This window comes from Dendrobates tinctorius, unplaced genomic scaffold (assembly GCF_039654945.1).
Source record: "Dendrobates tinctorius isolate UK_male_01 unplaced genomic scaffold, ASM3965494v1 ptg000125l, whole genome shotgun sequence".
Lineage (NCBI taxonomy): Eukaryota > Metazoa > Chordata > Amphibia > Anura > Dendrobatidae > Dendrobates > Dendrobates tinctorius.
In genome coordinates, this window is record NW_027361793.1 from 13,779,052 (window position 1) to 13,851,140 (window position 72,089).

The following is a 72,089-nucleotide window of genomic DNA, read 5'->3' on the forward strand; positions in this document are numbered from 1 at the left end:
CTACGTGTGAAAGGTTTTTCTTCTTCGTTGATCCGAAAGGTAAATGCATCTCTCTTCAAATCCCAGAGCAAACCAAGGCTCCGTTGCATGGGAAGGGAGCCCATGTCTAAATCCAAGTCTTTTAGATCAGTTGAGTAATCTTAAGAGGGAAAAGCTGCCATCATTTTTTTTGGCTGTTGGAAGCAATTTTGTGCAGCCTCAAATTGGACAAAGCGAGCATTTCTTGTGTCCTCTTTAGGAGACTGACTGCCGATTCATCTGTGGGTGTGGATTTCAAGCAGTCGTCCACTTAGAAATCCTTCTCCACAAATGATCTAACATCCGACCCATACTTTGCTTTGCCCTCTCTGGCTGAATGTCTAAGACCATATATGGTGACAGCAGGGGAAGGGCCTTTCCCGAAGATGTGTACTTTCATCCGATACTCCACGATGTCTTTGTAGGGGTCATTATCGCGGTACCAGAAACACCTCAAATAGTTTCTATGTTCTTTTTTGACAAGGAAGCAATGAAACATCTGTTGTATGTCAGCCATGAATGCCACTGCATCTTTGCAGAAACAAAGAAGTACTCCTTGAAGTCTGTTATTGAGGTCTGGGCAAGACAAAAAGACATCGTTTAGCGAGACACCTTTATACCTGGCACTTGAGTCAAATACTAGTCTTATCTGACCAGGCTTCTTACGATGATACAAGCCAAAAATGGGTAGGTACCAACATTCTTCGGAATCTTGAAGTACAGGTGCAATCTCTGCATGGCCATTCTGAAGTATTCTCTCCATGAAGGCAAAGAAGTGCTCTCTCATTTCAGGTGCCTTCTGACATTTGTGTTTGAGGGAGGCAAATCGAAATCGTAAGCGTTGTTTCTGGGGTTTAAACGGTAGAGGGGCCATCCAACTCTTTGACTCATCTCTTACCATCTCTTGATCCATGATGTCCAAAAACAGTCTGTCTTCTATGGACATTGCTACCTTGTTGTCCTCTCTTGTTCTGTGGAAAACTGTGCACCCTATATGATTTTGGTCGCCGTCACATGTGTGGTCTTCACAGGAAGGATCAGCTATCGGACAAGGTAGAGGAGCATTGCGTGGCAACTCTTTTACCAGGAAGCTACTCTTACATGGCTGGAAGAGAGACGGACGTCCATTTTCAAGAGAGTATTGGTAAGCATGCTGTTGACTAATGCCGGCTTGTGTGCTCCTCTTAGGTAGACGTCTCCTTTGATGACCCATCCAGGGTCGTGCCTCTGTCGTACGGAGCTGTTTATACATTCTCTAGCCTTGTGGACTTGTAATATATCTCTTCGCAGAAGTAGAGCTATTGGGGTTCCTGGATCCATCTCAGGTATCAGGTGGGCTATATGCTTTAGATGGAGGTGATGTGTTGCCACCTCCTGTGAAGGTATTTCTGACCTCTTGTCAGGAATCTGGTTGCACTCCAGAATGGTCAGTAATGATAGGCAGGTCTGGCTATCTATGGACTCCACCTTGTATCTGGTAGCCTTTTTCCCCGCAGTCTCAATGGTACTTGAACACGTCCTCAGGGTGTAGTGAGAACCAGGGCCTACAATGCTGAAGTTGTCAAAGAAGATGGACCTGGCTAGGGACCTGTTACTTTGGTCATCCAGGATTGTGTATATCTTGAGGGCTTTGTCCTTGCGGCCTGCAGGATAGACTCGGACAAGGCAGATATTTGAACTGGACCTTCCTCCTGTGAGTCCCTTACAGATCTCCGTACATTTAGAGCTGACCTCAGGGGTATCTTCGTCGGTGTCTTTCTGCTTCTCATCGTGCTCCTCTGCTTGTGACAACTAGTCCATGAGCCAAGAGCCAATTTTGACGATATCGGTACCACCCGGAGTGACTAATTCTCTTTGGTGTTTTTAGGTAGATGCATGTCTGTAGTTTATGTTTTGATATGATAGCCCTTGCACATCAGTAGCTTAACCCCTTCAGGCCTATTTGTACCCAAATGCCTAGGCCATTTTTTGTAAATCTGACCTGTCACTTCATGCGGTAATAACTTTGGGACGCTATCACCTACCCACGCCATTCTGAGATTGTTTTCTCGTGACATATTGTACTTCATGGTAGTGCTAATTGTGAGTCAATAGATTTTACCTTTCTGCATAAAAAATTACAAAATACACGAAAATTTGGGAAAAGTTCGCTATTTTTGAACTTTGAAATTCTCTACTTTTTACAAAAATGCTGATACCCCCCATAACAGTTATTAGTTTACATTCTCCACATGTCTACTTCACATTGGCATCATTTTGGAAATGAAATTTTATATTTTTCGGATGTGATAAGGCTCATAGTTTTATACGCAATTTTTAAAGTTTACGACTAAATTTCCAAAACCCATTTTTCCAAGGACCAAGTCAGTTCGGACGTCACTTTATGGGTCTTGTATAACAGAACCCACCCATACATTACCCCATTTTGCAAACTACACCCCTCAAGGTGTCCAAAATGGATTTTCAAAACTTTGTTAACCCCTTAGGTGTTGCACAGGAATTCAAGCAAAATGACAGTGAAATATCAAAATTTCAATTTTTTGGCAGATATTCCATTGTAATCCAATTTTACCTGCCACCCAGCAAGGGTTAACAGCAAACCCAAACCCAAAATTGGTTACCCAAATTCCGCAGTTTATAGAAACACCCCACATGTACACGTAAACTAAATTATGGGCACGCAAGAGGGCTCAGCACAGAAGGAGAGCTAGGCGGTTTTTGGGATAATAGATAACACTGGAAGAAATCCAGTGGGCCATGTCGTATTGGAGAGACCCTGAGGTACCCCCAGAATGGAAACCCCCAAAAGGTTACTGCATTTTGGAAACTACACCCCCTAAGGAATGTTTTAGGGGGTATAGTAACCACTTTGACCCAACAAGCGCTCCATTGGAGTTTCATGCACTTGGTTGAGGAAATTGAAAAGTACATTTTTTACCGAAAAATGTCGCTTTAGGCCCACATTTTTCATTTTGAAAAGGGGGACCAGGAAAAAGTACACCCCACTTTTTATTTCCCATTGTCTCCCGAACACGGCAATACCACAAGTGTTGTCTAAAACCACAGTATTGGCGCACGGCAGGCTTCGTAAGCGAAGCTGCGGCAAAATTCACTGTAAGAAATCTATGGGGCCATGTCACATTTGGAGACACCCTGAGGTCCCACACAGTGGAAATCCCAAAAAAGTGACCCCATTTTTGAAACTACACCCCCTAAGGAATGTTTTAGAAGGTACAGTAACCACTTTGCACCGGGAACCGAAACCGACCCGCGGCGATCGCCCGGCATATGATCCGGGTACGATTTGCCGTACCGCTACGGCGGCCGGCGCGAAGGGGTTAATGGTATTTTTCACCTTTTGAATAGATCCTACCTATATTTCCAAAAAATAATGATTAAAGGTCGATTTAAGGGAAATGCCAAAATGTCAATACAATGCATGTAGTATCTGTAACAAAATTTAATCTTTAAATAATAATAATCTTTATTTTTATATAGCGCTAACATATTCCGCAGCGCTTTACATTTTGCACACATCATCATCACTGTCCCCGATGGGGCTCACAATCTAAATTCCCTATTAGTATGTCTTTAGAATGTGGGAGGAAACCGGAGTGCCTGGAGGAAACCCACGCAAACACGGGGAGAACATACAAACTCCTTGCAGATGTTGTCCTTGGTGGGATTCGAACCCAGAACCCCACACTAACCACTGAGCCACCAAGTTATGTAAATACACACTGAACATGTCATGGGCTTGTCCATACTAATGTGTGTGTGTGTGTAGGTGTGTGTGTGTGTGTATATATATATATATTGTGTGTGTATGTTTAATTATATAACGTTACTCCATAATATCTTCAACATCAGACTCTGAATCTGACTGTTGTTCTACTGGCTCGTCTTCAATACCCTTGTTCTGGCATGTCTGTAACCTGCACATGTCTGTGCACTTCAGGCCATTGCTGAGGCAAGTACACTGAGGAAGTTCGCATGACCGCACACACTTGCAGGACAGTAGCTGGATAATAGCTTCTGGTGCTGGTGCCCCTCGCATCCACTTGACAACAAGCTTTCCGTCATTATCTATCATCCAACCGCAGTCTGTTGGGTTTGCAACAAATAGCTGGCTCTGCAGACTTCTCCTCCAGATCGCAGCCTGGTAGTTTGCACGCAGTGCATGCATGAAAAGGCAGTCTTGGCAAGGAGGGAGTTGACTTGACTCTACCACTCCACGTCTGGCACAGAACAGCTGATACCGGAGCCTGTTTACCTCAGTTGTTTGGGTAGTTGGCAGGTACATGTGGCAGGTGATTTCCTGTAACTTCTCAAAGAGTTCGGGAGACACTTCCCATGAACGACCAACTTCCTGAAAGGCATCCTGGTATGTCTTGTTCATCTTCAACTGCTTGAGTGTCGTCATCTTCCCACGGCCAGCAAAAGGAACTGACTGTGTCACAGCCTGTAAATGCATGCATACCAATCAATGAATCACACACGCTGCCTCCCAATGTTCTGCTCAGAGTGGTGATATCCAGGAATCTTGTCCGGTTCTGTGTACCGCATTTCTGGAACAGGTGGGATGGGATTTTGTGGCACATGCCCAGACACAGGACCATGACATCAGTATCCTCTGAAGTGATGATGACAGACTTGTAACCAGATTCTGCTGCATGAAGAGCATGGAGAAGGAGGCGTGTGTCTGCTTCTTCTTGACTTAAGGTCAGCAGCCTCTTCCCACTGTTCTTTGGTGATCTTAAAGCAGAGCTGCTCACATGTGACATACATCTCCTTCTCCTCAAGCTTCTCCCTGTGGTGTTTCGCCTTCCATTCTTCTACCAGAAACTTTATGAGACTTGCCTTGTTGTAGGAATTACTTAGTAGCTTTCTCCACTGCTGGATGTTGTGCCCATGTTGAATGTTCTTGAAATGGATCCCTGTGCCTTCATATCTGTTGACTCTTTCTGTATCTTTGATGGATGTCTCCTTGTAGACGTCAAAGACAATATCAATGCGCTTTCTCTTAGCACCCTCATGGATAGCGCGACTCATTGCTGTGCCTGCTAGCTGGGCAAATGTTGCATCGTTTCCCTTCAGTTTCTGAACCAGGCTCATCCCATCAATAATGGTTGCAGAGGGCTCAGGGATCACCTCTGCAGGAGGAGCATTCCTCTCCAACTCCCTTGCTAGGGCAGCTTTGTTGGTCTTGCGGATAGACCCATCACCGTTGGCAAGTGCCCATGGCAATGGCCCCAGGGGATGAGTCAAGACATCACTCATTTGTAGCTTTCTGTTCTCAGCTACAAGTATCATCTGGCCAAATAGGTTCCTGTCAGCCTTCAAAATTACCTCCTTGCCAAGGCCTTGTCTGTGTGTCTTCATTCTGATGTTAGAGAACGTTTTAAGATTGTTCTTCGTCATCTTGTCATGAAACAGTGTAGTTGGCGTATCGGTACCCAAACGCTCATCCTTGAATGTGTGATATGCATCCTCTCCTATACTGTATGCCCCTAGAAGGTCTTTTGCTACATCTGGTGGTGCTGCAGTCGCTGTTGATAAACTGATAAGTTCACCATTATGCTCTTTGTTGAAGGGGTTCAACCAACCAGTCTCCAGCAGTTCAACAAAAGATCAGACATCGGCTTCATCTCTTCTAATCCTGGACACCTGTAGGTCTGAATGACTGAAGTCAGTATATTGTTGGCCTACTAGGGCCCTCAGCTGCCTCAAGTACATGCTGCGGTACTCCGATGTCAGGTAGAATCTGGCGACAGCTCCAACTTTGAGGCTGAAGCCTTTTGTGCCCCCTGGTGTCTGGGTGTCTTTGTTGATTGTTTCTTCGATGGTCTGGTCCACAGGAATCCGTCCAAAAGGATTCTTGCTACTGATCTGGACCAAAAAGCCACCTTTCATGAAGTATTCATGGACCTCTGGGTGGTCTATGGGCGGCCGAGACATCGTAGCACGTAGCATAGTAATAGGTTAGGTATCGGGCATAGTTGATCTTGTCATAGGCAAAACACCACGGTATCATCTGTCGGATTGCTCCTAGGTGAAGCATCCAGTTGCCTTCTCTTGAAGCTCGAACCAGGGCTAGCATGGTCTCGACCATGTCCAAGTATGACATCCAGAATGCTGAGAGTTGTTCATTTCTGAAGGACTCAAGATAAACTTGAAAGAGCTTCAGGGTAAGTGTGCAAGATTCATTATCCAAGAACTTTTCGAAGGATCCCTGCGACACACTGATGCGAAAGTTTGTGATGTTCTTCAGTGTTTCATCCAGATGGTGAAGGTCCCTTGCATGGTTTTCTTCTAGCCATGGAAGGAAGTTTTTCCATGCAAGCCTCATAAGTGCTTCATAGACCAGCTTGTGTAGTCTCACTGCTCTGCTGTACCTCCGGCCGTCCATCACTCCAGACACTGATCCTTCAGCGATGACACCGGATTCAACACACAGATCTCTAAGGCCTGCATCCTGAAATCTCTTACCTATGATGGAGAGGAGATTACAGATTGTGTGGAAGACACCCATTCTAATTATAATGTTCTTGAACTTCTGTTTCCAGATAACTTCGGCAGCTTTGGCATAGAGTGCTTGATCAAACACGCACACAATTCTGTTAAGCTTCAGGGTCTGCATGATGGCATGTGTTTGCTCCAAGACTTCATTCACAGTGGACATTGCTGTTGCAGGAGCATTGATAGTGGGCAGGTAGCTTACAGTGTCCTGGGCCACTACAATGTCGCTGCGGATTTGGATGTTGAACCCAGTCCAACTGCTAATGGTCTGATCCTCATGGTCTGACATTCTAGCCAGAAGCCAGATATGGTTCTTGGTTTTTGAATCCTGGACCTCCTCGGTAGTGTTAACATTCGCAGTCTCAATCCTGGGTGGCCCTCCCCGCCGCCCAACATTGTATATTGGTAGCATTAATTCTGTCGGAATTATGCTTCTTTTCTTCAACTTGGTTACATCTGGCAGGACTTTTGTCACAGAGCATGCAACATTGGACTGAACAGCGATGCCATTGACTCTATGAGATGTACCTGCTCCACTTAGCGTCTGCTCAAGTCTGTCAATGTTATCCCAGGCCAAGGTTGTGAACACGCCAGGGTAGATATTTGCTGGCATTGGGATGTCATCCGTTGAACATTCCAACTTCTGGATACAAAGGGCTGTATCGATCTCCTCAGCTGTTGAATATGACACACAGTGGCCAAGACGGACGATTCAGAGTTCGAACCAGTTCTGTATTGCTGGTCAAAGACTTAATTGCAAAGGACAGCAGTACGTGCTTGGGTGGCTTTGTCTTTCCATTGGTAACAGCAAAAACCAAGTCACTGCTGAAGGATGTGGCAAGACGTTGAGCTCTTTCAGAGGGAGTTTGGCACTCTCAATCTCCTGTAAGCAGGGTTTGCAGGAATTGAGTGACTAATGCAGGAACGACATTCTGATCTGTATCGGGAGGCCATGGCTGACTCACATCTTGCTTCTTGATCTCATTCCTCAGCTGCATTGCTGTTTTGGTTACGACATCTCCAGAGTTAGCGGCTCTGCTTCTTGCAGATCTTTTGTCATGCTGTGTGCTTGCCGGGCAAGGTCGTCCATTGATAGGCTATATGGATAGACTAGAAGCTTACCTTTCTCATCGGAGAGAAAGCGGAGTGATTCACCAAACTCTGTTTCAAGTTTTCGGCTAACATGTTTCTTTGTCGATGGTTTCAGTTTGATGATTCCATGGGACATCATGCATCTCTGAAGCCTAGATGTGAGGTTTATCATAGGCAGTACTTCTGGGTTTGGGAACAATTCAGTCCTTATATACAAGAAGAGTTCCTCAAGGGCTTCTCTCTCTGCCTCTCCGTAGCGTACTTCCTTGCTTTCTTCCTGATTTTCTGCTGCACCAGACCTGCAGGCCACTTGGGAATCATCTTTTGTGAATAGTTTGTAGCACGACTTGTGGTAGTGCCCCTCTGAAGCAACAAGGTCTCTGCTAAGTAAACCAAGGATTCTCTGTGTGCCTTTCCTTATCGCTGCTCTGCGGATCGTCTCATCTGCTCGTAGCTCAACACACTGGACGATTGGCTCCCTTGTTTTTTCTCCTTTGAGATACTTGCTTGACTTCTCGCAGAACATACATACTTTGGCATACACCCTGCTATCACTGGGGATACCCCTCGGTAGCCTCCTCCTGGGGATTTCGCTTGCTGTTTCGACATTGACACCCTTGGCAAGTATAGAATCCAGTGACTTCTTCATTGTAAAGAGACTACGACATTTGCGGTGATATTGTATGTGTGGTATTTCTCGTTCTTCAAGGCCCTTAGCTGCTTCCAGGATGGATTCATGCTGTCTGATCTCTGCAGCCCTAAGCAATGTTTTCCAGGAGTCCAAATCCTGTAGGGACGCCAGATCATCACTGTCATCATTAGAGCAGTGTATGATACAGTCGATCCGTGATTTCTTCCTCGCTGGTACTTCCATCATGCCATTAGATATGTCAGTAAACACCTGCAAACACAAAGAAAAACATTAAAACCCTTGGCACACACACACACACACCTATACACACACACACACACACACACACACACATTAGTATGGACAAGCCCATGACATTTTCAGTGTGTATTTACATAACTTGGATTAAATTTTGTTACAAATACTACATGCATTGTAGTGACATTTTGGCATTTCCCCTAAATCGACCTTTAATCATTATTTTTTTGAAATATAGGTAGGATCTATTCAAAAGGTGAAAAATACCATTAACCCCTTCGCGCCGGCCGCCGTAGCGGTACGGTGAATCGTACCCGGATCATATGCCGGGCGATCGCCGCGGGTCGGGAGCCGGTTCCCGGTGCAAAGTGGTTACTGTACCTCCTAAAACATTCCTTCGGGGGTGTAGTTTCAAAAATGGGGTCACTTTTTTGGGGTTTCCACTGTGCGGGACCTCAGGGTGTCTCCAAATGTGACATGGCCCCATAGATTTCTTACAGTGAATTTTGCCGCAGCTTCGCTTACGAAGCCTGCCGTGCGCCAATACTGTGGTTTTAGACAACACTTGTGGTATTGCCGTGTTCGGGAGACAATGGGGAATAAAAAGTGGGGTGTACTTTTTCCTGGTCCCCCTTTTCAAAATGAAAAATGTGGGCCTAAAGCGACATTTTTCGGTAAAAAACGTACTTTTCAATTTCCTCAACCAAGTGCATGAAACTCCAATGGAGCGCTTGTTGTGTCAAAGTGGTTACTATACCCCCTAAAACATTCCTTAGGGGGTGTAGTTTCCAAAATGCGGTAACCTTTTGGGGGTTTCCACTCTGGGGGTACCTCAGGGTCTCTCCAATACGACATGGCCCACTGGATTTCTTCCAGTGTTATCTATTATCCCAAAAACCGCCTAGCTCTCCTTCTGTGCTGAGCCCTCTTGCGCGCCCATAATTTAGTTTACGTGTACATGTGGGGTGTTTCTATAAACTGCGGAATTGGGGTAACCAATTTTGGGTTTGGGTTTGCTGTTAACCCTTGCTGGGTTGCAGGTAAAATTGGATTACAATGGAATATCTGCCAAAAAATTGAAATTTTGATATTTCACTGTCATTTTGCTTGAATTCCTGTGCAACACCTAAGGGGTTAACAAAGTTTTGAAAATCCGTTTTGGACACCTTGAGGGGTGTAGTTTGCAAAATGGGGTAATGTATGGGTGGGTTCTGTTATACAAGACCCATAAAGTGACGTCCGAACTGACTTGGTCATTGGAAAAATGGGTTTTGGAAATTTAGTCGTAAACTTTAAAAATTGCGTATAAAACTATGAGCCTTATCACATCCGAAAAATATAAAATTTCATTTCCAAAATGATGCTAATGTGAAGTAGACAAGTGGAGAATTTAAACTAATAACTGTTATGGGGGGTATCAGCATTTTTGTAAAAAGTAGAGAATTTCAAAGTTCAAAAATAGCGAATTTTTCCCAAATTTTCGTGTATTTTGTAATTTTTTATGCAGAAAGGTAAAATCTATTGACTCACAATTAGCACTACCATGAAGTACAATATGTCACGAGAAAACAAACTCAGAATGGCGTGGGTAGGTGATAGCGTCCCAAAGTTATTACCGCATGAAGTGACAGGTCAGATTTACAAAAAATGGCCTAGGCATTTGGGTACAAATAGGCCTGAAGGGGTTAAGCTACTGATGTGCAAGGGCTATCATATCAAAACATAAACTACAGACATTCATCTACCTAAAAACACCAAAGAGAATTAGTCACTCCGGGTAGTACCGATATCTGGCCCGGCTCATGGACTAAACACTCGTGGAGTTGATCCAGAGTGCATGGCTGTATTGTGATCCGTGCTGCTGCATTCTGCACATTTCACGCTAGCTTCACAGTTCCTGGTGAAGTAAAAGGTTGTGGCAAAACATTTGAAGTAAATGTTGTTCTCCTTGAGGAAACTCTTGCGATCCTCTAAAGACTTCTCCCTGAAGGCTCTGCATTTTAGTAGAGGATGTGGTTTCTTGTGAAGAGGATAATGTTTACTTACATCCTGAGGCTTTCTCTTGTCTGGAGGAGGTTTATTCACGTTGTGAGGAGGGCCTGTGGAAACAATGTTAGTTTTGTGGACTGCCACTGGTGTCCTACTGGGTTTGATGCCAGGGGCAGTGGAACACAACAGAGTAAAGTCAAAACTAGGGTCATTTCTAATCCTTGATTGCTGGGTGACAAAATCAGCAAATACAATGAAAGGAGGAAATGATACATTGTTTTTTTTAGACCGTGAACCACATGTAATCCACTTTTCTTGTAGGTTGTAAGGAAGTTTCTGTACTATCGGATTGACACCCTTAGCGCTGTCTAAGTATGCCAATCCGGGCAAATCTCCTTCCTCCTGGGCAACCTGTAACTCTATCAATATATCACTCAAATCTCTAAGCTTTTGATAACCTTTAGGTCCTATCTTAGGAAAATCATCAATTCTTTTATATAACGCATTCTCTATGACTTCTACTGTCCCATAGCATTCATTAAGTCTTTCCCACACTTTACGTAGACCTGTGCGGGTATGCTTTACATTAATGTCTCTTAGTCTTTTGGCATGTTTGACTGACTCACTTCCGAGCCACTTTACTAGGAGATCTAACTCCTCACTCCAAGAAAGGTCCAAACCATGAATGGCGTTCCGGAACGAGGCTCACCATGAACTATAGTTCTCGGGTTTGTCAGTGAACTCTACAAGTCCTTTTGTAACCAGTTCTTGGTGGGCAAAGAACTTTGCAAAGTCCATGGTGGCTCCGTTATTGCTGGTACGAGCCGGTGTGTTATAGTCATGTCTAGTGTGTGGTGTATCACCATACCTGTAAGACGCTTCTTACTCTGGATAGTCCGTGCAGTACCTTCTTGGTGAAGAAGGTGTCTCTTTAAGGCGGGATGGGAGCTGTACCTTCTTCTCAGTGGAACGGTAGCTGTGGTCGACATCTCTGTGCTGGACGTCTCCTCATCTATGGTAGTGAAGTTCGGGTTTGGATCGCTGGTAATCGGAATGGGCTGATTGATATGATGCGTCAGGGCTGTCATCCACATTGGAATGTTGATGGACGTACTCTGCGACGTGCTGTGCTGGATCTTGCTGCTCTAGATCTGGTCCAGGAATGCTGCTGCATCTCTCAGAATCAGAATTCTTCATAGCTTCCAAACACTCAGCCTTAGCTATTGCAGCTGCTGTCTCTTTGTCTGCCGCAAGTCTTTCTAGCTTTGCCTGCAAACATTTTTTGGCTTGCAAGCATGCAGTTTCTGCTTGCAGGCATGCAGTTTCCGTATCTTGATCTGCTTGTCTCAGCTTTAGATGCATCTCTCAATAGGCGAAGGAGAATCTTGCTTTGGCTGCTTCGGCCTCGGCACGAGTGACAGCAGCGAGCTCTGCTATTGACGACTTGCCAGAACTTGCTCGTGACCTCGTTTTGAGTGAGGATATGTTGTTTCGAGACATTGTGAGTTTAGCTGTGTACTGCTACGTATACTAGCGAGAAACAGAGTCTATGCGTGGCAGGCTTCCACGTGGTGGGAAAGATGAAGCACTTATTGGCGGGCTGCACTCTCGGTACTTGTGACTGTATGGCAACCACTGCAGTATCCGCAGGCAGTGCGGTGTGGGTACAAGCAGCTCCTTAAGTCGTATTTCACTATCACAGGTGTCTAGCATCTGTTTTACTGTTCTGTCTTCATACACGTTGACACGGTGTGCAATCTAGCATACAGCATAAACCACCTTCTATCTTCCAAAATAATCAGACAGCTCTCTGTAGTCTAACTTGTTTATTGGTGAAGAGTATAGAACATGCGGTAAAACTATAAAGAATACAAACGACATGGGAAAGTATTGGGCAGATGATCACACAGCTAACACAATTACAGGAAGTATACAGTGTGATGCAAACTTTACATGGAATATACAGGTGTCTAATTACATCTACTGAGCACTAGCTGCTATACGGTTAATAACATCTCTGTACAACACTGCATTGCAAGAAAAGATATTAATCGCACCAAATATGCTTTACCAGGATAGCGACTCAAGTAGGGGAGTTACAGAAGGACAAATAAACAACGTGTGTCCTATGAAATACACAGAAGAAAATAGCATCTTCCTCATCCCAGATGCATTGCTTCGAACCCACAATGCAACACTCTGTCTGCTGTTAAAGACACAGGCTATAAATGCTATTAAAGACACAGCTATAAATTCAGCCACCACTAGATGGTGCTATAACTGAACCAGCACATAATATAAACATATTTGCCCTATATTCAGGGGGCAGAACAACTCCATAGACTTTTAAAGTGAAAAAATATGGATTTTATTTAGACCCACATGGCATGGTGACGTTTTGGCTAACACTCAGCCTTTTTCAAGCAAAGTCTTTCACATACAGGTGAGTATATATACATATGATTTAACAAACATCAATTAACTGTAATCTCATCATAAAGTGCAATAAAATTCATATAAATGCATAGTTACTTAAACTTTTTCCATAGTGCAGCAATCATGTACTGTATTTTGCGGTTTATAAGACTCACTGGATTATAAGACGCACCCCAAATTTTGAGGAGAAAAATAGGAAAATAACTTTTTTTAATAAAATGGTGATGCTTCCTATAATCCATGCGTCTTATTGCTTACCTGGGGTGGTGACTGCGGTGAAGCGGGGGCACTGGGCTTTCACAAAATGTCGGCAGAGCCCCCGCTCAACCGAACACCCGCAGTGGCGCACATTGGAACACCCTCTCATCCCAGCCTGCGGACTGCAGCAACGCTCCACTCTTGCCTCCTCCAGCAGTGACCCTGGGACCCTGCTCCACCGTGGCCAGTAAGGTATATCCGCATTATAAGATGCACCCCATTTTCCCCCAAAATGTTGTGGAAAAAAGTGCGTCTTATAATCCGAAAAATACGGTATTTAATTATATCATGTGTAAGACAGCACTTACTGCATGTGTTGGGGACACTCGCTTGGCAACGGGATTAAGGCACACAGCGCACGGTTTCTCACTTAAACAGTCTTATTCGGTTTATTTAAACATCATAAACAGCATACCGTAACCTTTGCACTGGACTGAAGGGTGCGTGACTGGGATAAAAGGGGCTGTGCGCGGGAACTGGGAGGACTTGGTGTGATGACAGTTAACTCTTTCACCGTGAGACGACTCCTTAATACCGTCCCTCACTGCCGTACACCTTCTCTGACCGTGAGGGCATTGACTGTGTGCCTACACATACCTCTGAGACAGAATTGACTGCGCGTGCCATTACGCAGACCAACGTGAGTACGCGGCCTACCCTTGAACAGTGTTACCAGCCGGAGCCAGCTGGCTTGTATCCCACCTCTACCACTGGACGCTGCAAAACTCTGGCTGAATGGGAGACTGCTCTGCGACCTGCACATTGCTCCGTCTTTGCATGACCTCGCCCAAGGGAACCAGGACACACCGCTTTCGTCAGTCGACAGTGCCTTGACTATCTTAAGGACCAAGCCAGAGACTTTACGCACTTCCTTTGGCACCACTGTGGAAGAACAAGTCTGCATTGCCCTGAGATAACTGATAAGTTTGCCAGTTACTTAGATAATTTTTCTTGTTCACCATATTTATGCATTCTACTTCCAGGGACTTCATCACCAATACTGTTAAGCGTCGGATTCCTGGCACTGCACAGCGGGAATCCAGAGCCAGACATCCTGCGGTCTCTCATTCTCCTCAGACTGCTCAGACTCCTGCTCAGCAATCACGGCGAGCCAGGCATTTCCCTCAGACTCGTTCTGTGAGCCTGGATGTTGCTGCCACCTCTGGTGCAGCAATGCTAGCGCAACCTGCTTTGCAGGGAACTGCTCCAGAGGCTAAGTCTTCGTGCCGTGCTACTGGGCATGCCCGCAACTTGTCCTCTCAGTGGAGAGCAGGGGTCACATGTGCAGGTCCTATGTCAGATCTGATTGGTTCTTCCCAAAGTACTGGAAGGTCCCGGAAGCGCATGGCTATAAAAAGCCCTCATGGCGGCTCAGCCATGCGCTAGTGTAGCATATTATTCTGTGTGTGTATGGTGATGGATGCATGGACTGGTGTCTGACTCATTATGAAACCCCTACCCTCTGATATTACGAGTGGTGACTGAGTGTGTGTAGTCAGCTCCAGGGTTGTGGCAAGCTACAAGCCACTTGCTCCACGCCTACACTAGCGTCCGTCGGCGCCCGGTCCTTGGCGCCCGGTCCTTGGCGCCGACGCTTGCGGCTTTCTCTGCCGTGGGCTGTAGTAACAGCAGCTATTGGTGTTCGCGGCTGTGACGCCACACGCAGGCCTCTGTGACGCTAACAGGGCCCGCGCCTTTGCTTTAGTGTTCGCCAAGCGACTCTGTGTTTTTACGGAGCCGCTCTTAGCGTTCGGGTGACGTTAACCCGAGCGCAGTACCGCACCTACTAGGTGCATCTGCCATTGTCCAGCAGCGGTCTTGTCACCTACCGCATGGTGGACCCCGGGCGGCGAACGCACCTACTATTATTTATATTTGGTGCGTTCCACCGTCCATAACATTACACTAGCGCCAGTGTCTGGCTGGCAATGGCAGACGTGCAGCAGCTGCAGCGCTACATTCGGCAGCTGGAGAGCAGGTTGGCAGCTATTGAGAGCACCAACTCAGCTGCGAATGCTGCGCTCGCTGCTGCTCAGACAGTCGCTGAGGCTGTCTCATGTGTGCCCACACTTTTGCCCTTGCCGACAATTAGAGTTGAGCGACTTTTGTTTTTTTAGGGTCGCTTTTCGTTTCGTGAAACCCGACTTTTCCAAAAGTCGGGTCGAGCAAGATCGTCCGATTATAGGGAAAAGTCGGGGTCGTCCCGAAACACGAAACCCAATGTAAGTCAATGGGGAATAAAAGTCGGCAGTGAGAGGAGGACAGGAAACACACCTACAGTGCCCATTTGAATGCCAAAAGCATCAATTCTTCTTACTTAAGCTTGTCAACCTTAATTAACTTCATAATACAAGTTACACACTGAAAAATGGGGGTTATTTGGCTAAAGTTGTGGGGGGGGCTGGCTCCAGGTTTTCATGTGCCCTGGGCGAAAGAGCGCCCCTTTAACACATACCAAAACTCATCATGCTCCGATACGGCAGAGAAATAGCGGTATAGTACAATGAAAAATACTTCACTTTTTACATCTCATGACGAGGCCCATCTATTTCTCCATACAGAATCATTGGTCCCATATAATGTTTGAAACAGTATATGATGAGCTCCACATAATGCTACAGTATATGTTGGTCCCCATGGATGAAGCTCCACTGTCTTATGGGCCCAAATAATGCTCCAAACATAATGGGCCCCATTTCTAATGCTCTAGTGTATAATGGGCCCTGTAAATGCTGCTCCAGTGTCTGATGTCCACCTTTGGAATGTTCCAGTGTATGGTGGGCCCCATCTATCATTCTCCAGAGTAACGTGCTCCCCAAAAATTGCTGTCCCAACATTGAAAACAATCAAATAAGTCTCCTCGCTAGGGAATCCCTGTACTAGTCTGGACTCCTCGTCGTCCCCATCTTCCATCTCACTGCACAGTATTTCAACCTTGCAAGTGCTGTGATCCTGAGCAAGCAGGGGGGGCCCACTCGTTGGCGACGGCACTGGCACAGGGCCCCTGATAGTACGGTGGTGTGTCTGATGGCGGGTGGGCCGAACCTGCACTTTCATCTGCAGCTTCCTCTTTGTCACCGTGTAAAATGGAACTGTATATGGGAAGGGTAACCTGAGTTTCATCAGGGTCAGATTCAGGCCGTGTAGCGTGCGAGGGGAATGTAGTGGTCTGGGTCAATGTACCTAGCAGATTCATCGAGCAGTGGCTGGGCATCAGTGCACTTGTGTCGCCCCCAGGAGTACGGTCGCCACAGTGGCATTACCTTCCTCCTACGGAGTGTGATGTCATGCTTGGGAGCAACGAAGGATCTCTCTAGCAGGTTAACTGATTGGGCGGCGTTATTCCCACGAGTCATGACCCTCCAAACAGCGTTCATGAAGGCAAATTGTTTGTTTTACATGGGCAGTATGGTTGCAAAGCTGAACCTTAAAGGAATGTCCAGAAGGGCACCACCAGGAGTGGAGCCTACGGTTAAATTCGACTCCACCTGGGAAACCTCAACCATGCCAGCTACAGAACAGATGCACACATTGCAAGCTTAATTCCGTTAATGAACGAGACTCCGTCATGCCCCGCGGTCCGAGTCCGGCTTACTAGAGGGACACGTGAGGCTCTGGAACATGAGATTGGCCAATAACTGGTGTGTCATGCCCTTACATGTCCGTGGCTGAATGTGCGCTACACTGAAAAGGCCAGCGTTTGTCGCTTACAGGTGCAGATAACCCGCTGAACAACGTTAGTGATGGGGATCACTGATTACAATTATTACCCGCGAACAATGATTTCCCAGTAAGTGCAGGTCAACTGCAGTTCCGGAATTAGGCCTAACCGTCATTCCTGAAAAAATGAAAAACTTACGTGTGCAAACCACAGGTGCTGTAGCTTGCTTAACAGCTCGCCAGCCGTTCTCACGCCCAGTATGGATCACACGTGATTGCACAAAGGTTAGGAAGGGTACCGTATCCCCAGATAACATGTATGGATAGCGTACACATTCAAAATATATGTCTCAGGAGGCAGGCTCAGACGGTGTTAGGCCCAGTATGGATTGCACGTGATTGCACAAAGGTTAGAAAGGGTACCGTATCACCGGATAACATGTATGGATAGCGTACACATTCAAAATATATGTCTCAGGAGGCAGGCTCAGACGGTGTTAGGCCCAGTATGGATTGCACGTGATTGCACAAAGGTTAGAAAGGGTACCGTATCCCCGGATAACATGTATGGATAGCGTACACATTCAAAATATATGTCTCAGGAGGCAGGCTCAGACGGTGTTAGGCCCAGTATGGATTGCACGTGATTGCACAAAGGTTAGAAAGGGTACCGTATCCCCGGATAACATGTATGGATAGCGTACACATTCAAAATATATGTCTCAGGAGGCAGGCTCAGACGGTGTTAGGCACAGTATGGATTGCACGTGATTGCACAAAGGTTAGAAAGGGTACCGTATCCCCGGATAACATGTATGGATAGCGTACACATTCAAAATATATGTCTCAGGAGGCAGGCTCAGACGGTGTTAGGCACAGTATGGATTGCACGTGATTGCACAAAGGTTAGAAAGGGTACCGTATCCCCGGATAACATGTATGGATAGCGTACACATTCAAAATATTTGTCTCAGGAGGCAGGCTCAGACGGTGTTAGGCACAGTATGGATTGCACGTGATTGCACAAAGGTTAGAAAGGGTACCGTATCCCCGGATAACATGTATGGATAGCGTACACATTCAAAATATATGTCTCAGGAGGCAGGCTCAGATGGTGTTAGGCACAGTATGGATTGCACGTGATTGCACAAAGGTTAGAAAGGGTACCGTATCCCCGGATAACATGTATGGATAGCGTACACATTCAAAATATATGTCTCAGGAGGCAGGCTCAGACGGTGTTAGGCCCAGTATGGATTGCACGTGATTGCACAAAGGTTAGAAAGGGTACCGTATCCCCGGATAACATGTATGGATAGCGTACACATTCAAAATATATGTCTCAGGAGGCAGGCTCAGACGGTGTCAGGCACAGTATGGATTTGACGGCCCAGATTACACAGCGGAGGAGCAGGGAGAGGTAAAGATTGCAAATGCTGGGGCCCTGCCCAAGCAAGGGGGGCCCACTCGTGGGCGTCGGTACTGGCACTGGGCCCCTCATAGTACAGCGGTGTGTCTGACAGCGGGTGTGCACCACCACCATCAGAGACACTTGCTTGCACTATGAGGGACCCTGTGCCAGTGCCCGCGCCCAAGAGTCGGCCTACCCACCTGTCCAGGGCAACGGCACTCGCACGGTGTCGTGCGCTAGGTGGTGACCCCGGCCATGGGGGGGGAGGCAGCACAGTTAGGGAGTTTTAGAAAGTGGCATATGTTGATGTTGGACATTCAGCTGATGCAAAAGGCGAAATAGGTCAAGTCCCAGGAAGAGGTGGACCAAAGCAAGCCATTTTTCTGTCACCCTATGTGTCATCAGGGGAAGGTGGGACAAAATCCTTGGAAACCCATGCATGGTTCATTTTAATGAAGGTTAGATCATCCACATTTTGGGTTGACAGACGGGTCCTTTTTTCTCTCAGGATTGATCCAGCTGCACTGAAGACTCTTTCCGATAGCACACTTGCAGCTGGGCAAGCGAGCTCCTGTAAGGCATATTGGGCCAATTCAGGCCAGGTGTCCAGTTTAGCGGCCCAATAGTCAAAGGGGAATGACCTGTGTGGTAGAACATCGATATGGGAGGAAAAGTAGTTTGTAACCATGGTTGACAACTGCTGTCTCCTGTCACTTTCCATCGATGCAGTATTACCAGTTGTGTGAGCGGTATTTGAAAAATCAGTCCACAACATTGTCATGAAACCCCTGTCTCCAACGCCACTTCTGCTGTGTGCACCACGAACACCTCTGCCAAGCTGCCCCCGGCCCGTATGGCTCGTGTGAGAACCATCACCGCTGCTGTGTGCTGGGAATGCCTCAAGCAACCGATTTACCAGAGTTGCTTGTTTATTAGCCAATATTAGGTCAAGGTTCTCCTGTGGCATGATGTTTTGTAATTTGCCTTTATAGCGTGGATCCAGGATGCTGGCCAACCAGTAGTCGTAATCGTTCATCATTTTGGCAATGCGGGGGTCCCTTTTTAGGATCCGCAAGGCATAATCTGACATGTGGGCCAATGTTCCCGGTGTCAATGATGCACTGCGAGTGCTGGTTGGAGGAGCACTTTCTGGCAAATCCACATCCCTCCAGTCACGCACAAACCCTGTACCAGACCTTGCCACGCCAACATTTTCACTTGCCCCACGAGATGCATCCTCCTCCCCTAAGTAATCATCCCCATCATCATCCTCCTCCTCTTCTTCCTCCACCTCGTCCAGGAGAGGTCCCTGAGCAGACAATGGCTGAATGTCATCAAGGATTCCCTCCTCCTCTTCCTCCTCATCAACATTGGCTGCAGACGTCTGCTCCTTAAGGTGCGTCAAAGTTTGCATGAGCAGACGCATAAGTGGGATGCTCATGCTTAGGATGGCGTCGTCTGCGCTTACCAGCCGTGTGCATTCCTCAAAACACTGAAGGACTTTACAGAGGTCTTTCAGCTTCGACCACTGCACACCTGTCAACTCCATGTCTGCTCTCAAAGTGCCTGGCCGTGTATACTCCCACAAATGCATTATGGCCTGCCTCTGCTCGCACAGCCGCTCCACCATGTGCAGGGTGGAGTTCCACCTTGTTGCAATGTCGATAATGAGGCGGTGGTTGGGAAGGTGGAGCAATCGCTGCAGCTTCTGCATACGAACGGAGTGTACAGGCGACCGGCGGATGTGCGCGCACAGTCTTCGCACCTTCTGGAGCAGGGCTGTTAACTCCGGATAATTTTTGAGGAAGCACTGCACCACCAGGTTCAAGGTGTGAGCCAAGCAAGGTATGTGGCTGAGTTTTGAAAGGGCTATGGCTGCCACAAAATTACGGCCGTTATCACTAACTACCTTGCCTGCCTCAAGATGTACACTGCCCAGCCATGACTCAGTTTGTCGCTGAAGGTACTCGGCCAGCACCTCGGCAGTGTGTCTGTCGCCCAAACACATCATCTGCAACACAGCCTGCTGACGCTTTCCACTAGCTGCTTGATAGGGGGACACATCGTGTGCAACAGTGGCAGCTGCAGATGGAGTGCTCGTACGACTGCGCTCTGTGGACGAGCTTTCGCTTCTGGAGGAGGAGGAGGAGGAGGAGGGTGGAACGCCTACAGCCAACTGTTTCCTATACCGTGGGCTAGGCAGCACTGTCCCACCACCGCTGTCCCCTGTGGACCCTGCATCCACCACATTAACCCTGTGCGCAGTGATGGACACGTAACAGCCCTGGCCATGCCGACTGGACCATGCATCAGTAGTGAGGTGCACCTTTCCGCTCACTGACTGCTTGAGTGCATGGACAATGCGGTCTTTCACATGATGGTGGAGGGCTAGGATGGCTTTGCGAGAGAAGAAGTGGCGACTGGGTAGGTCATAGCGTGGTACTGCATAGGCCATGAGTTCGGGGAAAGCTGTGCTTTCCACCAACCGAAAGGGCATCATCTCAAACGAGATTAGTTTGGCAATGTGGGCGTTCAAACCCAGTGTACGCGGATGAGAGACTGAGTACTTTCTTGACCTACTCATAGTGTCTGGGAGGGTGAGCTGGACTTGAGAGCTGCATATGGTGGAAGTAGCGGTGGACAGGGCGGACTGAGAGAGGGTTGATGATGGTGATGGAGTTGGTGTTCTTTCTGATGGCCTAGAATCAGTCTTTCGTTGATATAACAGTGGGATTCCCTGACTGCTGTGGCCTTGCAACGACACCTCAACATTTGCTGCTGTGCTAACCGGTGGGCTTACAGTGGGGGAAACAATGTAGCGTTGCTGACTACCTTCGTTGTGATCAGTTGCACATGTGGCACTTGAGGTTTGGTGTTGTGTCCACGCTTGCAAGTGCATGCTGGTTAAATGTCTAAGCATGCAACTGGTATTCAAATTTTTCAGATTTTTCCCTCGGCTAAAGGTCTTTGCGCACTTCTTACAGATAACCTTGGCCTGATCATGAGGATTTTGTTCAAAAAAGTGCCACACTGCACTCTTCCTACTTTGGCAGACATTTTGCGGCCTAGCACGCTGTGATCTTTTGACCCTCTGGACAAGCTGTCCAGCAACTCTTTTGATGTTTGGAACCTGTCTTTGGAGTGCTCCGGGCCTGCCAGATAACAGCTGTTGCGATGTCGATGTCTGCTGTGGATGCTCCTCATCTGAGCTATTGGAAGCAGCACCCTCTTCCCCCAATGGATGCCAATCTGGGTCAACAACTGGGTCATCCATCACCTCCTCTTCTATGTCATGTGCACCTTCCTCTGTGTCACCGTGTATGGTGGTATAGTGTGCGGGAAGGGGCACCTGAGTCTCATCAGGGTCAGAATCTGTCTCTGTACACTGCGAGGACAATGTAGTGCTCTGAGTGAATGTACCAGCAGAATCATCCATCAGCGGCTGTGCATCAGTGCACTCCATGTCAGATTCATCTTGGCCTGGGTAATTCATCATTTCACTTGATAATCCAGGCATGGTATGTGAAAACAGCTCCATGGAGTAATCAGTAGTATGGCCTGCATCATCCTTCAATCTTGGTTGGGGTGAAGGACACAAGGAAAGGTGTGGTTCATGAACATGAGCCTCCAATGACGACTCAGTGCTTTTACTTTTTACAACTGAAGAAGAGGAGGCGATAGAGCTGGAGGCTGAGTCAGCAATGTAAGACAAAACTTTTTCCTGATGCTCTGGCTTTAAAAGCGGTTTGCCAACTCCTAGAAAACTAAGCGTTCGAGGCCTTATGTAGCCAGACGATGACGCAGGCTCAACACCTCCTGCATTCAGTCCTATTTTGCTCTTGCCACTACCATCAGATCCACCACCAACACCATCATTACCAGCTGCCAACCCCCGCCCAATTCCACGGCCTCTTCCACCAGCCTTCCTCATTTTTGGTAGAAATGTAGACAAAATCCAACAAACTATATAGTATGTAAAACAAGGTACAAGGTGTCTATAGGACAGGGGAGATTTTGAATTTCTGCACACACTTTTGGACACTGGACACTTTTGGATTGTGTGAGGCCCACTGATATCTGAGCGCTATGTGACAGGCTCGATGGCACAGCTGTGACCTAAGTGACTAGAGGATAAGTGAGATTTTGAATCTCTGCACACACTTTTGGACACTGGACACTTTTGGATTGTGTGAGGCCCACTGATATCTGAGCGCTATGTGACAGGCTCGATGGCACAGCTGTGACCTAAGTGACTAGAGGATAAGTGAGATTTTGAATCTCTGCACACACTTTTGGACACTGGACACTTTTGGATTGTGTGAGGCCCAATGAATATCTGAGCGCTATGTGACAGGCTCGATGGCAGAGCTGTGACCTAAGTGACTAGAGGATAAGGGAGATTTTAAATCTCTGCACACACTTTTGGACACTGGACACTTTTGGATTGTGTGAGGCCCAATGAATATCTGAGCGCTATGTGACAGGCTCGATGGCACAGCTGTGACCTAAGTGACTAGAGGATAAGGGAGATTTTGAATCTCTGCACACACTTTTGGACACTGGACACTTTTGGATTGTGTGAGGCCCAATGAATATCTGAGCACTATGAGACAGGCTCGATGGCACAGCTGTGACCTAAGTGACTAGAGGATAAGTGAGATTTTGAATCTCTGCACACACTTTTGGACACTGGACACTTTTGGATTGTGTGAGGCCCAATGAATATCTGAGCGCTATGTGACAGGCTCGATGGCACAGCTGTGACCTAAGTGACTAGAGGATAAGGGAGATTTTGAATCTCTGCACACACTTTTGGACACTGGACACTTTTGGATTGTGTGAAGCCCAATGAATATCTGAGCGCTATGTGACAGGCTCGATGGCACAGCTGTGACCTAAGTGACTAGAGGATAAGGGAGATTTTGAATCTCTGCACACACTTTTGGACACTGGACACTTTTGGATTGTGTGAGGCCCAATGAATATCTGAGCACTATGAGACAGGCTCGATGGCACAGCTGTGACCTAAGTGACTAGAGGATAAGTGAGATTTTGAATCTCTGCACACACTTTTGGACACTGGACACTTTTGGATTGTGTGAGGCCCAATGAATATCTGAGCGCTATGTGACAGGCTCGATGGCACAGCTGTGACCTAAGTGACTAGAGGATAAGGGAGATTTTGAATCTCTGCACACACTTTTGGACACTGGACACTTTTGGATTGTGTGAGGCCCAATGAATATCTGAGCGCTATGTGACAGGCTCAATGGCACAGATGTGACCTAAGTGACTAGAGGATAAGGGAGATTTTGAATCTCTGCACACACTTTTGGACACTGGACACTTTTGGATTGTGTGAGGCTCACTGATATCTGAGCGCTATGTGACAGGCTCGATGGCACAGCTGTGACCTAAGTGACTAGAGGATAAGTGAGATTTTGAATCTCTGCACACACTTTTGGACACTGGACACTTTTGGATTGTGTGAGGCCCAATGAATATCTGAGCGCTATGTGACAGGCTCGATGGCACAGCTGTGACCTAAGTGACTAGAGGATAAGGGAGATTTTGAATCTCTGCACACACTTTTGGACACTGGACACTTTTGGATTGTGTGAGGCCCAATGAATATCTGAGCGCTATGTGACAGGCTCGATGGCACAGCTGTGACCAAAGTGACTAGAGGATAAGGGAGATTGGATTGCTTTTAAAAAAGCAGTTTGCGGAGCAGTGGGTAAACAGCAATGCCAGCCTGTCAGGAAGCCTTAAAAGGCAGCCCAACAACCAACACTACTGATACACCACAATATAGCCTCCCCTTGCACTGCACACACAGTGACTGGTGTGTTGTGCAGACCAAATTGCTATCAGCAGCAGAAGCAGTTTTTTTTTTCTTCTCAGCAGGACAAAAAAAAAATTGGGATTGCTTTTAAAAAAGCAGTTTGAGGCCCAATGAATATCTGAGCACTATGTGACAGGCTCGATGGCGCAGCTGTGACCAAAGTGACTAAAGGATAAGGGAGATTGGATTGCTTTTAAAAAAGCAGTTTGCGGAGCAGTGGGTAAACAGCAATGCCAGCCTGTCAGGAAGCCTTAGAAGGCAGCCCAACAACCAACACCACTGATACACCACTATATAGCCTCCCCTTGCACTGCACACACAGTGACTGGTGTGTTGTGCAGGCCAAATCGCTAGCAGCAGAAGCAGTTTTTTTGTCTTCTTCCCTGCCTAACGCTCTCCCTACAGAATCAACAGCAACCTCTCCCTATGCTAAGATCGGCAGAAGTAAGATGGCGGTCGGCGTGCACGCCCTTTTATACCCCCTGTGACACCCACCAAAGCAAGCCAATCACTTGCATGCCCTTCTGAAAGATGGTGGTGACCCGTGCCTATGTCATCACGTTGCCCACAGTGTCCGTGGATCCTGATTGGCTGAAAAAGAGCGCAAAACAAACTTTTGAAACGCGACTTTGGCGCGTAAGTCGCCGACCTCGTGGCCGACCTCATCCTAGGGTCGGGTTTCGTTTCATGAAACCCGACTTTGCCAAAAGTCGGCGACTTTTGAATTTTTTCGACCCGTTTCGCTCAACTCTACCGACAATGTCTCGCCTCCCGCTCCCCGATAAGTTTTCGGGTGATAGTGCCTCCTGTAGGCAAGATAAAACTGGGGAAAGAAAGAGCGCAATAGGGTCTTATCTGGGTAACAGATGAAAATAAATTCAAAGGAATCTACTCACCTTTTCCAAGCTAGATTAAAGCATGTAAGTCAATGTCAGCCTGCTGCACGCCCGAGGTTCACGTCCGTGACCACAGATAAAGATCCTTTTGGATAGAATATTTAGGCTTACTGTGCGCTGCTGAGACCAGGATAAAGTCACCACATGAGAAACTTTTTAACTCTTTATTCCCAACGCGTTTCAAAGTGGAAAATCACTTCTTCTTCAGGGGATGACATAGCTATGTGACATAGCTGGCACATGCCCTCAGCAGTCGAAAAGACGACCACGTTCAGTGGCCGTAGGTGGTGGTCAATCCAAGGTGGGACCCTTTTCACCCAAACCGGTGTTCTGGGGTACTTTAGATAGTGGGTCCTCCACCTGGGAGGCAGAGATCACCCTGGATTCTGGGGCCAAGGGGAACTTTATGTCCTCAACCTTTGCCTAGAGACACGCTATCCCTCTGGTGTTACTCTCTCAACCTCTGACCATTAGGGTGGTAAATGGGGCACCGTTACCGTCTCAGGTGACCCATCAGACAGCCCCACTCGGACTCTCTATTTCACCCTCACATCAGGAGACTCTGTCCCTGCTTATTATGCCTAATGGCATCGATCAGGTGCTCCTCGGAGTTCCCTGGCTTCGTTGCCACTCCCCTCATATTGACTGGGCTTCGGGGAGGATACTGGGCTGGGGCAAGGACTGTGAGGGAAGGTGCCTGAGGGGCAGCGTACAGATTGCTTCCACTGAAGTGCCTGCGGATCTCTCCGCGCTCCCCAAACCCTACCACCAGTACGCGGACGTCTTCTCTAAGAAGTCTGCGGAGACGCTCCCGCCGCACCGTTCCTATGATTGCTCTATTGATCTCCTGCCAGGCACAGAGCCTCCCCGAGGCTGTGTTTACCCGTTATCACTCCCTGAGACGGAGGCTATGTCCCAATATATCCGGGAGAACCTGGCTAGGGGTTTCATCAGAAAATCTGTGTCACCGGCTGGTGCAGGGTTCTTCTTCGTACAGAAGAAGAACGGAGAGTTACGCCCCTGCATTGACTACCGAGGTCTCAATGCTATCACGGTTAAAAACAAATACCCCCTACCGTTGATCTCGGAGTTATTTGACAGGTTGCGGGGGGCCCGGATCTTTACTAAATTATATCTGCGGGGTGCATACAACCTGATCCGCATTCGCGAAGGAGACGAATGGAAGACAGCTTTTAATACCAGGGATGGCCATTATGAATACCTGGTTATGCCCTTTGGCCTTTGTAATGCGCCAGCTGTCTTCCAAGATTTTGTCAACGACGTCTTCCGCGACATGCTCTCTACCTCGGTGGTGGTCTATCTGGATGACATACTCATCTTTTCGCCAGATTTGACCACCCACCGGAGAGACGTCTGCAGGGTCTTCGACCGTCTGCGGGCGAACTCACTATTTGCCAAGCTGGAGAAGTGCCAGTTTGAGCAGGAGTCCTTGCCGTTCCTGGGCTATATCATCTCGGCCCAGGGACTGGCCATGGATCCTGCCAAACTACAAGCGGTAATGGACTGGCAGGAACCCCATTCCCTCAAAGCGGTGCAGCGCTTTTTGGGGTTCGTGAATTACTACCGCCAATTCATACCACACTTTTCCACACTGGTGGCTCCTTTGGTTGCTCTCACCAAGAAAGGAGCTAACCCCAATGCTTGGTCAGAACAGGTCTCCAAGGCCTTCTCGGCTATAAAATCACATTTTGCTGGCGCTCCCATATTACATCGTCCCGATGTGGATAAGCCATTTATCCTTGAGGTAGACGCTTCTTCCGTCGGTGCAGGAGCAGTCCTTTATCAAAAGGATGCTCAAGGTCGGAAGCATCCCTGCTTCTTCTATTCCAAGACCTTCTTACCGGCGGAGAAAAATTACTCCATCGGCGACAGGGAGCTGCTAGCCATGAAGTTGGCTTTTTCTGAGTGGAGACATCTCCTGGAGGGAGCCCGGTTTCCCTTTCAGGTATATACGGACCATAAAAACCTGGTCTATCTACAGACGGCCCAACGCCTGAATTCCCGTCAGGCCAGGTGGTCGCTCTTCTTTTCCCGATTCCGCTTCACCCTCCACTACCTCTCTGTAGAGAAGAACGTCCGTGCGGATGCTCTCTCACGTTCAGTGGTCTCAGCGGAGGAAGGAGAAGCTGAGCCTCGGTTAATTCTCCCGCCGGAGAGTTTTACGACCGTGGCTCCAGTTGCTCTCGAGTCGGTACCACCGGGCAAGACCTTGGTGCCTCCTCAGCTACGGCCGGAGGTCCTCGCCTGGGCACATGCCTCCAGGGTGGGTGGCCATTTTAGTATTAAACGGACCACCGAACTCCTGGCAAGGTCATATTGGTGGCCACATATGGCTCGAGATGTCAAGGAATACGTGCAAGCATGTGTTTCGTGTGCTCGGAACAGACCCTCTAGACAGAGGTCGGCGGGGCTGTTGTTTCCCCTGCCAGTGGCGGATAGATCTTGGGAGATGGTTGGCATGGATTTCATAGTTGGCCTGCCCAAGTCTGGTGGCAGTACGGTCATCTGGGTGGTCACCGACCATTTTTCCAAAATGGTGCATCTGGTGCCACTCGCACGCCTGCCTTCCGCTCGAGGTCTGGCTACCTTGTTCATTAAGCACGTATTCCGTCTACATGGCATGCCGGACAAAATTGTGAGTGACCGCGGTCCCCAGTTTGCCTCTCGGTTTTGGAGGGAGCTCTGCAGTTTACTTAGCATCGAGCTAAATCTATCCTCCGCTTACCACCCCGAGACCAATGGCTTGGTCGAGAGAGCCAGACCTTGGTCACCTATTTACGGCATTTTGTCTCTGCCAGGCAGGATGACTGGGCATTAGAGTTGAGCGATACCGTCCGATACTTCAAAGTATCGGATCGGAATGGATCGGCCGATCTTTAAAAAAAGTATCGGTATCTCCGATTCCGATACCGGAAGTCCCATTCAAGTCTATGGGACTTCCGGTATCGGAATAAGAAAAACCCTGTTTTTGCCTTGTACAGCCTCTCTGGGGTCTGTACGGGCCTTTTGGGGGGCTGTGCCGGCCTGCCAGGGGGTCTGTGCAGGCTCCGGTGGTCTGTGCCGGCCTGCCGGGGGGCTGTGCCGGCCTGCCGGTGGTCTGTGCAGGCTCCGGTGGGCTGTGCCGGCCTGCCGGGGGGCTGTGCCGGCCTGCCGGGGGGCTGTGCAGGCTCCGGGGGGCTGTGCCGGCCTGCCGGGGGGCCGTGCCGGCCTGCCGGTGGTCTGTGCAGGCTCCGGGGGGCTGTGCCGGCCTGCCGGGGGGCTGTGCCGGCCTGCCGGTGGTCTGTGCAGGCTTCGGGTGTCTGTGCAGGCATCGTCCGATGGGACTACAAGTCCCATCGGGCGATGCCTGCTACCATGACAGTGATTGACACATTAGCCAATGATGGGACAGTAGTAGTCCCATCATCCGGCTAATGTGTTGAATGTAGAAAAAAAAAATTACATGCTACATACATGCTACATACATACAACATGCATACTACATACATGCTACATTCATACTACATACTACATACATACTACATACATACTACATGCATGCTACATACATACCACATACATACTACATACATACTACATGCATGCTACATGCATGCTACATGCTACATACATACTACATACATGCTACATGTATGCTACATGCATGCTACATGCTACATACATAACACATATATACTACATGCATGCTACATACATACTACATGCTACATACATACCACATACATACTACATGCATGCTACATACATACTACATGCATGCTACATACATACTACATGCTACATACTACATATATACTACATGCATGCTACATACATACTACATGCTACATACATACTACATATATACTACATGCATGCTACATACATACTACATGCTACATACATACTACATATATACTACATGCATGCTACATACATACTACATGCTACATACATACTACATATATACTACATGCATGCTACATACATACTACATGCTACATACATACTACATATATACTACATGCATGCTACATACTACATGCTACATACATACTACATATATACTACATGCATGCTACATACATACTACATACATACTACATGCATGCTACATACATACTACATGCTACATACATACCACATACATACTACATATATACTACATGCATGCTACATACATACTACATGCTACATACATACCACATATATACTACATACATACAATACATTCATACAATACATACATAGACATACAGTACATATAACATAGAGTAACATACTTACCAATACTTGTCACATTGTTCCCCGAAGCCATTGTCTTTTCCGGAATAAATATTAACATAACAAACCACAAAAATACTCACCCACGATCCGAAGCAGTCCACGAGTGTGTCCCACGACGATCTTGGGTAGAGAACTGCAGCATCAGCTGATGCTGCCGTTCTCTACGGGCTGTAGGAATCCAATGACGGAAGGTAGGTATCCTTCCGCACTGTATTCCTCCGCCACTTAAAAAAAAAAAAAGTCCCTAGTCTCACTTTATGCCATTGCTGTGTGGGAATTTCCCACGCAGCAATGGCATAAAGTGAGACTAGGGACTTTTTTTTTTTTTAAGTGGCGGAGGAATACAGTGCGGAAGGATACCTACCTTCCGTCATTGGATTCCTGCAGCCCGTAGAGAACGGCAGCATCATCTGATGCTGCCGTTCTCTACCCAAGATCGTCGTGGGACACACTCGTGGACTGCTTCGGATCGTGGGTGAGTATTTTTGTGGTTTGTTATGTTAATATTTATTCCGGAAAAGACAATGGCTTCGGGGAACAATGTGACAAGTATTGGTAAGTATGTTACTCTATGTTATATGTACTGTATGTCTATGTATGTATTGTATGAATGTATTGTATGTATGTAGTATATATGTGGTATGTATGTAGTATGTAGTATGTATGTAGTATGTATGTAGCATGCATGTAGCATGCAGTATGTATGTAGCATGCATGTAGTATGTATGTAGTATGTATGTAGCATGCATGTAGTATATATGTAGTATGTATGTAGCATGTATGTAGTATGTATGTAGCATGTAGCATGTATGTAGTATATATGTGGTATGTATGTAGCATGTATGTAGTATATATGTGGTATGTATGTAGCATGTATGTAGTATGTATGTAGCATGTATGTAGTATGTATGTAGTATGTATGTAGCATGCATGTAGTATGTATGTAGTATGTATGTAGCATGCATGTAGCATGCAGTATGTATGTAGCATGCATGTAGTATATATGTAGTATGTATGTAGCATGCATGTAGTATATATGTAGTATGTATGTAGCATGTATGTAGTATGTATGTAGCATGTATGTAGTATATATGTGGTATGTATGTAGCATGTATGTAGTATGTATGTAGCATGCATGTAGTATGTATGTAGTATGCATGTAGCATGTATGTAGCATGTATGTAGTATGTATGTAGTATATATGTAGTATGTATGTAGCATGTAGTATGTATGTAGCATGTAGTATGTATGTAGCATGCATGTAGTATATATGTAGTATGTATGTAGCATGTAGTATGTATGTAGCATGTAGTATGTATGTAGCATGCATGTAGTATGTATGTAGTATGTATGTAGTATTTTTTTTTTTTTTTTAACATTTAACACATTAGCTGGATGATGGGACTACTACTGTCCCATCATTGGCTAATGTGTCAATCACTGTCATGGTAGCAGGCATCGCCAGATGGGACTTGTAGTCCCATCGGACGATGCTTGCACAGACCCCCGGACATCAGCACAGCCCCCCGGCAGGCCGGCACAGCCCCCCGGCAGGCCGGTACAGACCCCCACAGGGTGCACAGACCACCGGCAGGCCGGCACAGCCCCCCGGCAGGCCGGTACAGACCCCCACAGGGTGCACAGACCACCGGCAGGCCGGCACAGCCCCCCGGCAGGCCGGTACAGACCCCCACAGGGTGCACAGACCACCGGCAGGCCGGCACAGCCCCCCGGCAGGCCGGTACAGACCCCGGGCAGTCCACACAGCCCCCCGGCAGGCCGGCAGAGACCCCCGGAAGGCCCGAAATGACGGCGCATCATGATGCGCACACACCGCGCATCATGATGACGTCAGGCTGTCAATCAACTTTGAACTTCCGATTCCGATGCCGAATTCCGATATTGAAAAAATATCGGAAGTCGGTATCGGAATTCCGATACAGCAAGTATCGGCCGATACCCGATACTTGCGGTATCGGAATGCTCAACACTACTGGGCATCCTTGCTACCTTGGGCCGAATTTGCCCTAAACAATGCGGTGGCTGATTCCACTGATCAGACGCCCTTTCTCCTAAACTATGGTCAACATCCACGCGTCCCTGTCCCGATGCCAGTGTCCTCCACCAACTCCAGGGTGACAGACTGGGCAGTGGAGGCCCGGGACATTTGGGATCGCACTCAGGATGCTATCCGAGCATCTAAGGAAAGGATGAGGGCGTCCGCCGACACGCATCGGCGGCCCGCGCCAAGCTTCTCCCCTGGCGACATGGTATGGCTCTCCACCCGAAACATTAAACTGCGGGTCGAGTCTCCCAAGTTCGCACCGCGATACATTGGACCATTCAAGGTCCTCGAGCGACTTAGCTCGGTGGTCTACCGCCTGGCTCTTCCTCCACATTTGGCCATTTCGGACGTGTTCCATGTGTCCCTCCTCAAACCAGTTCACATGGTCCGGTTTTCTGAGTCATCTGCCGGGTCATCAGACTTATCGTCTGATGAGTTTGAGGTTAATGCCATCGTGGGACGCAGGTTTGTCCGTGGCAAAAAGTTTTATTTGGTGGACTGGAAGGGTCATGGGCCCGAGGCTCGGACCTGGGAGCCGGTGGAAAACTTTCATGCACCGCTCCTGATCGTGGCCTTTGAGTGCAGTGAGGCTCGGGGGGTAATGTTAGGCGTCGGATTCCTGGCACTGGACAGCGGGAATCCAGAGCCAGACATCCTGCGGTCTCTCATTCTCTTCCGACCGCTCAGACTCCTGCTCAGCAATCACAGCGAGCCAGGCATTTCCCTCAGACTCGTTCTGTGAGCCTGGATGTTGCTGCCACCTCTGGTGCAGCAATGGTAGCGCAACCTGCTTTGCAGGTAACTGCTCCAGAGGCTAAGTCCTCATGCCGTGCTACTGGGCATGCCCGCAACTTGTCCTCTCAGTGGAGAGCAGGGGTCACATGTGCAGGTCCTATGTCGGATCTGATTGGTCCTTCCCAAAGTACTGGAAGGTCCCGGAAGCGCATGGCTATAAAAAGCCCGCATGGCGGCTCGGCCATGCGCTAGTGTAGCATATTATTCTGTGTGTGTATAGTGATGGATGCATGGACTGGTGTCTGACTCATTATGAAACCCCTACCCTCTGATATTACGAGTGGTGACTGAGTGTGTGTAGTCAGCTCCAGGGTTGTGGCAAGCTACAAGCCACTTGCTCCACGCCTACACTAGCGTCCGTCGGCGCCTGGTCCTTGGTGCCGACGCTTGCGGCTTTCTCTGCCGCTGCGCTGTAGTAACAGCAGCTATTGGTGTTCGCCGCTGTGACGCCACACGCAGGCCTCTGTGACGCTAACAGGGCCCGCGCCTTTGCTTTAGTGTTCGCCAAGCGACTCTGTGTTTTTACGGAGCCGCTCTTAGCGTTCGGGTGACGTTAACCCGAGTGCAGTACCGCACCTACTAGGTGCATCTGCCATTGTCCAGCAGCAGTCTTGTCACCTACCGCACGGTGGACCCCGGGCGGCGAACGCACCTACTATTATTTATATTTGGTGCGTTCCGCCGTCCATAACAAATACTCTCCCTGCGTGAAGTATCCCCTGTAATAAATCCCCTTTATCTCTTTATCTGCCTCCTGCTCATCACTGCATCCCGTGTTCCTGTGCTTTTCTACACACTAACAGTAAGTTCCAATAGCAAATACTTCATAGCCCATGGCTTTAACCACTTTACAGACACTACACCCGCCAGTCCTCCTCTGACTAGTTCCCGGGGGTGTCTGTATGCCGTATCAATGTCTCTACTCGCACAGCATACACGACATTAGTTTGCAGCCTAAATCATATTTTCAGATGTGCCATCTTCCCCACCTACACTCTGCTGTTTCAGAGTTCTCCCTGTTCTTTCATCCACAGGTTCCACTTTCTTTGGGGTCTTCCGTTTATCACCTTCGACCGACTCTAGGGTCTCTGCTGGGCTCTCTGCAGAATCACTGTTCTCGCTCCCAGACTCCAAAACGCATTTTCCTTTTCTTTCTGTTCTTGCACTTCCTTCTCGCCAATCTGAGCTTTGACTGCCAAGAGCTCAGACTCCAGGCGATGCACTTGACCTAGCGGTGAGAAGTTGGCGACTTCCATGATCGACAGCTTCAACCTCACTTGAGGCTCTGCCTGGTCAGGTACCTCACGATTCTCTGCAGCTTCAGAGAACTCCACTCTCTCCATCTCTACAGCTTCAGGCTCTCCGGAGCCTTCACCTTGTGGTGCATTGTCGTTCCACTGTGTCAGTGCTTCGGACAGCACAACATCATACTCAGCCCTAGCGGTTACTACTGGCAATGACACGTCCCCTTCCTCTTCAGTGTCTGACAGAGTACTCACATCTGGACTACAAGCACAACTCATTGCTTTTTCTTTATTTATATTCTCAAAGGGTGCAAGTTGTTCAGCTTCTTTGCGCCCTTTACATCTCCGGTGACAGGAGGACTTGCCCTCCTTGTGGGGCTCTTCCTTACTGTACTCCCTTTTTCCTATAGAGTCACAGTCACCCCCGGAGTCTGTGTCACACCCCACAGTATGGTGAACCCTCAAGTTGCTTTCTATCTGGGTATCAGCTCCACTCTTTTTAACTACCACATCACTATCAGTCATACTGTGGTACCCTTCAGGTGACGTCAGGTCAGTAAGTTCGGCAGATGCAACCTTTCTTCTGGTCACCCCTACGTCTGACCCTTAAATTTTGGGAGGTATTACTGCCTTAAGGTACGCAACCCCATCAGCCGAGAACCCTCCATTCTCCTGCTGTAGAGAGGCTCCCCTCTCCCACAAGTCGGAGAACAGCCCAGAGTCCCGGCCTACTATCACCAGACAGGTTAAGTTTGGGCCTATAGCGACATCATGGAGTGCAATGTCCCTGGCCGTCTTGAGGACCACCCTGGCCACTGGATAGTCCTTAGTGCCCCCATGGATGCAGGTGACCCAGACCTTCCTATTGGGTATTTCAAATCCCTCGGGTGCAACCCTCACTAGAGTCAGCAGGCTCCCAGAATTGACCAGTCCACACATTTCCTTCTCTTTCATCCACAGGGCACACCCACGTAGACTCTTGCCGAGTGGGTAGTTCATATAGCATACCGGACAAACATAGTACACTTGCTCCTGGCAACAGTTCGTCTGCGCCAACCCTTTAACTTTGGGATGCTCTGCCCCCTTTTGGGTTTCTACCATTCCCCAGGACTCTTCCCCCTTTTGGGCCATTATCCCCTTTAGGGCCACAACATCCTTTTGGGACTCTGACCCTTTTGTGCATCCAACCCTGTTTGGGTTACCGCCCCCTTTTGGGACTCCATCCCTGTTTGGGCCACCGCCCCCTTTTGGGACACCACCACTTTTAGGGACACCACATCCTTTCTGGGGTACACCCCATGGACTCCCCCATGGCACTCTCAGGCCCCAGTTTGCACAGTACATCAATATGTCTCTGAGCTTGAACTGGGCCTTAAAGAGTTTGTATGACCTGGAACACTAATATCCTTATGACACCTCACCCGCTCCCGCTGGCACTGCCACAGCTCCTGCTGCAGCCACAAACCTCCGGCTGCTGATCACAAGCCGCTGCTGCTTCAACTGCAGCTCCTGGTGCTGCAGAACCTCTTGCTGTGACCGCTGAAAGTGCAGCTCCTCTCTGCAAGGCTCTGCATGGCTCCGCACCACTCTGCCAGGCTCTGTCCAGCTCCGCAAGACTCTGCACAGTTCTGTACAGCGAGGTTCTGCACTGCTCTGAACAGTTGTACACTGCTTTGCACGGCTCTGCACTGCTCCGCAAGGCTCTGCCAAGCTCTGTACAGCTCCAGGCGTCTTTGTGGATCTTCAGATGGCTCTGTGGACCTCCAGACACCACAGGAAACTTTGTAACGCCGACGAGTTACCTCCAGAAGCTTGTAATCTTCATGGTCCTGCCAAGCCACAGCAAGCTGACTTGGAAAAATGTTCATGCTTCCTGGACCATTGCCCGCATGCGCTTACTGCATGTGTTGGGGGACACTCACTTGGCTACGAGATTAAAGCACATAGCGCACGGTTTCTCACTTAAACAGTCTTATTCGATTTATTTAAACATCATAACCCGCATACAGTAAGGTCCATTACCTTATATCCATGGAACATCACAGGCACTAACAGTAAGTTCCAATAGCAGATACTTCATAGCCCATGGCTTTAATCAGTTTACAGACACTACACCCGACAGTCCTCCTCTGACTAGTTCCCAGGTGGTGTTCGTACACCATATCAATGTCTCTACTCACACAGCATACACGACATTAGTTCGCAGTCTCTAATCACGCTGGACCTCACTTCATCCAGTTACCGTGGGTGACTGCACAGTTCATAGAAACCCCTTTTATCTGGAATTAACCTTCCAGGAGCTCCTTCTCCACACACTGACTCCTCATCAGTCCTCACTCCTGGGAAGCTCTCATACTGGGATCACCATCCTTGTGACCAGGGCACTCCCGACAGCCCAGACCCTCAGATGAACCGTAGCCCCCTGACTAGTGTTGAGCATTCCGATACCGCAAGTATCGGGTATCGGCCGATACTTGCTGTATCGGAATTCCGATACCGACTTCCGATATTTTTTCAATATCGGAAGTCGGCATCGGAATCGGAAGTTCAAAGTTGATTGACAGCCTGACGTCATCATGATGCGCGGTGTGTGTGCATCATGATGCGCCGTCATTTCGGGCCTTCCGGGGGTCTCTGCCGGCCTGCCGGGGGGCTGTGTGGACTGCCCGGGGTCTGTACCGGCCTGCCGGGGGGCTGTGCCGGCCTGCCGGGGGGCTGTGCACCCTGTGGGGGTCTGTACCGGCCTGCCGGGGGGCTGTGTGGACTGCCCGGGGTCTGTATCGGCCTGCCGGGGGGCTGTGCCGGCCTGCCGGTGGTCTGTGCACCCTGTGGGGGTCTGTACCGGCCTGCCGGGGGGCTGTGCTGATGTCCGGGGGTCTGTGCAAGCATCGTCCGATGGGACTACAAGTCCCATCTGGCGATGCCTGCTACCATGACAGTGATTGACACATTAGCCAATGATGGGACAGTAGTAGTCCCATCATCCGGCTAATGTGTTAAATGTAAAAAAAAAAAAAATACTACATACATACTACATGCATGCTACATACATACTACATGCTACATACATACTACATACATACTACATACATACTACATACATACTACATACATACTACATACATAACACATATATACTACATGCATGCTACATACATACTACATGCTACATATATAATACATACATACTACATACATACTACATGCATGCTACATACATGCTACATACATACTACATATATACTACATACATACTACATACATACTACATGCATGCTACATACATACTACATGCTACATACATACTACATACATACTACATGCATGCTACATACATACTACATGCTACATACATACTACATGCATGCTACATACATACTGCATGCTACATACATACTACATATATACTACATGCATGCTACATACATACTACATGCTACATACATACTACATATATACTACATGCATGCTACATACATACTACATGCTACATACATACTACATATATACTACATGCATGCTACATACATACTACATGCTACATACATACTACATACATACTACATACATACTACATACATACTACATGCATGCTACATACATACTACATGCTACATACATACTACATATATACTACATGCATGCTACATACATACTACATGCTACATACATACTACATATATACTACATGCATGCTACATACATACTACATGCTACATACATACTACATACATACTACATGCATGCTACATACATACTACATGCTACATACATACTACATACATACTACATACATACTACATACATACTACATGCATGCTACATACATACTACATACTACATACATACTACATACATACTACATGCATGCTACATACATACTACATGCTACATACATACTACATATATACTACATGCATGCTACATACATACTACATGCTACATACATACTACATATATACTACATGCATGCTACATACATACTACATGCTACATACATACTACATATATACTACATGCATGCTACATACATACTACATGCTACATACATACTACATACATACTACATGCATGCTACATGCATGCTACATGCTACATACATACTACATATATACTACATGCATGCTACATACATACTACATGCTACATACATACTACATATATACTACATGCATGCTACATACATACTACATGCTACATACATACTACATATATACTACATGCATGCTACATACATACTACATGCTACATACATACTACATACATACTACATGCATGCTACATACATACTACATACATACTACATACATACTACATACATACTACATGCATGCTACATACATACTACATGCTACATACATACTACATACATACTACATACATACTACATACATACTACATGCATGCTACATACATACTACATGCTACATACTACATATATACTACATGCATGCTACATACATACTACATGCTACATACATGCTACATACATACTACATGCTACATACATACTACATATATACTACATGCATGCTACATACATACTACATGCTACATACATACTACATACATACTACATGCATGCTACATACATACTACATGCTACATACATACTACATACATACTACATACATACTACATGCTACATACATACTACATATATACTACATGCATGCTACATACATACTACATGCTACATACATACCACATATATACTACATACATACTACATACAATACATTCATACAATACATACATAGACATACAGTACATATAACATAGAGTAACATACTTACCAATACTTGTCACATTGTTCCCCGAAGCCATTGTCTTTTACGGAATAAATATTAACATAACAAACCACAAAAATACTCACCCACGATCCGAAGCAGTCCACGAGTGTGTCCCACGACGATCTTGGGTAGAGAACGGCAGCATCAGCTGTTGCTGCCGTTCTCTACGGGCTGCAGGAATCCAATGACGGAAGGTAGGTATCCTTCCGCACTGTATTCCTCCGCCACTTAAAAAAAAAAAGTCCCTAGTCTCACTTTATGCCATTGCTGTGTGGGAAATTCCCACGCAGCAATGGCATAAAGTGAGACTAGGGACTTTTTTTTTTTAAGTGGCGGAGGAATACAGTGCGGAAGGATACCTACCTTCCGTCATTGGATTCCTGCAGCCCGTAGAGAACGGCAGCAACAGCTGATGCTGCAGTTCTCTACCCAAGATCGTCGTGGGACACACTCGTGGACTGCTTCGGATCGTGGGTGAGTATTTTTGTGGTTTGTTATGTTAATATTTATTCCGTAAAAGACAATGGCTTCGGGGAACAATGTGACAAGTATTGGTAAGTATGTTACTCTATGTTATATGTACTGTATGTCTATGTATGTATTGTATGAATGTATTGTATGTAGTATGTATGTAGTATATATGTGGTATGTATGTAGCATGTAGTATGTATGTAGTATGTATGTAGCATGCATGTAGCATGCAGTATGTATGTAGCATGCATGTAGTATATATGTAGTATATATGTAGCATGTAGTATGTATGTAGTATGTATGTGGTATGTATGTAGCATGTAGTATGTATGTAGCATGCATGTAGTATGTATGTAGTATGTATGTAGTATATATGTAGTATGTATGTAGCATGTAGTATGTATGTAGTATGTATGTAGCATATATGTAGTATGTATGTAGCATGTAGTATATATGTAGTATATATGTAGCATGTAGTATGTATGTAGTATGTATGTGGTATGTATGTAGCATGTAGTATGTATGTAGCATGCAGTATGTATGTAGTATATATGTAGTATGTATGTAGCATGTAGTATATATGTAGTATGCATGTTGCATGCATGTAGTATATATGTAGTATGTAGGTTGCATGTAGTATATATGTAGTATGTATGTTGCATGCAGTATATGTACATAGTATGTACTATATATGTAGTATGCATGTTGCATGCATGTAGTATATATGTAGTATGTATGTTGCATGTAGTATATATGTAGTATGAATGTAGCATGTATGTAGTATGTAGTATGAATGTAGCATGTATGTAGTATGCATGTTGTATGTATGTAGCATGTATGTAGCATGTAATTTTTTTTTTTTTTACATTCAACACATTAGCCGGATGATGGGACTACTACTGTCCCATCATTGGCTAATGTGTCAATCACTGTCATGGTAGCAGGCATCGCCCGATGGGACTTGTAGTCCCATCGGACGATGCCTGCACAGACCCCCGAAGCCTGCACAGCCCCCCGGCAGGCCGGCACAGCCCCCCGGCAGGCCGGCACAGCCCCCCGGAGCCTGCACAGCCCCCCGGCAGGCCGGCACAGCCCCCCGGCAGGCCGGTACAGCCCACCGGAGCCTGCACAGCCCCCCCCGGCAGGCCGGCACAGACCACCGGAGCCTGCACAGACCCCCTGGCAGGCCGGCACAGCCCCCCGAAAGGCCCGTACAGACCCCAGAGAGGCTGTACAAGGGAAAAACAGGATTTTTCTTATTCCGATACCGGAAGTCCCATAGACTTGAATGGGACTTCCGGTATCGGAATCGGCGATACCGATACTTTTTTTTAAGATCGGCCGATCCATTCCGATCCGATACTTTGAAGTATCGGACGGTATCGCTCAACTCTACCCCTGAAGCAATGCCACCACGGACTCTGCACCTATGGCCTCTACATGTGCTCTTCAGGAAGTCCACTTCTTGGACCTTCCAACACTGGAATACTGGAATGTGATCTTCCAACATAGGCCATCCAGGACCTTACACTCTGACCATTCAGGTCCATACACTCTGAATACATGACCCAAACCATGGTCACACTATGTAGCTGTAGCCACCCCCACCAGTGGGCGGTGTATATGTGATTAGTCAGTCCCGCCTAGCTCTCTGACCAACCCTGTAAGCCTCCCTTATAAGTAAACAAACAAAAGCAAAACTCGTAGGTCTACATGTCCCAGAGCAACATTACTGGCTTACAGCGCAGAGGATCTCCTCTGCGACACATACCGGCCATTCACAATGATGCCGTTCACTGTCTCATTATCACCAATACGCCTCCATGCGTATCCTGAGGAGCACATACAGCACCTCCTAGCTGTAACAGGGGTCACTCCCTCACACATGTAAAGTGCTCCATGCTGTAAAGTGCCTTATACAAACATTTAGAAACCAATAATGGTTAATTGACAATAACTTTATAATGGATACAGCTGTGTAAATAATCATAAAGTTGTGTCTCACCAAGTCTGGATTACGAGCTATCATGTGGAGGATGCTGAGAACGCCATAACCAGCATTCTTACGTACTTACTGCGCATGTTTCAGCGCATCATTACACAATTATGGTCAGCTGGCCAATTGCTACGTATGCGTGGAATATTTTCAGTGTGTGCATGCGCATTTCTACATTTCGGACGCTCCGGCGCCATCTTCGATGTGGCAAATTGTATTCAGGAGTTTCCATACACCATAGACTGCATTGCTGACTACTTATTGAGCATACTCCAGGATGTCATTGCAAAATCAATAGGTGGCTAGCCAATCACAAAGTATGTGTGGCATACTCGTAGTGCCCTTCTGTGCACTCCCACATACCTGACGCTCCCAGGCCATCTTGGATGTGGCAAGTTATAGAAGGAATTTCCAACAGATTGCACATCACCGGCTTTTTAAAAGGTGACTGTTCCCTTTTATTAAATGTAACTCTGAAGTATATAGGGAAGTAGCTGAAGAGCCCGGCGCTGCCCGGTTATAGTAACTAACTGTGGTTAGTTATAGAAAATTATAATTATCCTCCATCCCATAGTCCCGTACCCATATACCCGTCAAACATATCCTCCATCTCATAGTCAAGTGCCCATATACCCATCGTACATCCTCCATCCCATAGTCGAGTGCCCATATACCCATCACACATCCTCCATCCCATAGTCCCATGCCCATATACCCATCATACGTATTCTCCATCCCATAGTCCCATGCCCATATACCCATCATACATATTCTCCATCCCATAGTCCCATGCCCATATACCCATCAAACATATTCGCCATCCCATAGTCGAGTGCCCATATACCCATCACACATCCTTCATCTCATAGTCCCATGCCCATATACCCATCATACATATCCACCATCCCATAGTCCCGTGCCCAAATACATATCCGCCATCCCAGAGTCACGTGCCCATATACCCATCAAGCATATCCTCTATCCCATAGTCCAGTGCCCATATACCCATCATACATATTTGCCATCCCCTAGTCGAGTGCCCATATACTCATCACACATCCTTCATCTCATAGTCCCATGCCCATATACCCATCATACATATCCTCCATCCCATAGTCCCATGCCCAAATACCCGTCATACATATCCTCCATCCCATAGTCCAGTGCTCATATACCCATCACACATCCTCCATCCCATTGTCCCATGCCCATATACATATTCGCCATCCCATAGTCCAGTGCCCATATACCCGTCAAACATATCCTCCATCTCATAGTCAAGTGCCCATATACCCATCACACATCCTCCATCCCATAGTCCTGTGCCCATATACATATCTGCCATCCCATAGTCCAGTGCCCATATACCCATCACACATCCTCCATCCCATAGTCAACCATTATGACATCATAATGAGCGGCGGTGGGGCTTGCAACCTTTGATGACATCAGCATCGCCATGGCAACCATTGTGACATCATAATGAGGGGCGGGGCTTGATACGCACACACTGCTTCCCCAGTATGCAAATAGGGGCATTGTGACATCACAATGAGGGGTGGGGCTTGACGCGCACACACTTTTTCCCCCAGTATGTAAATAGGGGCAAAATTGTTTGGTGAATTGGAATGCACGGGGTTAAAATTTCGCCTCACAACATACACTCACTGGCCACTTTATTAGGTACACCTGTCCAACTGTGTGTTAAGACTTAATTTCTAATCAGCCAATCACATGGCGGCAACTCAGTGCATTTAGGCATGTAGACATGGTCAAGACAATCTCCTGCAGTTCAAACCGAGCATCAGTATGGGGAAGAAAGGTGATTTGAGTGCCTTTGAACGTGGCATGATTGTTGGTGCCAGAAGGGCTGGTCTGAGTATTTCTGAAACTGCTGATCTACTGGGATTTTCACGCACAACCATCTCTAGGGTTTACAGAGAATGGTCCGAAAAAGAAAAAAAATCCAGTGAGCGGCAGTTCTGTGGCCGGAAATGCCTTGTTGATGCCAGAGGTCAGAGGAGAATGGGCAGACTGGTTCGAGCTGATAGAAAGGCAACAGTGACTCAAATTGCCACCCGTTACAACCAAGGTAGGCAGAAGAGCATCTCTGAACGCACAGTGCGTCGAACTTTGAGGCAGATGGGCTACAGCAGCAGAAGACCACACCGGGTACCACTCCTCTCAGCTAAGAACAGGAAACTGAGGCTACAATTTGCACAAGCTCATCGAAATTGGACAGTAGAAGATTGGAAAAACGTTGCCTGGTCTGATGAGTCTCGATTTCTGCTGCGACATTCGGATGGTAGGGTCAGAATTTGGCGTAAACAACATGAAAGCATGGATCCATCCTGCCTTGTATCAATGGTTCAGGCTGGTGGTGGTGGTGTCATGGTGTGGGGAATTTTTTCTTGGCACTCTTTGGGCCCCTTGGTACCAATTGAGCATCGTTGCAACGCCACAGCCTACCTGAGTATTGTTGCTGACCATGTCCATCCCTTTATGACCACAATGTACCCAACATCTGATGGCTACTTTCAGCAGGATAATGCGCCATGTCATAAAGCTCGAATCATCTCAGATTGGTTTCTTGAACATGACAATGAGTTCACTGTACTCAAATGGCCTCCTCAGTCACCAGATCTCAATCCAATAGAGCATCTTTGGGATGTGGTGGAACGGGAGATTCGCATCAGGGATGTGCAGCCGACAAATCTGCGCCAACTGTGTGATGCCATCATGTCAATATGGTCCAAAATCTCTGAGGAATGCTTCCAGCACCTTGTTGAATCTCTGCCACGAAGAATTGAGGCAGTTCTGAAGGCAAAAGGGGGTCCAACCCGTTACTAGCATGGTGTACCTAATAAAGTGGCCAGTGAGTGTAGCTTAGGACGCTCTCGGGGTCCAGACGTGTGACTGTGCCAAATTTTGTGGCTGTAGCTGCGACGGTGCGGATGCCTATCCCGGACATACAAACATACACACACACACATACACACATACATACACACATACATACACACTTTGAGCTTTATATATTAGACTAGCTGAAGAGCCCGGCGCTGCCCGGGCATAGTAACTAACTGTGGTTAGTTATAGCAAATTATAATTATCCTCCATCCCATAGTCCCGTGCCCATATACCCATCATACATATCCACGATCCCATAGGCCCGTGCCCATATACCCATCATAAATATCCTCCATCCCATAGTCGAGTGCCCATATACCCATCACACATCCTCCATCCCATAGTCCCGTGCCCATATACCCATCGTACATATTCTCCATCCAGTGGCGGATTAAGTGGACTATGGGCCCGGGGCTGTTCATAAAACCTGGGCCCCTGTACCCCCCTTCCCACCTGAGCGCTGCGGTCCCCGTGCGGGAATTGACAGCCGTACGGACCGCAGCACTTGGTTTGCTGCGGGTCCATACGGAAAACCCGCCACCATTCCACCACGTGTGGACATGGCCTAAAAAGACGTTGCACATAAGCTGTAGGCCTACGGCCAATATGCACAAAATCGCCCAACGTGATCCTGGCCATAGGGGATCCACTTTAATGTCGCCACTTTAATTTGAAGTCCCCTTACTTCATCCATTGCAGTCCCCTATCACCCACTCACTTCATCTGCAGTGCCGCTTCATCATTTGCAGCCCCTTATCCCCCCTTCCATTTTATCATGTGCAGTCCCCTTCCCCCCCAACTTCATGTGCAGCCCCACTACCCCATCATCATGTGCAGTTAATTTTACCCCCACATCATGTGCAGTCCCCCTTACCCCCAATTCATCATGTGCAGCCCCACTCACCCCCCCTTCATCATGTGCAGCCCCACTCACCCCCCTTCATCATGTGAAGCCCCCACTCATCCCCCCTTCATCCTGTGAATCCCCCACTCACCCCCTTCATCCTGTACAACCCCAGTCACCCCCCCTTCATCATATACAGCCCCCAGTCACCCCCCCTTCATCATATACAGGCCCCAGTCACCCCCCCTTCATCATATACAGCCCCCAGTCACCCCCCCTTCATCATATACAGGCCCCAGTCACCCCCCTTCATCATATACAGGCCCCAGTCACCCCCCTTCATCATATACAGCCCCCAGTCACCCCCCTTCATCATATACAGGCCCCAGTCACCCCTCCTTCATCATATACAGGCCCCAGTCACCCCCCCTTCATCATATACAGGACCCAGTCACCCCCCCTTCATCATATACAGCCCCCAGTCACCCCCCCTTCATCATATACAGGCCCCAGTCACCCCCCCTTCATCATATACAGGCCCCAGTCACCCCCCTTCATCATATACAGGCCCCAGTCACCCCCCCTTCATCATATACAGGCCCAAGTCACCCCCCTTCATCATATACAGGCCCCAGTCACCCCCCTTCATCATATACAGCCCCCAGTCACCCCCCTTCATCATATACAGGCCCCAGTCACCCCTCCTTCATCATATACAGGCCCCAGTCACCCCCCCCTTCATCATATACAGGCCCCAGTCACCCCCCCTTCATCATATACAGGCCCCAGTCACCCCCCTTCATCATATACAGCCCCCAGTCACCCCCCCTTCATCATATACAGGCCCCAGTCACCCCCCCCTTCATCATATACAGGCCCCAGTCACCCCCCCTTCATTGTGTACAGCCCCCACTCACCCCCTCCCCCATTTAATTCATTTTATAAATAAAAAAAAATAAAAAAAGTTCCCCATACTTACCTCACAGCCGGCTCGCTCCCCAGCAGCGCCTCTGCTTTCAGCATCCTCCGGGACATGTCGGCGCGTGCACGATGACGTCATCGCGCACGCCCGACATCTGACCCGGAAGTACAGCCGGAGCTGAGCAGCCGTCAAGGTGACGGCCATGCACAGCTCCCGGCCCCTCATAGAATGTGACGCGGGCGGCTGTCTGCTGCCGGCGGCGTCACAGCACAGGGCACGGCCGGCCCTGTACAGGTGCTGGGGGAGCGGTCCGGGGGGCATTTGCCTCTCTGCCACCCGGCCCAGCCCGCCCTGCCCCTGGGCCCCTGCCCCTGGGCCCCCAAAAAACCTTGGGCCCGGGGCGACCGCCCCATCTGCCCCTATTAAGATCCGCCATTGTCTCCATCCCATAGTCCCATGCCCATATACCCATCATACATATTCTCCATCCCATAGTCCTGTGCCCATATACCCATCATACATATTCGTCATCCCATAGTCAAGTGCTCATATACCCATCACACATCCTTCATCTCATAGTCCCGTGCCCATATACCCATCATACATATCCATGATCCCATAGGCCCATGCCCATATACCCATCATACATATCCTCCATCCCATAGTCGAGGGCCCATATACCCATCACACATCCTCCATCCCACAGTCCCATGCCCATATACCCATCTTACATATTCTCCATCCCATAGTCCAATGCCCATATACCCATCATACATATTCGCCATCCCATAGTCGAGTGCCCATATACCCATCACACATCCTTCATCTCATAGTCCCATGCCCATATACCCATCATACATATCTTCCATCCCATAGTCCCGTGCCCATATACCCGTCATACATATCCTCCATCCCATAGTCCAGTGCCCATATACCCATCACACATCCTCCATCCCATAGTCCCATGCCCATATACATATCCGCCATCCCATGGTCCCGTGCCCATATACCCGTCATACATATCCTCCATCCCATAGTCCAGTGCCCATATACCCATCAGACATCCTCCATCCCATAGTCCCATTCCCATATACATATTCGCCATCCCATGGTCCCGTGCCCATATACCCGTCATACATATCCTCCATCCCATAGTCCAGTGCCCATATACCCATCACACATCCTCCATCCCATAGTCAATCATTATGACATCATAATGAGCGGCGGCAGGGCTTGCAATCTATGATGACATCAGCGTCACCATGGCAACCACTGTGACATCATAATGAGGGGTGGGGCTTGATACGCATACACTGCTTCCCCAGTATGTAAATAGGGGCATTATGACATCATAATGAGGGGCGGGGCTTGACACACACACACTTTTTCCCCCAGTATGTAGATAGGGGCAAAATTGTTTGGTGAATTGGAACGCGCGTGGTTAAAATTTCGCCTCACAACATAGCTTAGGACACTCTCGCGGTCCAGACGTGTGACTGTGCTAAATTTTGTGGCTGTAGCTGCGACGGTGCTGATGCCTATCTCGGACATACAAACATACACACACACACACACACACACACACACACACACATACATACACACATACATACACACTTTGAGCTTTATATATTAGATTACCAGTCCCACTTCAAATGTTGCCTGTTTATATCCACTTTTTGAATAAGCCACAATTTTAAAAAAAAAATATTTTCATTGTATTTAATTTTAGCCATTTATTTTATATTTCTGTGGCTAAATACATCCAGGGTATTGTGCATACAGGGATATCTGTACTTTTAATACATATATAGAAATATGCCAATGAAATATAATATCGGTACTTTGCGTGCGTATCTTACTGTACATGTATTTAGCTAATTAATAAAGAAATTAAAGAAAAAATTGATGTGGAGTCCCCCTCATTTTTCTTAACCAGCTAAATGAAAGCAGACAGCAGGGGGCTGGTGTTATTATTCTGGGATTGAGCCACTTTAATGGTTATTAAAATGGGAGTACCCCCAAAAAACGATGTGGCGTGCTCCCTAATTTTAATTACCAGCAATTGGAAGAAAGTAAAGGAACTGTATGCACAGGTAGTTTTTTCTTCTATCCTTCTAGTAGACGGGCATGGCACCAGGAGATGGAACAGGATCCTTGATGTGAACAACTGGCTAAGACGGTGGTGCAGTCAACAAAGATTTGGATTCCTGGACCACGGTGTGAATTACCTGTACGACGGACTCCTCGCCAGAGATGGACTACACCACAACAATCCTGGGAAACACACATTCGCCAGAAGACTCTCTACACTCATCATGAGGGCGTTAAACTAGAAAAAGAGGGGACGGGAAGAAAAGCATTAGACTTGAACATGAAGTCAGAAAATATACTGATGAAGGAATACTCAGAAGGGAGGTAAGAAAATTTCTAAAACAATTCACAGGGAGGAGATTGGAACAAAATAAAATCCTCTAAACTACATGCTCGCAAACACCAGAAGCCTAACAAACAAGATGGAAGAACTAGAAGCAGAAATATCTACAAGTAACTATGACATGGTGGGAATAACCCTGAAATGGTTAGATGAAAGCTGTGACTGAGTGTTACGCTCACAGGGCGTGACGATGTATAGTGGACTCACTAGACCACTGATGGTGCAGTGGTAGCTGTATACCCGATACACAAGAGACAGGAGAATGAGCTTCAAAAACCAAGGATGTTTATTAAAGGAAGCAAGCAAATGGAAAAGGTGCCTGAGGGAAGAACCCTCTGGACCACGACACAGAACCACGTAGTGGAGCACCGGGCAAGGTGTACCCCTATACAGGGATTCCCTCATCCCAACACCAGGTGACGGGATGACCCATACAGACCGTATAGAGGAAGTGGCGAGAATCCCAGAAGTTCTGTGCAGGGGCGTATCTAGGGGGGGGCAGCCGGGGCAGTTGCCCCGGGCGCAGCCAGCAGGGGGGGCGCAGTCGGGCCGCCTAATGCAGCGGTCCGCAGTGTCCTCCCTGGCGGCTGCGTTCTGCCACCCCCCCCGGGCTGAGAGTCGGCGGTTCTCTGTGTCAGCTGTCAAGCTGACAGACGACGCAGAGAAGGAGCGCGTGCCGGCTCCCAGGGAACAATTGTACTGGCGTCTATACAGACGCCAGTACAAATGAAGCTCTGACCGCCAGGCCAGAGCGACGTCAGCATCGTGATCAGGTCATGTGATCACGCTGCTGACGTCACTCCCCGGTGCCCAAAGCAAACGCTGGTGGTAAGTGTGCTCCTCTGTGGAGCTGAAGAGCCACCGAAGATGGGAGATGAGGGGGAGTTAATGAGTGGAGATGGGGGGGATTTGTAGAGGGGATGGCGGTTAATGTGTGGGGGTATTTAGAGTGGGGATGGGGTTAATGTGTGTGGGGGTTAATGAGTGGGAATGCCGTGGGGTTAATGTGTGGGGGGATTTGGAGTGGAGATGGGGGTTATTTAATGTGATGGGGGTTAATGTGTGGGGATTGGGTTAATGTGTGCGGGGGTTAATGAATGGGGATGGGGGTTAATGTGTGGGGGCGTTAATGAGTGGGGATGGGGGTTAATGTGGGGATGGGGGTTAATGTGTGTGGGGGTTAATGAATGGGGATGGGGTTAATGTGTGGGGGGTTAATGAGTGGGGTTGGGGTTAATGTGTGGGGGGATTTGTAGTGGGGGTGGGGGGTTATTTAATGTGTGGGGGGGATTTGGAGTGGGGATGGGGGGTACTTAATGTGTGTGGGGGATTGGGGATGGGGGGATTTAATGTGTGGGGAGATTTGAGGACACAAAATAAAGAGTATGTATGAGGAAACAGTATGGAGATTTGCTGCAGAAGACCGGAGAAGATGGAAGTCTGCAGAGACGAGATGTGGATGAGAAAACTCATCATGGGGTCTAGAAGAAAAGGTGACTGACTGCAGAGACGACGTCATCTATAAGGTACCTGGATGTAAATATTATTTGTGATACTGACTAATTCTCATGTTTTTATTTGTTAGGAACATTAAAGGGGTTCTCCAGGTTTGTACGGAGTCTGCTGTCATTCTATGTGACTGCAGACGTCTGAACTCTCACAGTGCTCACTGAACGCTGTCAGGATTCTCTCGTGCCGGTAATTTACATACATGCAGTCACATGCTACCTAGACGTGTGTGGCCTCACTCAATGAAAATGAACAGAGCAAGGCCGGGCATGTCTAGTCGGAATGTGGCCAGAAGTATATAAATCACATACTTGTGCTGACATGACTGTACATCGGCAAGGGAGAATCCTAAAAGTGTGCAGTGCATTCGTTGTGAGAATTCAGAAGCTGCAATGTCAGGACTCAGCTCTGCAGGTTGCAGTAGCCATCACATGGACACTTCACTCATATGCGATTTTCATAGGTATGGTCCTGTGACAATGAGCTTCTCTTCCTGCTTTCAGTTTTTTACTGAACATTGAGAGCATTAGGAAGAGCAGCTCGCAGGTACATGGCTAAGTGTGCAAGTCGCATATGTACTTGGGCGGGGGGGGGAGGGGGCGCCAAACCGAATTCTTGCCCCGGGTGCCAGAAAGCCTAGATACGCCTCTGGTTCTGTGTAATCTCAGAAAGGCTGATCTAGCTGGCAATGAAATCTGGTTGGTTCCCAGAGGAGAGTCTTGGTCAGTCTGGGGTAGAAAGCAAAGTGTCCACAAGGATCCAGGAGAGGGAACTGCCAGCAGAGGATTCTGAGGAGACAGAGATATTAGCATAATGCAAACAACAGCCTTCAAAAAGCAGAGCACAGCAGAGTGTGGCCTGAGTGGGAAGCAGAGATCCCATAGAATGAACACGTTGTTCAGGCACCTCCCTCAAGGGGAGGATGCCTTTTATGACAGAGCATCACAGCACAGACAGCCCTAATAGAGATCAGGTGTCCTGCTGCTTTAAGTATGTGCAGAAAGCGGGGCGCGCCTCCTAAGAGCATTACCAGGAGACCTGCCAAGAGGATGCAGGTTCTTAGCGGAGAAAGGAGCCGCTGATTGTCTGAAGCCAGGGACAGGGTGTGTAGTACCAGTGGAGCTGCGAGATAGGCGCCGGTTTCCCGATGCAGCAGAGACCGGGCCTGTGGCTGAGGGCATAACACTGAGCAGTTAAATTACAGGATTACAGTCTGTTTAGAAAGGATCATAAAAATCAGAGAGGAGGGGTTTGTCTTTATGTAAAGTCTTGTCTAAAGTCCACTTTAAGGGAGGATATTAACGAAGGGAATGAGGATGTCGAGTCTATATGGGTCGAAATACATGAAGGGAAAAATAGTAACAAAATTCTCATTGGGGTCTGTTACAAACCCCCAAATATAACAGAAATCATGGAATGTCTACTATTAAGGCAGATAGATGAAGCTGCAACCCATAATGAGGTTCTTGTTATGGCGACTTTAACTACCCGGATATTGACTTGGAAACAGAAACCTACGAAACTCATAAAGACAACAGGCATCTGCTAAAAACCAAGAAAAATTATCTTTCACAATTGGTGCAGAATCCAACCAGAGGAGCAGCACTTTTATGCCTAATACTTTCTAATAGACCTGACAGAATAAAAAATCTGCTGGTCGTCAGGCATCTAGGAAATAGCGACCACAATATTGCACAGTTTCACCTGTCTTTCGCTAGGGGCACTTGACAGGGAGTCACAAAAACACTGAACTTTAGGAAGGCAAAGTCTGACCAGCTTAGAGATGCCATTAATCTTGTTGACTGGGACAATGTCCTCGGAAATAAGAGTACTGATAATAAATGGGAAATGTTTAAGAACATCCTAAATAGGCACTGTAAGCGGTTTATACTGTAAGGGGGTGAAGTAAAGGAAGATCCGGGGGAGGGTTGCCTCCTCTGCTCTGTGCCCGGAACCATTGAGCAGCACAGCAGGTTCCCCGGGGGACAGAAAAGGGGCCTGATACAGAAAGGAAGCTGGGCAGAGAGTGAGAAAAGCTGTCCTTAGAGCAGCCTGGGCAGTGGTCAGGACAAGACACAGACACAGACCGGGGGAGAGACAGAGCTCCCGCTCAGAAGACACAGACCGGGGTACCGCAAACAGAGACTGAAGCCCGTGAGTATGTGGGGACGGAGTCTGCAGTGACAGCAAAGGTGTGTCCTGAACCCCGTGCAGAGACTGAGGCCCGTGCAGATGGGGGCCCTTGTTGAGACTGTGGCCCGTACAGAGACTGTGGCCCACGCAGAAACTGCGGCCCATGTGGAGACTGTGCCCTGTGTAGAGACAGTGACCCGTACAAATGCGGTGACCCCCGCGCGTACCCCCGATACCTGCAGTTAGTGCAGTGCCACCGATTCTGGCGAAGCGACGCATTGTGCACCGAGCTTTGCTTCTGCAGGAGAGACTGAAGTGTTGGAGCAAAAGACTCAGAGCAGAGGGGACCCCGTTTGCCTTGTGCCCCCTCTGGCTCCCGCATTAACCCCTGAGACCCCAGCTGGGGATTGTTAAGGATCACAGAGTTCACAGAGACTATAGACGACAAGTGCCGCTGTTGTTCGGAACCTACGTGGGAGAAGGTTGGCCCTACAAGCAAGTCCTCTTCAGACTGCTAAGTTCATTCCAGGAAATACTGTTTAATACTGTTTATTCTGTTTGCCTGTTTTATACTTGTTTTCCACTTCACCAATACTCACAGTTATATTGCCAGTGTTTATCCCTGTAAATAAACCCCCCTTTAACTGTTGGTCCGTCTGTTCCATGGTGACATATCCAGCACCTGCTCATTTATTACATTTGGCGTAGTCGGCAGGATATCACACGGGAGCGCGGAAGGGACAGACCAAGCAGTTAGAGAAGGCCCCAGGACTAGTTTTTCCCTGGGAGACATGTTGAATAATTTGCCGAGGTTTACTGGAAACAATGTGATGTTGTGGAGTTGGACGGAGAGAATCCGGGAGCTGTTACGGATGCATCCCCTGGCACCAGCCCTGGAGGCAACGATTGTATTGCTGGCCTTAGAGGGGAAGGCACGAGATTCTGTCATGTATAGGTCTCCCCAGGAAAGAGATACTCTGGACAAGGTGCTGTGCATACTTGAGGAGACACATGGGGACCCCACTGACGTAGGGGAACTCCGCATACGACTGTTTCACCGGGTGCAAAGAGAGGGGGAGACCGTGACCCAGTTCATGAATGCCCTGCAAAAGCTCCATACTGCTATTAGACGGAAGGATGGTGTAGGCGTAGGGTCAGTTGACATAGTACTCAGGGATCAGCTGGTGATGGGGCTGCGTGATGGAATGATGAAGCAGGCCATGTGAGAGCACCTGCGGGTAAAGCCAGACATGACCTGATGTTGGTAGTAAGGCTCGCACGCGCGAGCAGGATCAGGATGTGACAGGGCCAGTGGGGAAGGTGCCGGGCAGGGAGGCAACCAACACCGCACACAAAATCCCCCGATGGGTAGAGGATCTGAGAATGGAGATCAGTCATTTCCGTGAAGAAATGGCAGCTTCAAAGAGAACTCTGGCAGAGAGGCCTGGTCCTATGGTGCGAGACAGAGGAGCTGTCCCCCAAAGAGAAGTTGAAGTTACGCAGAGGAGACGTACTCTTACATACTATACCTGTGGAGAGCCCGGCCACGTTGCCCAGTGGTGTCCCCGGCGGAGCCGACCATCCCTGCGCCTGCCATTAAACTAGGTGGCTCTGAGCACGAGGGACACCGCTGGAGCGTGAAGAGCAGAGGAGGAGTAGTAAAAGTCCCACCAGCCTTGTTTCCACGTGCCCCCTGGTCTGGGCAGAAATCAATGGAAGAGCAGTGAGGTGTCTGGGAGACACCGCTTCATAAGTAACTACCATGCCGGAGGGATATCTCCACCATAATTTTGCGGAGGCACTATGGCACGTGTGGGGCTCCGTGATCAAACTCATGGCAGCCAATTACTTGCCCATCCCGGTCACAGGGGTGGTATGGATGAACATCGAGGTGTGAGGTAAAGATGTGGGGAGAAAAGGAGTAGTACTGGTGGATGGAGAGGCCGCTAAGGACCATACCGTGACCCTGGGCATGAATGTGTTAAAAGACCTCGGAAGCCTTATTTTCAATTAGTCCCTAGACCAATTCTTACAACAATGGAGTGACCGAACCCCCCCAGAGAAGAGTCTTGCAGCAATTGATACAGACGGCCCAGGTCCGAGAAACATGTGGTGGCAGAAGGGAACTCGGTAAAGTCAATCGAGTAATGCCCACGGGACAGAGGGTACTTCCCCTACCTATATGAACTGGCATCCCGCTTGAAGGGGTGGAAGTTCAAATTGAGCCTAGCAGAGCCGACCAGCTGCCATCAGGAATATTAGTCGCATGGTCCTTGGCCACCATGCAGGAAGGAACTTTCCTTGTGCGCTGCATAAATGTGGGGGAGACGGATGCCATCTTACCCCCTAAGAGCGAAGTCATCCAAGTCCTGGGCCTCCTGGATGAGCTGGTTCCAACCGAGACAGTGCAGCTGACTGCAAGACCAGAAGACCCCTGGCTGGTGACTATCAAAGCGAAGGTAGCCCCGGATCCCAGACTACTGCAGGAAGAGTGCTGAATTTTGGGATGCATGCTGGCAGAACTCTCAGAACTGGACCCACAGCAGGTCCCACAGGTGGAAGCCTTGCTGGGGAAATATAAGGAGGTTTTTGCCAAGGATGAAGATGACTTTGGACGCACCACGGCCAAAACCCACGAGATACCTACTGGAGATGCGGCGCCGACCCGGGAACGGTACCGTCAGATACCTCCGCAGATGAACCAGGAAGTGAAAGGAATGCTGTCACACATGTTGAAGAAGGGAGTTATTCGTGAAAGTCAGAGCCCGTGGGCTGCTTCCATAGTCCTGGTGAGGAAGAAGGATGGGTCCTTGCGGTTCTGCGTGGACTATTGCCGGCTCAACGCCTGCAGCGTGCGGGACTCATACCCGCTGCCCAGGATAGAAGAGTCCCTATCGTCCCTGGGAAATGCCAGATTCTTCTCCACGTTAGACTTGGCCAGCAGATATTGGCAGGTGCCCATGTCCGAGCAAGATCGAGCCAAGACGGCTTTCATCCTAACAATGGGACTGTACGAATTCGACCGGATGCCTTTTGGTCTAGCAAATGCTCCTGGAACGTTTCAGTGACTCATGGAAAGGTGTCTGGGAGGCCTGAATTTTGAGGCCACTCTCATCTATTTGGACGAAATTAATGTCTTTGCCCTCACCTTTGAGGAACATCTACAGAGACTGGAGCAAGTTCTGAGTCGACTACAGAAGTATGGCCTGAAGGTAAAACCTATGTAAAGCAGCAAATGAGATAAAATGTAACTTTTAATATACCAATTAAAAAAAATATCAAAAATAATGTCACCCACAAGTGAATTTAAAAAAAGATGCAAGATAAATGGGTGATCCTCAGAGGATATTTGCAAGCACCCAAACTCATCACATAAAGGATATAGAATGTAACTGATAAAACAGACAACAACCTATATAATGGATACAGCATGAATGAAAAGGTAGCACAATGCTATAGCCAGTTGCACATGTATACACATGTATATTTTTAAAGGCCAGAGCACAGGTTCATAGCCTTTCATAAACGAGATTTCAAAAAAGGAACGAGATTTCAAAAAAGGAACAATCTCACCGGTTTATGCAGACGGTCAGGAGTCACCAGGGATACTCTGTATACCAACAGGAAGGTAGCGATGGGAAGACAATACCCTATCAATTCCCTTACATGCTAACCATTAACTGATCCCCAGGCTCCTGCCCTTACAAGGGCAGTCCACAGCTAGCCCTATATTGCACATGCCCTGCACTTTCCCTATAAGGAGCGTCCCAACGCGTTTCATCCAAGTAACTCTTCAGGGGACTAACTTGTTTAAAGTGCCATAGTGCTATAGCTAAGAGAAATACATCCTCCTGCTCTCTATGCTATCTGCTGTCAGTTGTTAGTTGTTAGATGTTGGTAGTAAGGCTCGCACGCGCGAGCAGGATCAGGATGTGACAGGGCCAGTGGGGAAGGTGCCGGGCAGGGAGGCAACCACCACAGCACACAAAATCCCCCGATGGGTAGAGGATCTGAGAATGGAGATCAGTCATTTCCGTGAAGAAATGGCAGCTTCAAAGAGAACTCAGGCAGAGAGGCCTGGTCCTATGGTGTGAGACAGAGGAGTTGTCCCCCAAAGAGAAGTTGAAGTTACGCAGAGGAGACGTACTCTTACATACTATACCTGTGGAGAGCCCGGCCACGTTGCCCAGTGGTGTCCCCGGCGGAGCCGACCATCCCTGCGCCTGCCATTAAACTAGGTGGCTCCGAGCACGAGGGACACCGCTGGAGCGTGAAGAGCAGAGGAGGAGTAGTAAAAGTCCCACCAGCCTTGTTTCCACGTGCCCCCTGGTCTGGGCAGAAATCAATGGAAGAGCAGTGAGGTGTCTGGGAGACACCGCTTCATAAGTAACTACCATGCCGGAGGGATATCTCCACCATAATTTTGCGGAGGCACTATGGCACGTGTGGGGCTCCGTGATCAAACTCATGGCAGCCAATTACTTGCCCATCCCGGTCACAGGGGTGGTATGGATGAACATCGAGGTGTGAGGTAAAGATGTGGGGAGAAAAGGAGTAGTACTGGTGGATGGAGAGGCCGCTAAGGACCATACCGTGACCCTGGGCATGAATGTGTTAAAAGACCTCGGAAGCCTTATTTTCAATTAGTCCCTAGACCAATTCTTACAACAATGGAGTGACCGAACCCCCCAGAGAAGAGTCTTGCAGCAATTGATACAGATGGCCCAGGTCCGAGAAACATGTGGTGGCAGAAGGGAACTCGGTAAAGTCAATCGAGTAATGCCCACGGGACAGAGGGTACTTCCCCTACCTATATGAACTGGCATCCCGCTTGAAGGGGTGGAAGTTCAAATTGAGCCTAGCAGAGCCGACCAGCTGCCGTCAGGAATATTAGTCGCACGGTCCTTGGCCACCATGCAGGAAGGAACTGTCCTTGTGCGCTGCATAAATGTGGGGGAGACGGATGCCATCTTACCCCCTAAGAGCGAAGTCATCCAAGTCCTGGGCCTCCTGGATGAGCTGGTTCCAACCGAGACAGTGCAGCTGACTGCAAGACCAGAAGACCCCTGGCTGGTGACTATCAAAGCGGAGGTAGCCCCGGATCCCAGACTACTGCAGGAAGAGTGCTGAATTTTGGGATGCATGCTGGCAGAACTCTCAGAACTGGACCCACAGCAGGTCCCACAGGTGGATGCCTTGCTGGGGAAATATCAGGAGGTTTTTGCCAAGGATGAAGATGACTTTGGACGCACCACGGCCAAAACCCACGAGATACCTACTGGAGATGCGGCGCCGACCCGGGAACGGTACCATCAGATACCTCCGCAAATGAACAAGGAAGTGAAAGGAATGCTGTCACACATGTTGAAGAAGGGAGTTATTCGTGAAAGTCAGAGCCCGTGGGCTGCTTCCATAGTCCTGGTGAGGAAGAAGGATGGGTCCTTGCGGTTCTGCATGGACTATTGCCGGCTCAACGCCTGCAGCGTGCGGGACTCATACCCGCTGCCCAGGATAGAAGAGTCCCTATCGTCCCTGGGAAATGCCAGATTCTTCTCCACGTTAGACTTGGCCAGCAGATATTGGCAGCAATGGCGGATCTTAATAGGGGCGGATGGGGCGGTCGCCTCGGGCCCAAGGTTTTTTGGGGGCCCAGGGCACTGGCGTAGCGTGGTGGGGGGGGCGGTCCGCCCCAGGCGGCATGTGTGTGGGGGCGGCGCGGCAGCAGCAATTCCACCCTGCAGTGCAGTGCAGCGGCGGGCAGGGAGCGATGCGATCACGGCAGCTCCGCTGCCTGCAAGAGTGAATAGCAGGAGCGGAGTGGCAAGGGTCCGTCCTGCTTCCTGCCCGGAGGCCGCGCTTCCTGTTTCACACAGAGGAGTGCCGCTGAATGACGTCATCATTCAGCGGCCGCTGCTGTGTGAGGGAGGAAGCGCGGGCGATGCTGCGGACAGGTGAGAGGAGAGAGGTGGTGTCTTGTGTGTATGTATGTATGTCTGTGTGTGTGTGTATGTCTGTGTGTATGATGGAGCAGGCAATGATGGGAGTGATGGTCTAGAAGGCAGTGATGGGGTGAAGGAGCAGACAATGATGGGGTGATGGAGCAGGCAGTGATGGGGTGATGGAGCAGGCAATGAGGGGAGTGATGGGGTGATGGAGCAGGCAATTATGGGGTGATGGAGCAGACAATGATGGGGGTGATGGAGCAGGCAATGATGGGGGTGATGGAGCAGGCAGTGATGGGGTGATGGAGCAGGCAATGAGGGGAGTGATGGGGTGATGGAGCAGGCAATGATGGGGGTGATGGAGCAGGCAATGATGGGGGTGATGGAGCAGGCAATGATGGGGTGATGGAGCAGACAATTATGGGAGTGATGGAGCAGACAATGATGGGAGTGATGGGGTGATGGAGCAGGCAATGATGGGGGTGATGGAGCAGACAATGATGGGGTGATGGAGCAGGCAATGATGTGGGTGATGCAGCAGGCAGTGATGGGGTGATGGAGCAGACAATGATGGGAGTGATGGGGTGATGGAGCAGGCGGTGATGGAGCAGGCAATGAGGGGAGTGATGGGGTGATGGAGCAGGCAATGATGGGGTGATGGAGCAGGCAATGATGGGGGTGATGGAGCAGGCAGTGATGGGGTGATGGAGCAGACAATGATGGGGTGATGGAGCAGGCAATGATGGGGTGATGGAGCAGACAATGATGGGAGTGATGGGGTGATGGAGCAGGCGGTGATGGAGCAGGCAATGAGGGGAGTGATGGGGGTGATGGAGCAGGCAATGATGGGGGTGATGGAGCAGGCAATGATGGAGTGATGGAGCAGACAATTATGGGAGTGATGGAGCAGACAATGATGGGAGTGATGGAGCAGGCAATGATGGGGGTGATGGAGCAGACAATGATGAGGTGATGGAGCAGACAATTATGGGAGTGATGGAGCAGACAATGATGGGAGTGATGGGGTGATGGAGCAGGCAATGATGGGGGTGATGGAGCAGACAATGATGGGGTGATGGAGCAGGCAATGATGGGGGTGATGGAGCAGGCAGTGATGGGGTGATGGAGCAGGCAATGATGGGAGTGATGGGGGTGATGGAGCAGGCAATTATGGGGTGATGGAGCAGACAATGATGGGGGTGATGGAGCAGGCAGTGATGGGGTGATGGAGCAGGCAATGATGGGGTGATGGAGCGTGATTTTGTGCGTATTGGCCATAGGCCTACAGCTTATGTGCAACGTCTTTTTAGGCCATGTCCACACGTGGTGGAATGGTGGCGGGTTTTCCGTATGGACCCGCAGCAAACCAAGTGCTGCGGTCCGTACGGCTGTCAATTCCCGCACGGGGACCGCAGCGCTCAGGTGGGAAGGGGGGTACAGGGGCCCAGGTTTTATGAACAGCCCCGGGCCCATAGTCCACTTAATCCGCCACTGATTGGCAGGTGCCCATGTCCGAGCAAGATCGAGCCAAGACGGCTTTCATCCTAACAATGGGACTGTACGAATTCGACCGGATGCCTTTTGGTCTAGCAAATGCTCCTGGAACGTTTCAGTGACTCATGGAAAGGTGTCTGGGAGGCCTGAATTTTGAGGCCACTCTCATCTATTTGGACGATATTAACGTCTTTGCCCTCACCTTTGAGGAACATCTACAGAGACTGGAGCAAGTTCTGAGTCGACTACAGAAGTATGGCCTGAAGGTAAAACCTATGTAAAGCAGCAAATGAGATAAAATGTAACTTTTAATATACCAATTAAAAAAAATATCAAAAATAATGTCACCCACAAGTGAATTTAAAAAAAGATGCAAGATAAATGGGTGATCCTCAGAGGATATTTGCAAGCACCCAAACTCATCACATAAGGGATATAGAATGTAACTGATAAAACAGACAACAACCTATATAATGGATACAGCATGAATGAAAAGGTAGCACAATGCTATAGCCAGTTGCACATGTATACACATGTATATTTTTAAAGGCCAGAGCACAGGTTCATAGCCTTTCATAAACGAGATTTCAAAAAAGGAACGAGATTTCAAAAAAGGAACAATCTCACCGGTTTATGCAGACGGTCAGGAGTCACCAGGGATACTCTGTATACCAACAGGAAGGTAGCGATGGGAAGACAATACCCTATCAATTCCCTTACATGCTAACCATTAACTGATCCCCAGGCTCCTGCCCTTACAAGGGCAGTCCACAGCTAGCCATATATTGCACATGCCCTGCACTTTCCCTATAAGGAGCGTCCCAATGCGTTTCATCCAAGTAACTCTTCAGGGGACTAACTTGTTTAAAGTGCCATAGTGCTATAGCTAAGAGAAATACATCCTCCTGCTCTCTATGCTATCTGCTGTCAGACAGCAGATAGCATAGAGAGCGGGAGGATGTATTTATCCCTGGTGACTCCTGACCGTCTGCATAAACCGGTGAGATTGTTCCTTTTTTGAAATCTCGTTCCTTTTTTGAAATCTCGTTTATGAAAGGCTATGAACCTGTGCTCTGGCCTTTAAAAATATACATGTGTATACATGTGCAACTGGCTATAGCATTGTGCTACCTTTTCATTCATGCTGTATCCATTATATAGGTTGATGTCTGTTTTATCAGTTACATTCTATATCCCTTATGTGATGCGTTTGGGTGCTTGCAAATATCCTCTGAGGATCACCCATTTATCTTGCATCTTTTTTTAAATTCACTTGTGGGTGACATTATTTTTGATATTTTTTTTAATTGGTATATTAAAAGTTACATTTTATCTCATTTGCTGCTTTACATTGTAAATTTGGATGAGAAATAATTGTCATTTCGGACTGATATTGGCTTTGCTTTATTTGGTTTATCTGAAGGTAAAACCTCAGAAGTGTCACCTCTTCCGGACTGAGATTGAATATTTGGGACACATTGCTTCTGCCGAGGGGGTGAGGCCTTCCCAGGAGAAGATCGCTGCGGCACAAGAGTGGCCGACTCCAAAGACTGCAAAAGATACACGTGCATTCCTGGGACTCACAGGGTACTTCAGATGCTTCGTTTAAAGACTTTACCCGCTTGGCTAATCCACTTCTGGAGTTGATGAGGGGAGTGCCCACCTCCGTAAAAAAACAGGAACATACAGTGGGGGAAGCATCAAGAAGAATCATTCCTAGCTCTGAAGAAGGCTTTGACAGAGGCCCCAGTGCTGGCCTATGCAGACTTCATGCAGCCATTCATCTTGCACAAGGATGGAAGCCTACAGGGGCTCGGGGCAGTACTCTCACAGATGCAGGATGGGAAAGAACGTATCATAGCATATGCCAGTCAATCCTTGCATGATTCGGAAAAGAAACCAGAAAACTACAGTTCATTCAAGATGGAACTGTTGGCTCTGGTATGGGCTATGACAGAGAAGTTTGCGGAATATCTGGCAGGTTCAGAAGGCCATGTACATACCGAAAACAACCCTCTGGCCCATCTCGAGACTGCCAAGTTGGGAGCACTGGAACAACGCTGGGTAGCCCGAATAGCCAAGTTCCGGTACCAAATCTCATACAAAAGAGGGGTCAAAAATGTCCATGCGGATGCCCTCTCTCGAGTAAATTATCGCAGACCAACGGCCGACCCAGATGAAGAACGAGAGGATGTAGAAGTTCCCAGTTTTGGAGAGACTGCCAGGATGGTGGCAGCTACGCGGGAGACTGTGTGAATTTGTTGGAGCAACCTCAGGATGAGTGGGTTCGAATGCAGCAGGAGGATCTGGAGTTAGATTAGCTGAGATGGTGGGTCACATCAGAACAAATGCCTAACTGCCATGAGATCGGTTCCAAATCACCTGAGGTGTTGAAGATGTTACGGCAGTGGGAAAGGCTCCAGTTCCGGGATGGTATCCCGTACCGGAAGGTGTACCTACAATCTGAACTTAATCTTGTTTGGCAGACGATCATCCCCTTGTCCTTGGCAGTTCAGGTGGCTAAGGAAGCACATGAGAAAGGAGCACACTTCAGGCCAGAAAAAACGTTCCAGTGGCTGCAGCGCTTATTTTATCACCCCTACTTAAGAAACATCTTGGAGAGAGTATGTCAACAGTGCCGGAATTCTGAGCTGGTCAAGTCACCGGAACAGCGAGTTCCCATAGAGATGGTGAGATCTTCTGGCCCCATGGACCTACTGGCCATAGATTACTTGATGATTAGACCAGTGCATCAAGGCTATGAGCATTGTCTAGTAATGATAGACCAATTCATTAAATTTGCCGTAGTGATGCCCACGTGGGACCAGACTGTCGAGTCTGCGGCGTATGCAATCTGTAAACACTTCATCCAGGTGTACGGGTGTCCCAAATGCATTCATTCCGATCAAGGAGCCTGCTTCCTCGGGAGGGTGATGGAGGAATTGCATCAGCTGTACAAAATCGATAAGTCCCAGACCACCCCTTATCATCCACAGGGGAAGGGGGCTTGTGAAAGATTTAACCACACCCTGGACACTGGAAGAGGATCAGAAAGCGCGATGGACTGAGTCCGTCCCCGAATTGGTCTGGGCGTACAACAACCGTAAACAGCACCACCAGATTCAAGCCCTACTCACTGTTCTCCGGCTGACCCGGGAAGGGACTGGCAGAGCTGGAGCTGGAACCTGAGGAGGACAGCCCATGGACACGGGTGTACTCCTGGGTTCAAGAACATCATCGTCGGTTACGGACCATTCAACGGCTGGTGCAGAACTGACTACGAGAATTGGAACATTCCCAAGTCACTCCCCAAGAAGGGACAGCTCTATGACTTGGAGATCGAGTCTTGGTGAGAGAGAAGCACCCACACAACAAATTGGAGTACTGGTGGGAGAAAAGACCGTATAGGGTGAAGCGACAGCTTGGTGGCAAGGGCCCCGTCTATGAGATCCAGCCTGAAACAGGAGAAGAGTCTCCCATCCGCACACTGCATCAGAATATGTTGCGTCCATGTATGTCTCGAAATCCTCAAGTGGTACCATTGGCTCCAGTGCCCTCACCATCTGAGCCAGTGATCAATGCTGATGAAGATGAGGGAGACTCACAATCTCTCTCAGGGAACCCAGAAGCAGGGCTGGTTCCTGAAACTACTGAAGTAACAGAGGGGGCCTTGACCCCCACTCCTCCTTTAATGATTGACACCACAGCCCCTGCTGATTTGAGACGTTCTGAACATTCAACGGCTGGTGTACCCCCAATCTGCTACAACCAGGATGAGTTCATCTGACAACAGATTGTGCAAGGACTGGAAGATTGCCAACAGGAACTCCAGAAACTCTTGCCCGTGGAATGGCGAGCTAAAAGAGAGGGGAAATGTAAGGGGGTGAAGTACAGGAAGATTTGGGGGAGGGTTTCCTCCTCTGCTCCGTGCCCAGAACCATTGAGCAGCACAGCAGGTTCCCCGGGAGACAGAAAAGGGGACTGGTACAGGAAGGAAGCTGGGCAGAGTGGGAAAAGTGCATGCACTGTCCTCAGAGCAGCCTGGGCAGCGGTCAGGACAAGACGCAGACACACACTGGGGGAGAGACAGAGCTCCCGCTCAAAAGACACATACCGGAGTACCACACACAGAGACTGCAGCCCGTGAGTATGTGGGGGCGGAGTCTGCAGTGACAGCAAAGGTGTGTCCTGACCCCCGTGCAGAGACTGAGGCCCGTGCAGATGGGGGCCCATGTTGAGACTGTGGCCCACGCAGAGACCATGGCCCGTGTGGAGACTGTGCCCTGTGTAGAGACAGTGACCCGTACAGAGGCGGTGACCCCAGTGCGAACCTCTGGTAGCCGCGGAGTTAGTGCTGGGCTCCTGATTCTGGTGAAGGGGTGCAATTGTGCACCGAGCTTTGCTTCTGCAGGAAAGGCTGAAGTGTTAGAGCGAAAGACTCAGAGCAAAGGGGACCCTGTTTGCCTCGTGCCCCCTCTGGCTCCCGCATTAATCCCTGAGATCCTGGCTGGGGATTGTTAAGGATCACAGAGTTCACAGAGTCTATAGACGACAAATGCCGCTGTTGTTCGGTACCTACAGTACGTGGGAGAACGTTGACCCTACAAGCAAGCCCTCTTCAGACTGCTAAGTTCATTCCAGGAAATACTGTTTAATACTGTTTATTCCGTTTGCCTGTTTTATACTTGTTTTCCACTGCACCAATACTCGCACTGTTATATTGCCAGTGTTTATCCCTGTAAATAAACCCCCCTTTAACTGTTGGTCCATCTGTTCCGTGGTGACATGCCCAGCACCTGCTCATTTATTACAATACCTTGTAAGAATAAAAGGACAAGAAATAGGAAAAACCCAATGTGGCTAAACAAAGAAGTAAAGGGGCAATTAACAGTAAAAAGAAAGCATTTAAACTACTAAAGCAGGATAGCACAATTGAAGCTCTAAAACACTATAGGGAGAAAAATACTTTATCTAAAAAACTAATTAAAGCTGCCAAAAAGGAAACAGAGAAGCACATTTCTAAGGAGAGTAAAACTAATCCCAAACTATTCTTCAACTATATCAATAGTAAAAGAATCATAAGTGAAAGTGTAGGCCCCTTAAGAAATTGTGATGAAACAATGGTTGTAGATGACAAGGAAAAAGCTAATATATTAAACACCTTCTACTCCACGGTATTTACGGTGGAAAATGAAATACTAGGTGAAATGTCGAGAGACAAAGAAAACCCTATATTAAGAGTCACCAATCTAACCCAAGAAGGGGTGCGAAACCAGCTAAATAAGATTAAAATAGATAAATCTCCGGGTCCGGATGGCATACACAAGTCCACAAGTACTAAAAGAACTAATTAAAGTAATAGACAAGCCATTATTTCTTATATTTATGTATTCTATAGGGACTGGGTCTGTTCCACAGGACTGGCGCCTAGCAAATGTGGTACCAATATTCAAAAAGGGCTCTAAAAGTGAACCTGGAAATTATAGTCCAGTAAGTCTAACCTCTATTGGTAAAATATTTGAAGGGTTTCTGAGAGATGCTATTCTGGATTATCTCAATATGAATAACTGTTTAACTCCATATCAACATGGGTTTATGAGGAATCGCTCCTGTCAGATCAATCTAATCAGTAGTGTTGAGCGATACCATTCGATACCCAAAAATATCGTATCGGATGGTATCGCCCGATACGAAAAAAATATCGGGTATCACCGATTCCGATACCGGAAGTCCCATTCAAGTCAATGGGACTTCCGGTATCGGAATTAAAAAAAGCCCTTTATTTCCTTGTTGGCTAATTCTACATAATTGAAAACAAATAAGAATCATGTAGAATGTATTGTGGGAGGTGGAGGAGACATTCAAGGCATAGTGGTTTATTCAAATCACATGGCATAGCATTAATTCCAATTTTTTTTTTCAAGACGTTCGGAGTTAAAAAGATATTGACTATGTTAACCTTTTTTATATTTTGTCAGATATGTATGTTTCACAACTTCCATGCTCTTCACCTTCTTTTGTACTTCTCCCACACTTTCTCCTTCATGATCCGCAGCAGTAGCATTTTTTTCATCAACTTTTTCTTCACCTTATTCATCTTCTTCTTCTTCATCTTCTTCCCATTAATTTTTTTTTTCCATTCTTCATATTCTTCTTATTCAGCTATTATTAATTTTAATATGCTATATCTTCATCTTCTTCCTATTCTTCTTTGTCTTCATTTTCTTATGGTGACAGGCATTCCTGTAGTACTTATCTATAAAAGTTATAAGACTACACCTTACGTTCTGCCTGTCACTAAAGATTTACAACAGGATTTGTCCGCGTTCAGTTTGGCCTGCAGCAGCAGGCATTTTCCAGGGACACCATGAGGAGAAACGGACTCACCCCCATTTACTGCTTAGGCTACTTTCACACATCAGGTTTTCGGCGTCAGGCGCGATCCGGCGTCGTGCCGGAACGCCGGATCCGGCAAATGTTTAGTAAAACCGGATGTGACGGATCCGGTTTTCTGCCGGATCCGTCTTTTTCTTGACAGACAAAACCGGATCCGTCTCATCCGGTTCATCCTTTTTTCTATCCGTTTTTCGACGGATTACGCCGGATCCGGTTTTTAAAATTGACCCTTGTGGCCTTCCGAACGGGATTGGCTACTGGAAAACTATATATAGAGTGTTCCTACAGCCCTTCTTTGACAGGTTGTCGAGGAGAAAGTGCAGGTTGGAGAGAAGAGCAAGTTACTGGCGAAGATGGATGTTGTCATTGGAAATATTTTGAAGAATTTGGCGGATTTTATAGCGGAGGCGAATCGTTTGAGGGTGATTGTTCTGGAGAAGGAGAGAGCGAGACAGCAGCGCATCAGGCATCATAGACGACGTTTGTGGATCCACCCCATCACAGCCAAGAGAATGACGCGTGGGGTCTATTCTACACTCTGCATGGACCTTCGACGAAACCCGGATAAATTTTTTGGATATGTTCGGATGAAAATGGAGAATTTTGATTACTTGGTGGAGCGCATTGCACACCTCATAAGAAAAGCAGACACCTATTGCCGCTTCTCTGTTTCACCCGCAGAGCGTCTGATGGTGACTTTAAGGTAAGCCACATTTATTGGATATGCTCGCATCAGAGCACACTTTCACTGCAATCTTGTTGGTGGTAGTTTGTATCTCCAAGTGTTATAGCTGAGTTTTGGTATGTAATGCTGTGATTTTAAACTAATTGATTGTTTTTTAATTCCCCACAGATTTCTTGCAACTGGAGAATCCCTTTCGTCACTGCATTTCCAGTACAGACTCGTGATTTCCACCATATCAGGAATAGTGAAGTACACATGCCGTGCACTGTGGGACTCCTTAGCTGAAGAGTTTTTACCAGAGCCCACAACAGAGAGGTGGATTGAAATTGCTGACAAGTTTCAACAGATATGTCAGTTTCCCAACTGCTTGGGCGCTGTGGACGGGAAACATATCCGCATTGTAAAGCCAGCCGGATCGGGATCGGAATATTTCAATTACAAGAAATATTTTTCAATTGTCCTCATGGCCATCGCTGATGCGGAATACAAATTTATTGCTGTGGATATTGGGGCCTATGGCCGCTCCAATGACTCTCAAGTTTTCAAAATGTCTGCCATGGGGCGTAAACTGTATGTTAACACCTTCCAGTTCCCACCCCCTAGACCGCTGCCGCAAACATCTGGTCCACCTATGCCATTTGTCTGTGTAGGGGATGAAGCCTTCCAGCTGTCAGAACACCTTTTGAAACCATACTCTAGCAGAGGATTGACAAGACCAAAACGCATTTTTAATTACCGCCTCACAAGAGCAAGAAGAATGGTTGAATGTACCTTTGGTATTCTGACAGCCAAATGGCGGGTCCTATTGACTGCGATCAACCTCAAGACAGAAACTGTTGACGAGGTGATCAAAGCTTGCGTGGTACTCCACAATTTTGTTATCTGCAAGGAACCCATTTCCATTGAGGACACCTCTGAAGAAACCACCTTGCAAGATTACCATGACATTACCACTAGAAGTTCTGTGACGGTTTCAGTAATGAGGGACAATTTTGCACTATACTTTATGTCACCTCAAGGCAGAGTACACTGGCAGGATGACAGAGTGTGAAAGATTTGTGCCCTAACCAAACTTGTGTACCTTCTGTACCAACAGTATATACCTTTGCCAACCAAAGTTGGCTATCTTGTCATGGTCTCTATTTTTAGCTTTAGGCCACAGGTGTGTACCTGGTTGTGTTTTATGCAAAGTATTTCACCTTTTAACAAAAGTTGTGTACATTGTTATGAAATCACCAACAATAAACACAACTTTTTAGGTGAAATACTTTGCTTCAAACACAACCAGGAACACAACTGTGGCAAAAAGCTAAAATTTACCCACTGTTATATACCTGATTTTGAATACCTTTTTACCTTTTAAATACCCTTTATTTAACCTTCTTTTTAAACATATTTCGCCGCAGAAAGAAATGACAGACAACCAGTGTAAACAATAATTTAACTTTTATTTAAAATATTTTTTTGTTTGTAAACTGTTTTTAAAGTTAAAAAAACTTTTTTAATAAAGGTTTGAAAAAAATATGGGCATTTTTATTACAAAACACATCATAAATCTGTGTAGTGTGGGGTGGAAATACTGCTGGAGGGGCTGCGGGACACTTCGACACTGGGAGTGTGGAGAGAGGATTGGGATCGTGGTGGGGAAGGAACAGTTAGAGGTGATGGTGTGGAAAAAGCTACAGAATGGGTGGACATGTGGGAGGCAGAAGAGGTGGTGGGCGGTGGAGTGGAGGGTTGGGCAGGGACTGTAGGAGCAGATGATGTTGATGGAAAGTTTTATGGGGAAGGAGTTTGGTACGGGGAAGGAGTTTGGTACGGGGAAGGAGTTTGATATGGGGCAGGTTGCTGGAAGTGGGGAGATGACTGGTACTGGGGAGGTTGCTGGTACTGGGGAGGTTGCTGGTACTGGGGAGGTTGCTGGTATGTAATAGGAGGGGGAGGATGGAAAGTGGCTGGAGGGGGTGCAGATGTAATAGGAGGGGGAGGATGGAAAGTGGCTGGAGGGGTGCAGATGTAATAGGAGGGGGAGGATGGAAAGTGGCTGGAGGGGGTGCAGGTGGAGGAACTACAGTGGTGGGAGGTGGAGGTTGGGAGGTAACCTGCTGTAGAGCACCGTGGCACGAATGCATTACATGCATCTGCTGGGTAGGAGATAGTGTTGCCATGCGCTCCACAACAGACCTGAAAAAGGTGTGGTTTGGCGAAGAACTTGCTTCTGAATGCATGGTTTGCAGAAGTGTCTTCACCTCCAGAATGCTGGAGTTGATCTGCTGAAAGCCTGCGGAGATTTGCTCTGACAAGACTTTTAGACAGTTCTGGAAAGATGCATTCAGATGCAAGAACTCTGGCGCATAACTCTTTTCCTGACCCCTCTGCCGCTGCCGCCCAGTACCCGCAGGTGTACTAGAGGTGGCAGGGGCAGAAGGGTGGGGTAAAGGGAAAGCGATCTCCTCACCAGCAGCTTCATGTAATGTAGGCGGCCACGATGCTCCTGTGCTGGTGGATGGGACAGATGGGTCGAATGTGTGGGAAGGCTGGGAAGGTGCAGATGTACCGGGGCGGTCGAAGTGTCCCTCGGTGCCGGTCTCCTCAGGGATCGCCTCAGAAGGGTCCAATCGTGCAGGCTCCCGAGTGCTGCTCACCGTGCTGTGGAATAAAGAGAAAAAAAAACAATTAAAATAGTGACATGGTATGGCCCTGGCTGAAAAAAAAAGTTACATCTAAACATTTTTTTGTCACATGTGGTGTGTAATATTTACCTTCTGGTGAGCATTGTCTCCCGGAGGAATGACAGGGCTCGTGCGTACTTGTACTTGCTCCTGCGTCCTCCAGATCCACTCGGGGCCCGCATCTCTTTATTGAACTCCTTCTTGAAACGATCCCTCACAGACCGCCACCGCTTCACAATTCTCTCCCCTGAAACGAGAAAGGACAAAGTGGTTAGTATACAACATCAGTGTTTCCCAAACTCCAGTCCTCATGGTCCCCAGGGGTCATGTTTTCAGGATTTCCAAAGTAAATAGAAATCCTGAACACATGATCCGTGGGGACCACGAGGACTGGAGTTCGGGAAACACTGGTTTAAATCAAGCAACCGGTACTGTATATACTTACGCTCTTTAATCTGGGCCCGAGCTTCGAGGTCCTCCCAGCGGTCCACAAGGAGCGAACAGATTTCCTCCCAGAGTCGTCGGGTAACGATCAGGTCAGGGTGGCGGCGGTCAGCCATATTCCAGAGCGGCTCCCTTTCTCTGACGAGATCGATGAGGCGGTCCACATCAATCCCTCCATCCTCACCGTCAGAGTCGGGAGCACGCTGTGAAGGCTGTTAAAGAAAAAGACAAAAATAACATAATTAGCCTCCACAAAAGAAATGAAATAAAAAGTGCAAAAAAAACAAAGCAAAAATATTTATACTTACACGCTGGTGACCGCCGCGTTGCTGTCGCCGACGACCCTGGGAGGCACTGCGAGCACCTCTTGGCCGAGCACCAGATTGGGAAGACTAGAGAAGAAAACAAAAAATGTTATGTCTTTGGATGTAGGCATTTGTTTGCTGTGTGTGGTCTGCAGAACATTGTTTTCTATGTGTTGTGTGTAGTGTGATGTTGTGTTTCTGCGTTTGATGCAAAAAACTTACCAATTGTGAGCCCACTCCAAGTGTCTGTCCACCCCTTCCTTCTTCTTCTGGGAGCTCCTCTTCATCTTGTGATTCCTGTTTTGAAATAAAAGGCAATGAATACACATATATTACAGAGATGATGGATTTTGGAAATAAAAACTTACCGTCAAACGCTGACGATGCGAGGGAGGGCTCCCAGAAGATGTGCTGTCTTCCTCATGGCCAGACTCCATGGCTGTGGGTGGTGTTTCTGCTGCTGCCATTGCTGCTGCTGCTGCATCTATTGGGCGGCTCTTGAATAAAGAGAAACAAAGGGCCAATGAATATCTTGATATTCCATAGCCCTAGTTTGGAGGAATGGGGGATTTGATAATTACCGTCTCTCATCTGCTGCTGGACTCCCCTCCCGTTGTTCAGCATGCTGCTCCATTTGGGGTGGTGCTGATGGTGCTGCTGCTGCAGATGTCTGCTGCCTTCTCCTGCTCCTGGTTCTTGGCTTGGGTGGCATGTTGGGTGTGGCTGAGGGTCCCATTGTCTTGCTTTTATATATGTCCTGTGGGCAGAGCTACTGAGCATGCTCAGACCAAAGAAACCGGATCCGGCCGCCGGATCCGGCTGTCGCCGGATTAGGCGCATTGCGGCGCTCATAGGCTTTCATTGTATGAAAAAGCCGGAGACAAAAAACGTTACAGTAGCCGTTTTTTCCAGACGCCGGATCGCGTCACATTGCCGGATCCGGCGAAAATCGGATGAAACGCATGGCCATCCGGCTCGATCCGGCTCTAATGCAAGTCAATGGGGGGGAAACCGGATCCGGCATTGCATTTCGCCGGATCCGGTTTTAGTCAAAAGCGCCGGATCGCGCCTGACGCCGAAAACCTGATGTGTGAAAGAAGCCTTAGTCTTCTTCTGCTTATAATTTTGATTTCTTCTATGCTGATTTTTAGTCTTATGCTTAATGTTCTTCTGCTTTCTGTTCTTCTGCTTTTGCTTCTTCTGCTTCTTGTTCTTCTGTCTTTTGTTCTGTATCTTGGTGGTTGCCTTCATGTTCTTTGTCCTCTTGGTCTTATTATTTAGGGTCATATTTCTGGTCTTCTTTGGTGTGGTCTTCAGGGTCGTCGTCATCAGGGTCGTCGTCATGGAGATCAATAAGGATTACCAAAGACAATTTCAAAAAGCTTGATCTTGGAAATGTAGCAGAAGGTACAAGAAGGCTGAGAAACTGGCGAGAACCAGCAGACAGTGCTGGCACCCGGATGGGTAGCAGAAGGAACAAGAGCCAATGGCACTACCGAGGACCAACTGACGGTGCTGGACCACGGTTACTAAGCAGAAGGTACCTGTGCTAAAAAGCACTACCAAGGACCAGCTGACGGTGCTGGACCTCGGATACCGAGATGGAGGCACCTAGGCCAAAGGCTGTGGCGAGAACCAGCAGACAGTGCTGGCACCCGGATGGGTAGCAGAAGGAACAAGAGCCAATGGCACTACCGAGGACCAACTGACGGTGCTGGATCACGGTTACTAAGCAGAAGGTACCTGTGCTAAAAAGCACTACCAAGGACCAGCTGACGGTGCTGGACCTCGGATACCGAGATGGAGGCACCTAGGCCAAAGGCTGTGGCGAGAACCAGCAGACAGTGCTGGCACCCGGATGGGTAGCAGAAGGAACAAGAGCCAATGGCACTACCGAGGACCAACTGACGGTGCTGGACCACGTTTACTAAGCAGAAGGTACCTGTGCTAAAAAGCACTACCAAGGACCAGCTGACGGTGCTGGACCTCGAATACCGAGATGGAGGCACCTAGGCCAAAGGCTGTGGCGAGATCCAGCAGACAGTGCTGGCACCCGGATGGGTAGCAGAAGGAACAAGAGCCAATGGCACTACCGAGGACCAACTGACGGTGCTGGACCTCGGTTACTAAGCAGAAGGTACCTGTGCTAAAAAGCACTACCAAGGACCAGCTGACGGTGCTGGACCTCGGATACCGAGAAGGAGGCACCTAGGCCAAAGGCTGTGGCGAGAACCAGCAGACAGTGCTGGCACCCGGATGGGTAGCAGAAGGAACAAGAGCCAATGGCACTACCGAGGACCAACTGACGGTGCTGGACCACGGTTACTAAGCAGAAGGTACCTGTGCTAAAAAGCACTACCAAGGACCAGCTGACGGTGCTGGACCTCGGATACCGAGAAGGAGGCACCTAGGCCAAAGGCTCTGGCGAGAACCAGCAGACAGTGCTGGCACCCGGATGGGTAGCAGAAGGTACCCATTCAAAGCAAAGTAGCCAGGCCGCAAGCCGGCTGCAGTTACCAAAACCCACAGTCCTACAGGGGGTCCATGTCCCATTGGCACTGCGGATCCAGCCTTCAGTGCCAGTTCCCGCAGCCCACATAGGAGTCACCTAAACTGCAGGCACTGTAGAGTCGGCTAACCCGGCTGCAAGACGACAGGACAACGGATTGGTGGCATAGTGACCTTGACACTACCCGGAAACAGCAGGCGTGCTGAAAACAGGCTGGGCAACA